The 68,036-nt window shown below is 39.6% G+C and overlaps 10 protein-coding genes, 3 non-coding genes and 2 pseudogenes across 14 annotated transcripts; 9 read left to right on the top strand and 6 right to left on the bottom strand.

Moving 5' to 3' along the window:
• Positions 1-872: 872 nt before the first annotated feature.
• On the top strand, positions 873-965 carry TRNAY-GUA (transfer RNA tyrosine (anticodon GUA)). Its single transcript has 2 exons — positions 873-909; positions 930-965. It is a non-coding gene; the product is annotated as a tRNA-Tyr (tRNA).
• A 1,587-nt stretch (positions 966-2,552) lies between these two features.
• Positions 2,553-4,623, bottom strand: LOC110754466 (scarecrow-like protein 32 pseudogene; annotated as a pseudogene).
• Positions 4,624-8,451: 3,828 nt separating this feature from the next.
• LOC110754465 (uncharacterized) lies at positions 8,452-9,226 on the top strand. Its single transcript, XM_021955532.2, has 2 exons — positions 8,452-8,876; positions 8,984-9,226. The coding sequence occupies exons 1-2, from the start codon at positions 8,608-8,610 to the stop codon at positions 9,042-9,044; spliced, it is 330 nt and encodes a 109-aa protein (XP_021811224.1). The 5' UTR covers positions 8,452-8,607; the 3' UTR covers positions 9,045-9,226.
• Positions 9,227-10,295: 1,069 nt separating this feature from the next.
• LOC148296009 (small nucleolar RNA U3) lies at positions 10,296-10,507 on the top strand. Its single transcript, XR_015834951.1, has one exon. It is a non-coding gene; the product is annotated as a small nucleolar RNA U3 (small nucleolar RNA).
• A 2,801-nt stretch (positions 10,508-13,308) lies between these two features.
• On the top strand, positions 13,309-25,500 carry SDG2 (SET domain protein 2). Of its 2 annotated transcripts, none has more exons than XM_021955514.2 (20): positions 13,309-13,574; positions 13,766-16,191; positions 16,388-16,444; positions 16,721-17,902; positions 18,125-18,498; positions 18,585-19,142; positions 19,312-19,412; positions 19,543-20,599; positions 20,744-20,815; positions 21,070-21,180; positions 21,258-21,358; positions 21,882-21,981; positions 22,075-22,170; positions 22,315-22,482; positions 22,577-22,702; positions 22,826-22,879; positions 23,368-23,615; positions 23,708-23,816; positions 23,911-24,213; positions 25,034-25,500. In XM_021955514.2, the coding sequence occupies exons 2-20, from the start codon at positions 13,893-13,895 to the stop codon at positions 25,208-25,210; spliced, it is 7,293 nt and encodes a 2,430-aa protein (XP_021811206.1). In that variant the 5' UTR covers positions 13,309-13,574; positions 13,766-13,892; the 3' UTR covers positions 25,211-25,500. The 2 variants fall into 2 exon arrangements, with proteins under 2 accessions (XP_021811206.1, XP_088105895.1); XM_088249769.1 differs by having other exon boundaries at positions 13,309-13,581.
• A 1,291-nt stretch (positions 25,501-26,791) lies between these two features.
• LOC110754449 (basic helix-loop-helix (bHLH) DNA-binding superfamily protein) lies at positions 26,792-28,615 on the top strand. Its single transcript, XM_021955515.2, has one exon. It carries the CDS (start codon positions 26,843-26,845, stop codon positions 28,208-28,210), a length of 1,368 nt encoding a protein of 455 aa, XP_021811207.1. The 5' UTR covers positions 26,792-26,842; the 3' UTR covers positions 28,211-28,615.
• Positions 28,616-29,499: 884 nt separating this feature from the next.
• On the top strand, positions 29,500-30,544 carry LOC110754451 (protein VASCULATURE COMPLEXITY AND CONNECTIVITY). The gene is made up of 2 exons (XM_021955517.2): positions 29,500-30,162; positions 30,280-30,544. Exons 1-2 carry the CDS (start codon positions 29,858-29,860, stop codon positions 30,455-30,457), a joined length of 483 nt encoding a protein of 160 aa, XP_021811209.1. The 5' UTR covers positions 29,500-29,857; the 3' UTR covers positions 30,458-30,544.
• A 2,642-nt stretch (positions 30,545-33,186) lies between these two features.
• On the top strand, positions 33,187-34,199 carry LOC110759374 (protein VASCULATURE COMPLEXITY AND CONNECTIVITY-like). Its single transcript, XM_021961433.2, has 3 exons — positions 33,187-33,543; positions 33,632-33,837; positions 33,969-34,199. Exons 1-3 carry the CDS (start codon positions 33,445-33,447, stop codon positions 34,144-34,146), a joined length of 483 nt encoding a protein of 160 aa, XP_021817125.1. The 5' UTR covers positions 33,187-33,444; the 3' UTR covers positions 34,147-34,199.
• A 632-nt stretch (positions 34,200-34,831) lies between these two features.
• On the bottom strand, positions 34,832-38,531 carry LOC110754464 (putative terpene synthase 9). The gene is given in 9 exon segments (XM_021955531.2): positions 34,832-35,283; positions 35,498-35,752; positions 36,343-36,481; positions 37,008-37,205; positions 37,207-37,226; positions 37,333-37,373; positions 37,376-37,720; positions 37,831-38,113; positions 38,238-38,531. Coding segments are annotated over 9 exon segments (1,854 nt in total). The 5' UTR covers positions 38,502-38,531; the 3' UTR covers positions 34,832-34,974.
• Positions 38,532-42,074: 3,543 nt separating this feature from the next.
• LOC110754455 (STOREKEEPER protein-like) lies at positions 42,075-43,679 on the bottom strand. Its single transcript, XM_088249737.1, has one exon. The coding sequence runs from the start codon at positions 43,602-43,604 to the stop codon at positions 42,288-42,290; it is 1,317 nt and encodes a 438-aa protein (XP_088105863.1). The 5' UTR covers positions 43,605-43,679; the 3' UTR covers positions 42,075-42,287.
• A 710-nt stretch (positions 43,680-44,389) lies between these two features.
• Positions 44,390-49,450, bottom strand: FH3 (formin 3). Its single transcript, XM_021955521.2, has 6 exons — positions 48,721-49,450; positions 47,172-48,027; positions 46,637-47,087; positions 46,347-46,549; positions 45,714-45,949; positions 44,390-45,561 (listed from the first exon to the last, which is right to left on the bottom strand). Exons 1-6 carry the CDS (start codon positions 48,877-48,879, stop codon positions 44,710-44,712), a joined length of 2,757 nt encoding a protein of 918 aa, XP_021811213.2. The 5' UTR covers positions 48,880-49,450; the 3' UTR covers positions 44,390-44,709.
• Positions 49,451-50,235: 785 nt separating this feature from the next.
• Positions 50,236-50,308, top strand: TRNAA-AGC (transfer RNA alanine (anticodon AGC)). The gene has a single exon. It is a non-coding gene; the product is annotated as a tRNA-Ala (tRNA).
• Positions 50,309-50,383: 75 nt separating this feature from the next.
• Positions 50,384-53,261, top strand: LOC110754460 (pentatricopeptide repeat-containing protein At3g26782, mitochondrial pseudogene; annotated as a pseudogene).
• Positions 52,699-56,094, bottom strand: BAM5 (beta-amylase 5). The gene is made up of 8 exons (XM_021955529.2): positions 55,855-56,094; positions 55,199-55,267; positions 54,679-55,077; positions 54,421-54,585; positions 54,063-54,326; positions 53,756-53,965; positions 53,124-53,363; positions 52,699-53,044 (listed from the first exon to the last, which is right to left on the bottom strand). The coding sequence occupies exons 1-8, from the start codon at positions 56,077-56,079 to the stop codon at positions 52,847-52,849; spliced, it is 1,770 nt and encodes a 589-aa protein (XP_021811221.2). The 5' UTR covers positions 56,080-56,094; the 3' UTR covers positions 52,699-52,846.
• An 8,658-nt stretch (positions 56,095-64,752) lies between these two features.
• Positions 64,753-65,301, bottom strand: LOC148296008 (uncharacterized). Its single transcript, XM_088250670.1, has 2 exons — positions 64,974-65,301; positions 64,753-64,853 (listed from the first exon to the last, which is right to left on the bottom strand). The coding sequence occupies exons 1-2, from the start codon at positions 65,299-65,301 to the stop codon at positions 64,753-64,755; spliced, it is 429 nt and encodes a 142-aa protein (XP_088106796.1).
• Positions 65,302-68,036: the final 2,735 nt, after the last annotated feature.

Here is a 68,036-nt window from a genome sequence, read left to right as displayed (position 1 = left end):
TAGAGAGATTTTCCTCCCCAGTTTTATGTTGGGTTTTGCTTCTTTCTAGTTTGTGATGGGTTTTGTTTCTTCCCAATCCCTTTTTATTGGCTTTTAAAGATCCTTTATGTTGCGGAGGTAGAGTTGTAAGATCTTGACGGATGTTTCAGACTTGGTGCAGTGAGATCATGTGGGATGCTAGAGGTGTTGTGGTATTCTTTGGGCAAATGGATGTTGAGTGGTAAGGCCCTTTCACTTTTGGTGCTTCTGGTTCTTTGTTCATGCAGAATAAGTTATTCTCATGGTCTCTTTGTCGCACTAGTGCTGTAAGGAGTCTTCTTGATCCTCTATATGTCAACTCTAAGTGAGCTAGGCTTGATTTTGTAATATTTATTACTCACTATCTTGTTGGATTTAATGTTCCCGATTTATTGTACGCAAGAACCTCCATTTGGAGTGTTTTCTTCTTGTACATCTCTTGTATTTACCCATTTGTTATTTAAATTATGATTGCTCTCAAAAAAGAAAAAGTTAAGAGAGATGATTGGGCATTGTTCATCTCATAAAATTGTCTTTCAACATTACAACTTTGTTGTGTGTGTTAATACTCTTTCCACCACATCACAAGTTACAACTTAATTAAATTCATTTTGTAGCTGACCCCAAAAAAAATATATTTACACTCATGTTGTAGGATCAATACAGCCCAAGCTTATTAGCTAGAGCCTTAAGCCCAGACTTATTTTAGGTTTCAATTGAGCCCAAACTATTCACATTGCATGCTACTCAATCTTGGGCTTTTTCTTAAAGTCACTACCAGCTCAATAGGCCCAAGCTTCGGAAATTAAATATTACGTTTCATATAGATATCTGACAATGTAAACACCAACAATCCGACCTTAGCTCAGTTGGTAGAGCGGAGGACTGTAGTGGGTTATGTGCTCTCAGCCATCCTTAGGTCGCTGGTTCGAATCCGGCAGGTCGGATTTATAAATTTTCAATTTCCTTTTTTTCTCAACGGCCAAACTTTTCTGTTCATACTATAAACTCCATTGAAGCCCTGCAATTAATTGAGAAATTAAATGCTTAATTTGAGACAAAACAATAATTACCGCGATCAAGAAAAAGATGACAACTCATGAAATTAAAGGCAATGTGGTCCTTGTTATATATTTAACTTTTTCATACTTCAACTTTGATACACTATTTCCTTGGGATGCGTGCAGGCATGTTTCTGTGTTGCTAGATTTACCCATAAAATTGAAGCTCTAAGGTTTGGACAAAGAATAATATGGTCGCCTTTAACATATAAGTTGATCTTATGGAACAAAAGCCTAGTTACTAATTTGAGTACGAAAATGAACTAGCTATTCATCGAGTTATTGCTTTCAAGCTTTCACTTCTACATCGTGTTACTTAAAATGACGAGTGGTGAAAGAGTATAATGGGAATTTGAACTCACAACTACTTGGGATTACACCAAAGACCTGGGTCAATCCAACTAACATCTCATTGGTAACTACATATTAATTTCAAGTGAAAAAATTGTAACACCCTAATAACCAATTAGAACCTAACAAGTGGCTAATTAAGGGTTTTTTTTTCTCCAAATATGTTTTCTAAGGGGTTTTGTATAAAATGCCATGTTAGAATGGGTCTATTTATGAAAATCCCTAGACTTTCTGATGTGTTTCCATAATTGAATTTTATGGGTAAACCTTAGAATTAAGATAGTATTGATTGTCAAATATACTTGAAGCAAGCCTTCACATTCGCAAACATTGCCCTCGAAATCGAGGTGCTATAATTTGGTATGAAGGTTGCATGGTAAAATATTCGGATGAAAGTTTCCCTACTAAAAGTCATATACAATTAGTGCGGTTTTTCTGACTAGTACCAAATTCGTTAATTCTTCTCATTTTTGCATAATGCAAAAAAAATAATGAATTGTTGACCAACTTATGTAAAATGGCTCCTACAAATCCACGTTCATATGTTTATGGAGAGCTATGAGTTGGTGTACCAAACGGAGATGCAATATACTAGAAACTTCATTGAAGTTGCTGCAATTAATTGAATACAAATTAAAGGATTAAATTGAGACAAAACAATAAGATTACAACTAGTGTAGTGGTTCGGAGCAATTGCTCTCTCAAAAAAGATCGTGAGTTCGAATCCTAACATCCGAAACAAAAAGATGACGACTCATGAAATTAAAGGCAATGTGGGCCTTGTTATATGTTTCTCTTTTCATGCTCGACAATTGATACACTGTTTCGTTGGTATGTGCGCATGCATGCTTCTGTTCCTAGATTTACCCTAAAATTCAAGCTCTAAGGTTGGGCCAAGAATAAAACACAATCCGAAACATAGAAAATATATATATATATATATATCCATGTCTGTAAAGATGCCTTTAACAGATAAGTTGATCTTATGGAACAAAAGCCAAGTTACTAATTTGAGTAAGAAAAAGAAGTAGCTTTCAAGATTCCACTCGTACATATTGTCACTTAAACTGTTGCCAAAACAAGAAATTATTAAGGGAATAGTTACTCTTATGATTAAAGAAAGGGCTAAACAAAAGTTAAATTTCACAGAACTGATCATGGAACAAAAGCCTGCACGTACGTACAGATGGGAAAAACATTAAAGTACTATAGACTTTGTCCCATACAAAAACAGCAGACAACAATATATCCATTCTCACTCTCTCTCCTCTTTCTTGCCTTTCATGTGATGGATCACAGCAGCTATAGCTTCAATACAAAGTGCTCGTGAAAAAATCATTTTTCCACAAAATGGCTGCCGTTTTCCTTTTTGTCTGGTGCTCATTTGCAGCTTTTTGACGAAGAGAAAAAAGCAACCAGATAAGCTTTTGTCATTGCCTCTCGATCACCTGGATCACTCCCCCCAATCCCCATATGGTAGGTCCAAATTCATAACTTCACTTTGCATGAACAACTTTTTTTTTTCTTTTTTCAAGCCAATTAATCCTCCATTAACAACCCATTTGGATTTGGCCCATTTGCAACCCAAGCTGTGGCAAAAACTGAGTTGTGCCCTTTCCAAGTGAGCACCAACATATCTTCTTCACGCTTCATGCCCCAACCACTAGCATGTTCATCTAGCAAGCCCTTCACTTCCTTTACAGTCTCTTCACAAAACGGGGCGCTTAAGAAACCAACGTTCCTTATTCTTTGTGACATTGCAACGCCTGTCTCTAACCTCTCTATTCTTTGGTGCCCTTCAAATCCAATAATGTTTTCAATTTTGTGACCAACATCAGATTCATAATCCATCCTTTGGGCGCTGTCTTTGGGCAAGAAAGTCTCCAAGGAGTCAAAGGGTATCCACATGTAATTAAAGCAAGTGGTTATTCTTGAGCTAAGACTTGGTGCACTAAGATCAGAATCTTCATCCACCACAACTATGATCCTAGGGTTAAGGGATCTAATCATGTTAAGGAAAGTGTTGCGCATAGAGCCATCTTGATGACTCGGGCTACCGCCACGTGGGTCATCGGAGAGATAGCGCAACCAATTTTGACAATTTACAACCAAAACCTCATCATCCCGGAGGTCTAGGGGAGAAGGATTTAATTGAGTACTCAATAGCAATTCCAAAGAAGATGAGTTTTCAATCACGTTGAATTCAAAAGGGACATCTCTAAACCTAGAGAAATTCCCCAAACGAAGACCAACTTCTTCGCTTGACACATTGAGCAAAGGAGGAACTTGTGGCCTCCAATTGGGAACAGTGACTCGAAGCAAAGGAGGCCCCTCAGGCCTTTTGGCTAATGCATCTATTAAAGTAGGCCATTGCATACAATGAGTGATGCTAAAATCTAAGATATGGACTTTTGGGCACCCTTGAATTGCCTTAAAAATAGCACTATTTGATGCACAATATCCAAAACGATGCCATGGGATTAGATCAACATACCCGGCTAGCTCGGTCACCGACATCAACCTAGTTGGGATCGTACTACTACTAGTGCTTCCATTGAAATTCATAGGTGTAGGGCAAACCTTGGAGGCTCTTGAAATCAATGCCCTCAAGATCCATGAGGTCAACCTTTGGTTAGGGTCACCAACAGAAGAAGCAACATTATTGAGCACCCACATCACTTGTTGGGCCAAGGTTACATCGTTGCTCTCTAGGGCACTTGCACAGTGAAGTAAGAGCTTCTCTATACATGCTCCGTCAAGGCTTCCAAGACAACCTTTGAGTGCGCCGGTCAGCGAAGGGCCCTGAGAGGTGTTGAAGATAGTAGTAGGATTTTGTAGAGAAATGGAGGTGGTGCTTCCTCTAACTTCAGTTTTCATGGCTGTGATTATTGGAAATATGTGGGGGAAAAGAAGGAGCTTCAGGGAGGAGGAGGATGAGGAAGAGGAGGAGGAGGAGGAGGGAGAGGAAAGGGACAGTTGGGTGCTGGACACGCGTCCTGTGAAGATTGGTGGATGGGATTGAAGAGCTAGGGTTTTATCTGTTGGTATGTGAGTTTCTAGAGGTTCAAGAGATATATGAGGCCTTGGGTTAATGGAAATCTGTCTACGGCTTTTGTGTGTTAGATGTGTTTCTGTCTATGAAACATGCACGGAGTTGAGAGCTATCTGCTCCTTGAGCCATATATATACTAGAGAGAGCCTATACATAAATATGGTATATATACACAATACGAACTTTCAGATTGATAATAAAATGACAAGAATGCATTGATAATTAGTTGCACGTATGATGAATATTATATACTTCCACATTTCTCTTGAAATATCCGGACCAATTATTTAATAATTAAGTGGCATCCCTACGAAAAGGGGAATTAAAGGTATATGAACTAAGGAAAATGCTAGGTTTACCATATTTTTCATACCACATTCATACCACTTCTCTAATAGAGGTGGGTTCCATTATATTGGTGGGCTCCACCTCTATTAGAGAGATGATATGAATGTGGTAAGCCTAGCATTACCCATGAAGTAATATAGAGTGATGGGGAGGTCTCTAAGTAAGAACTATAGGTATCAACATGGTAATGTCATTAACTATGTTTTCGTCTACTGATATTTTGTTACACTTCATTGAAAGATGTATCAAATTCGAATGTGTTAATTAGTTAATGAAAATTTATGATAGCAAAACATATGAGATGAGGTAAAGCGATACACATCGTAAATCATTGATATCGTTAATTAACACCATTAAAAACCAAGTAAACCCATTTGAATATTCAAAATTGCGTTGTTCTTTTGTTCTTATTTTTTTACTCAATTCCCAGTACTCAGACTAGAAGAATCTAGCACTTCAATTCTCATAGACGGAGCTCAGCTAAGGCTAGCTCCAAGCAAATTTGGCATATTGCTAATTACTTAGCACCTCTCATTATCTAAGAGACTAGCAATTGTGGGAGGTGTTGAAGAGAGTAAAGGGTAGGTTAAAGAAGCTGTCTTCGCCGGCCAGTGTTTTGTCGAATTTGCACTCATGCAATACGATTTAAGACAAAACCACAACACTAATTTAATCAGCATGGATTTCCCTTTGAGTTTTGTGATGGTTACCCATCCTTTGCACTTGGTTTCTTGTGCCACGTGAAGCCACAGGAAAAGACAAATTAGACCTCTTCCCACGAGGACAAATGTGGTCATCTCACAAACATGTCAGTTCCATATGGGGTTAAAGACCATGGAATATTGGCACATAAAAACCTTTGTGAATTAATGTTTGATTATTTTAAAAGGGAAAAGCAGAAAAAAAGAAGAATTCTTCCTCAATCATTGTTTTGAGTAAACGAAGCTGCACCGGGGGAAGGTGCAACAAATTAAACAGGCTTTATATATATATATATATGGAATGAAATAGGTTAATTTGTCTTTTGCAGTGTTTGCATGGAGACGGAAATCCTAGAAAATACTAAAAAAAAATGGATTATATATAACTAGAAACTACCCATCTCCACTCGGGTCGTTTTTCATGTGTTTGTATAAAGTCAATACATGAGATGAGACTTCAATTAACTAAGTGTTGTGTTGAAGTAAAGAGTAATTTCATTTATCTTACTAGAGATATAGTTCCCGGCTTCTTACGTTATCAGACTATAAATTAAGACTGAAACTTAGGCCAAAACTCTTCCGTGAATATATATGAAGTGTTAATTTCCAAATTAAAAAGTTCAATTCCTGAAAAGATTGGCATAATTTGCACATTTATTTGATATCAACATCTCAAAGACTGGAAACAGCCAAAGAAATTCAGTAATTATATACCAATAATTATGATATATATATACAGTATGTATTATTGGCTCTGACCTTTATATTATTGCATTTCGAGGAAAATCAAAAGGCTGTAAGAAAAGTACAAAAAGAGAAAAAGTAGTTATTTCAATTCTGATTTGAAGCATCATATATACGATTCATGAATGTCAGAAACATATACATATTTTTCTCCGGAATAATTTGTTACTGAAAAGTTGTAGCTTTTGCTTTGTTTGCCTAGCCTGCTGCACATAAGAGACATGTCACTCTCACTTTACTTAGACGATCCGAAAAAATATCTTGTGATTTAGATTTTGCATTCACAAGGGAAAAGGAAATTGTCTTCTGTGTAATGTACGGTGCTCAAGCCATGTCGTCTCTCAATGAATACATCCCTGCACAATCTAGTTATTATTCATGCAACCGAGATTCTGTGTTTGAATCTCCTCTTTCTTAATATTGCTTACGTAAAAGATAATTATGCTTTTTAGTTTAAACTAAGTGGGTGTTAGCTGAATTTGTGGATAATCTCTAGCTGGGGAGCTTCATTATTATCTTGATCTCATGGAGGTTAATTATATTTCTTCTCCAATCCCATCCAAACATAAGAGAGCCATGAAGAAAACAAGACCGAGAACTCTCGAACTCTATTTTGTTTCTAGTGGAGCAATTGAAGGTGATGGAAATGTATGTGTGCCCTGAAAGACAATTCAGTAGGGTAAGACAGCATTTTATGCCACGTCAAAACAACAACTAGGAAAATTTGGTCGCTTGATTTGAAATAAAAAATGATCTATAAGCATTGTAGATTTCACCCAACCTTTAGTCCTGACATCAATCAATCAAATTTTTTAAAAATGTTTGCCTGATACCAACAAACTTCAAAAGCCACAGAGTTATGATTTGATATGTTATCGACTTAGTTTATTGGTTAATGCACGTGAGGTGATCAAAGCTTGAGAAATGTCACTGCTTAATATAGTATTAATAAAGTAACACCATGTGACGACTTGACGGACGATCACACCGAACACGAGCATGCATGTTAGTGCTAAGCGATCGATCTCCTATTGAAGCTCCAGCCCATGCAGCCAGCACCATTGTAGGATGAGCCCATTGGGGCAAACCCTATTCTGGGTTGTGTTTGTTTTTGAAAAGCCCAAGTTCTTTTATATACATTTTTCCCCTAAGATAAGATAGGGATTACATAACAAGGTAAGATAAGATGGAATTGGGGCCGCCATGGCCTTTTCGTTTTCATTTTCATTGGGGGTTTGATTGTGGTTTGGAAGAAGATCTTTGATTGATGTGATGATCAGTAAAAACTATAAATTTCCCTGTAAGTGTAACATTTTGTGGTGGAGAAGTGTCGGTATTTCCCTAGTGCGGCCTCTTTTAAATTGTTTTTATTTTCTTTTTATATTTTCTTTTTATGGTGGGATTTATAATCTAGATTCTTCTTCTTCTTCTTCCACCTCTATGTTCGGCCTTAAATTGTGCCAGTACATATGAAGACCCAGGCCAGCTACTCAGTGGACCAACAAGACTTCAATTTGCATATTGGGGCCTAACAACAATTTAATATTTTGTGATTTGAGTTAGGTGGTCGCAAGAACTTTGATTCTTTTGGGAGTTCACTAGATTAGGAAAATATCATTATAAAATTAAGTATTTTGGTTCTCAGATTAGTGGTGTTTGAGTCATTTTATTCTAATAATATTGTAAGTAGTTCAAATCTCAAAGATGAGGAAGAATCTAGGGAAAAAGAAAAAAGGACCATTCATGTCATGTAGGCATGGGAAAAAAAAGGTGAGACTAGAGATTCATGAATGTGTATTAAATCGCAAGGGGTTTGTAGTTATCTGCATTCGAAGTCTCTCATATCGCTTGTATAAAAAGAAAATGAACGTATATTTAATCAAATATAGAAAAAGAGAACAAATAAAAACAATAAATCTTGTGAACATAATATCTAACTTTACTTTGCGGGATATTATTTGGCTAAGATCCGATAATATTTGGATAATGGATTAGGTTACGATAACCTGCCAAATTATGGACCCATAGGAAACTAAACAAAACTACCATTTTAATTACTAAACGTTACTTAGGATTAATTAGATTACAGATTAACATTAATAAGGGATTTAGAAAAGAAGACACTCCACGTCAGCGTCATAAATCCTAATTCATCCCTATAAATAGATGCCTAACCTAAAAGTTAAAACCAACCAAAAGCAACAAACCTTCGTTCTCACGTTAATTCTACTTACGCCAAACCAAACCATGAGCTATAGGCTATAGCTAGCACATAGTTTTTTTGTGTGGAGAAGATATACATACCAGACCAAACCAAAGCAGCAGATCAACCATGAAGTTCCTGTTGGAGTTGGGGTCGTGTTACCGTTCGTCGTCGTCGTCGAAGCAAACTCAAGATCATGAGATGATCAGAAGCCGTGTGAGAAGATCGAAGTCTGCAGAGTCTGCTCAACAATGGAGGCCAGCTCTTGTTGCAATCTCAGAGGATGGGGTTGCTTCTGGTCACGAGGTTAAGGCTCAGTCTGAGAAGATATCATCCAAGAAAGGACGTAAGGCCAAGGCTCGAAGCCTCAGTTCCATTAGTCACGACGAGCTCTCCGGGTAATTATTATAATTTATTTATTGTAATTAATTGGTTTTCAGTTTAATTTCTGGTTGGTTTTTTTATTTATAATATTTTTGTGTGTGGAAATTTTGTGTAATTTCAGGGGAAACAATGTGTCTGTGTTCGTACCTGCAGCGTTTGCAGCAACCCCCTTCATGTTCTGATGAGTTTGCGGCAACCCCCTTCATGAACATATACAGAGTCTGGATCAGTTTTACTTTTACTGTTTTCTTTTGTTGTAATTATTATGTAAGTTAAGAGGATGGTATTTTATTTGGAATTTTCATGTACTGTGCAGAATTTGAGAACTAGCTTATACAGACTGAGATTAACTCCTCTCCCCTTATATTTTTCTCTTTTTCTCTTTTTTCTTTTGGTGTTGGGAATTCTTATATTGAATTATTAAGACTTTACTATGGTGGTGGTGAGGAAGAGAAGGGTCTAAAAGGATCCGAGTCTCTCTGCATTTAACATCAACGCATTTACACGTATTTAAAATAAAAAAAATTAACCATTGGAGATTGGATTAATCTAATGGGTTTTGTTAAGTTCACGTCATTATAATTGTATTAGACTGAAACGTACTCGGGATCCAGATCTGGGTTATGCTTACTGGAATGCAGTTTTTCTAAGTTGCTGTGCATTTGTGGTTTGGGCGCTGTCTGTTTGTTTCTTTGTGTTATGTTGGAATTGCTTTTTGTTTCCATTAGGAATTGTTTTGTGGAGTCTCTACTTATTTATAAATAAGCAATATATTGTAAAGTGAAGCACTCAATTTGTACTGGCCTCTTTAACCAAATGTGTCTTTGAAAATGGTTGGTGCCTTGGTGTGTCTTTACTTTCCTCTGAGAACACCACCTAATCCTTCCGGCAAAATCATGCTCTGATCAGTTTTTTACTATGTTCAGCGAATGAATCGATCCGAATTGTAGGTGTGCATTAGTTCTTGCTTGGGTACAAATTTTACCACAACCATTAGGCATAGAAAGTAGTTAACTTTTAAAAAACAGAAACAGCTTTGAACCCAGTTGAGACGAGGAACGAACGAGCATGGACTTGTTTCGGAGTCTGAAGGTCGCGGCGGCATGAATGCAGCACCAAACTTGAATAAGAAGAAAATGTAAAAAGGGTGAGATGTTGTGATAGTGGGGTTTCGGGTGATGAGTGTGAAGTAGAAACACAATAAGGACTTGTTGATAAAACTATGTGTAATGCCTTTGATTTGAGGGTTCACTACAAAGATTTGTGAAAGCAATGAAAACGAAACGTACTGATGCTACGAAATCAACGGCAGGCATTTGTATGCCACGGAAATCAACACAAAAATAAGACAAAGTCTCAGTGTTGAGAGTCCCACATCGAGAATATAGAGAATACTGTACAAGTTTATATAGCTCAGCATGTGAAGAAAGGGCACGACCTTACTTGGACAGGATCTGTTCTATAGGATCGTACCTCTGTATCCTTGATTTCTAAGGAGACAGGAATCCCAACCTGGTGGATGAATCAAGACCGTACGATCAGAGCGTGATTAACAGCTTCTGGTTCCTTGGAACCAAATAGCCGTAGAGGATCGTTCTCAGCTGGGTAACTGGCTGGGGTGGTCGTATCGGTTGTCTGACAGGCTCTCCCCCCACTCTCTCTTTTTAATGTCTCTTTTTTTTATTGTGTTTTGGGTGGTTCATTCATATGGGCAATCCGTACGTTTTTGTCAAAGGAAATTGGCAGGTAGTTTATTTAAAAGGCTAAAACTTGAAAGTTCCCTAATTATGAAATTGAAGACCATGGTCTCCACTGATGTCCATTGTCAGCATCCATCCAAACTAAAAGGCTTTCAATCAGCTTGATTTGATGTGGTGTGGTACTATAAGCTTTCTGTCTGTGTTTTCCTTCTGGACTTAGACTGGATTGTTGGAGAGACTTTGGGCTTGGGCAAGAATTCAAACTTCATTCTTGATACAGAATATTGTTGGAGATAATTTAGACAATATCGACTTTGGAGCATCTTCAATGTTTAGGTGTAAAGTATGGAATGTAAAGTCACTTTTACATATCCTCAATTGCATTTTCAATGGATATATATATTTTTTATTTATACAAACTACATTCAATATTAATCTAATATAAATTACGGAAGAGGAGGATTCGAACTCAGGTATAAAATGGAGACCCGACTTGGCTAAGCCCTTGTCTGCCATTTCCAATGAATATAAACACATTTTTAGGGCAATTGAAAGATGTACATTGAACCACAAGGTGTGGTGCGGTTGGAAAACTGCTACTTCCAGTTGGCGGACTGACTGGTGCTTAACTGGCAGTGATTTGAAATCAATTGAAAGCACTTTGTGGTTAGGGGTAAGTCAAATCCCGAGCTGGGATTAGTCTCACCCTCCAGATGTGGGGACATCTCGTGGTATTTACCCAAAAAGAAAGATGTACATTTGGTTTTTGATGTGGAAAATATTAATTTAATCTCAACCATTCAATTAAAATAATAATTTGAAATCTTCACAATTACGGCTGTTGATTTGCTCGAATGAATGATCTCCAAGTGTACTATATAGCTAGAAATCATTGAGAGAGACAGAGCGAGTGAGAGAGACAGAGAGAACAATCTCCTCCACGTGTAGTACATAATCATTGCAGAAGTAAAAAATTGTAAGTATGAGATCATTTTCTTCTCTCCTCTTTGTTCTAGAGCTATAATATAATGATTTCTTTTTATCCTATTATAACCAAAGCCTTTGTAACTGTAAAAACAGTGCATCTTGTTTTTAATCCTCTTCACTTGTCATTATTTTACCATCATCCCCAATAGAGAAGCCGTAAAGACGGGTTAGAATAAGAGAGTCCTTAATACCGATCCGATCAACGAGTTCAGACGACTAGATTGAAATCCTCAACACACCCCTCAACATCTCCATCCCCATCTCCAAAGCCCATGCCAGTTGACCCAAATTAAAAATAAAAATAAAATTTTGGGGAGCTAGTTAAATTTGTTGGGCTTCAATTGAGTCCAAATCCAAACTTGGAACACTTTGACCAATTCCAGGAATTTTGGACACACGACCATTTTAATATAAAGTCGTAGGTGGATTTGATTTGAGTATCTCAAAGCCTCAAAACCGCGATGACTTTGGGAGTCCCTCCGCCTGCATATTTTGCATCTGCAAAGCAAAACCCTTCTCTCCCTCCCCTCCTAAATTATTTCGCTCAAGTTGAGTTGAGCGCCAAAACCATGTTTACCAAAATAACCCTCGCTTATTTTCTATAATTTCTATCATCACAAGGACCCCATCATCAACTTAAAATGACAATTACACCCTTCACATGTACTACTATACAAAATACCTTATACAAGGTGGGGCCCAGCACTAATTTAATGTAGTAATCAGCACAAATCAATACAACGATTTTAAAGTAATTTTGCAATATATATGTGAAGGTGATTCTCTTCTCATAAGTTCTTTAACATATTTGAATAAAGTACTAACAAGTTTATTTGTATTCTTTTTATTTATGAATATTGATTTTTTTTCTTCTACTTTAAAAATAAGTCTCAAATCCAAATCCTCTTTTTCTTATTAGTAAATTAAAAAAACTAAGTCAATGTATAGAAAATTAACCACATCTCAAAATTGTGAATGCTAGTTAGTCCATATATTTGATTTGTCTTGGTTGGGGCGGATTTTTATGATTGTGATGCACAAAAGATTTTTGTTTCGAACACGCTATGCATTGTTAGTAATTTTAATGTGTTTGGTTTGAAGAACCATTTAATTTTTAATTAGAATATATTGCTTAAGAAGAATTGTAATTTCAATTAAGTTTCTTTCAATAAAGTTGCCGTATTTTTTTTTATTATAAAAAAAGTCCACTTCTCATTATCTATGTATTTTGAGTCAGTGTGCAAATGACATGTATGAAATTTATTTAACAATGTTTTATATTGTATGAACCTTTATTTATTATTATTATTATTATTATTATTATATTTTTAGTACAAGCGATAGTTTAAGATGTCATGGGATTGAAACCTGAGACCTCAAATCTGCAAGTCAAAATACTTTTCTACTTGATTAGACCCCTTTCGTATTTAGTATTTATTTTTAAATAGGTGGAGTGGAGCCATAATTTTCACCATTGTAATTTGTAAATTGTAAGTCATAATGCAAGTCTCTTCTGCTAGTGAAACTATTGGAGGCGGTTAAATTTTTTATTTTAAATTTATTTTATGAAACTGGAGTCGGTTAAACTGATGGCCGGTCTCTTAAGTTATAGTAACTTGTTAACGAATCGGTTTTTACGTAGACTAAGACCCCAAGGATATTCTGGTAATTTGCTCAACGTACCCCACGACTCACACAATCGTAACACAAGCCCAAGGGGCAAAGATCGGAAATAAAGAAAAAAAAAAGAAAAAGAAAAAAAATATAACAACACGGAGGTTTCGTCTTTCAGACCAACAAGAACAGCAACAACAAGAGAGGAACGAACAGAGAGACACACACAAACTCTGAGAGAGAGAGAGAGAGAGAGAGAGATTTTCTCACAGAGAGATTCATCTTGGAGCTTTCAATTCTCGCTGTTTATCGATCTGTCTTCGTCAAGTCTCTCTTTTTCACACGTTGTTTCGCTTCGCCAGCTAGATTTTTCGCGCCGATCTATTCACTCAGCTCGTCAAAATTTTCTGGGTAACTCGTAATTTTCCTCCTTACGATTTCAATTATCTTTTTTAACTTCATGGGTTAGGGTTTTGATTTTCGAAGCTTATTGAATTCAAGGTTTTTATGCTTCATTTTTCAGGATTTATGCATGCGTGTATTTGACATTGAAACCCTACATTGGGTTTGTATTGATTTGTTTGTTGAATTTGTGGAAATAGGGTTTTCAATTGGAGCGAGGATTCGACAGAGGAAGACAGTTGAAGCGAATTGCAGTATGAGCATCGAGAGCCCCGGAGAAGGGGACAATTAGGGTTTTGGGATTCGGAGAAGAGGGTTGGGATTTCCATGGGCGATGGAGGCGTCGCATGCATGCCTTTGCAGCATAATATCATGGACAGGTTTCCAATTCAGGACAAGACTACGATTTGCGGAGGCAAGACTGCTAACAATGGCTTCAATTCCAAGCCGGTTAAGAAGAAGAAGATAGTGAAGGTAATGAAGCCCAAGAAGAAAGTCGTCAAGAAGCCCGGGTTTTCAAAGAACGTAGAATCTGAAGGAAGCGAATTGGGATTGGATAAAGGTGGTAACAGTGTTTCAAAAGAAGCTGAGAATGGTGAAAATGCTGAGGATAAGAAGGAGGAAGTGGAAGAGGGTGAATTGGGGACTTTGAAGTGGCCCAAAGTGGAAGTGGAGAATGGTGAATTCGTGCCAGAGAAATCGAGAAGAATTGAGATTGAGAAGGGAGAGATTGTCGGTGAGAAATGGAGGAGAAGTGAGGTGGAGAAAGGAGATTCCTTTTCTGGGAAATGGCGAAGAGGGGACATAGAGAAAGGAGAGATAGTTCCAGAGAGGACCAGAAAAGGGGAAACTGAATTCGGGTCGTGGAGACCACCCAAGGATGAAATTGAGAAAGGTGAGTTCATTCCAGATAGATGGCAGAAAGGGGAAGTGGCCAGAGATGACTACGGTCACAGTAAAATGCGTAGGTATGATATGGGTAAGGATAAAGGCTGGAAATTTGAGCGTGAGAGGACGCCACCTTCTGGGAAGTATTCAAACGATGATGCTTTTAGAAGGAAAGAATTTAATAGAAGTGGAAGTCAGCAGAGCAAGAGTACTGCCAGGTGGGAGACTGGTTCAGAGAGGAATATAAGGATCAGTTCAAAAATTGTTGACGAGGACGGGGTGTACAAAAATGAGTACAGCAATGGTAAGTACTACCCAAGGGAGTACCCTCCTGTTAATCGGTTAAAAAGGTATGGTACCGATTCAAGTATCAGTGAGCGCAAGCACTATGGAGACTATGGGGATTATCCAGGTGCAAAAAGTCGCAGGCTTTCTGATGACACCAATCGCTCCGCCCACCCTGAGCATTATTCACGCCGTTCTGTGGAGAGGTCTTATCGGAATCCTTCTTCGTCAAGAGTTGCAGCAGACAAATACCCCTCCAGGCATTATGAATCTACTTTGTCTTCCAGAGTGGTTTATGACAGGCATGGGAGAAGTCCAGGTCATTCTGAGCGGTCCCCACGTGACCGGGTCCGGTATTATGATCACCGGGATAGGAGTCCAATGCGCCGGGAAAGATCTCCATATGTCCATGAGAGGTCCCCATATGGTCGTGAGAAATCACCATATGGTCGTGAGAGATCACCATATGGACGTGAGAGATCACCATATGGTCGTGAGAGATCTCCACTTGGTCAGGAAAGATCTCCATATGATAGGAGTCGTCAGTATGATCATAGAAACCGCAGTCTGTCTCCACAAGATCGACCTCGATTGCATGACCGCAGGGATCACTCTCCAAACTATTTGGAGCGGTCCCCACATGATCGGAGTAGGCCTAATAATCATCGGGAGACAAGTCGGAAAAGTGGAGCAACTGAAAGGCGGAGCTCCCATTATGGTAAGAGAGGGCAAGAAGATAAGCTGGTGCAGAAGGATCCCAGTGGAAAAGACTCATATTCGTCCACTAAAGAATCTCAAGATAGAAGCACTGTGCCTGACATTAATGGATCTGTGGAGACAAATGCGAACTGTGAATCTCACAAAGAAGAGCCGTCTCAAATTCCAAGTGTAAATTGCAAAGAAACTTCTCAAATCAGTGTAGCCCCTCCTGAAGAGCTGCCTTCTATGGAAGAAGATATGGATATATGTGACACGCCACCACATGTCCCAGTGGTTACTGATTCATCCACAGGGAAATGGTTTTACCTCGATTATTATGGTGTGGAACGTGGGCCTTCAAAGTTATGTGAACTTAAAACACTTGTTGAAGAAGGAGCTCTGATGTCTGATCACATGGTCAAGCACTCGGATAGTGATAGGTGGGTAACTGTTGAAAATGCAGTTTCACCACTGGTAACTGTAAATTTCCCATCCATTGTATCAGACTCTATAACTCGACTAGTAAGCCCTCCAGAAGCTTCTGGTAATCTATTGGCGGATACTGGAGATACTGGGCAATATGATACTCAGAGTGGAAAGGAGGCAGCAATCACTTTGCTGCCGCCAGGATTCTGTGCAGATGTTGGTATAACTGCTTCTGAGCCTTTAAAAGATCTCCACATTGAAGAAAGGGTTGGAGCTCTGATGGAGGGTTTAACAGTTATTCCTGGCAGGGAGCTTGAAGCTGTTGGAGGTATGTTTCATCTAATTATTATTGTTATTATTATTTTTAAAACCTTTAATTAATATTTTCTTTTCCGGTTACACCTTTAATTGATATTTGATAAATTGTGTTTTGTTGTCACATGTTATACTCTTTATGTCATTTATATTTTTGTGTGGAGATTTCTTCGTTTTTGTCATGTTTTTAAGTTTTTGTCGTTTTGCAGAGGTTTTGCAAATGTCATTTGAACATGCACAACGAGAGGGATGGGGAAACACAGAAGGTACTTATTGGTTCCTCAAGTGTTTTTTTTCCGAATAATTGTTTGCTTGCTTGTTTATCCTCTTCTTTTTGTTGATTTTTGAATCAGCTCTGACACTCCTTAGAATGTGAGAGTTAAATAGAACATCAAGTTGATGTTCTGACGAAGTAGAATGTGAAATCTAAATAGGACGTGAAACTGATGTAATTGTATTTGGAACATAATATTTACAGCCTTAGAGTTGAAAAGATTATGAGAAATACAAGTGTTAACTTATGCAACTCTTGGAATTTACAGGCTTCACTCAAGGTCATGATGGTGAACAGTATGATCAGAAAACGGAGGAACCAGGATATTCTGACATTAAAATAAAAGAAGCTGCAGAAATCAGGTTGACTGCACCCTCTGACAAGGACACTGGTTTTTCTTGTGGTGATTCTGGTGACTGGTTCTCTGGTCGATGGTCATGCAAGGGTGGTGATTGGAAGAGGAATGATGAAGCTTCACAAGAGAGGTCTTCTAGGAAGAAACTTGTTGTCAATGATGGTTTCCCATTATGCCAGATGCCAAAGTCTGGGTATGAAGATCCTCGATGGCATCGAAAAGATGAATTGTATTATCCTTCACAGAGCAGAAGGCTTGATCTACCTAGTTGGGCTTTTTCATGTCCAGATGAGATGAGTGATTGTAGTGGTGTGGGCAGAACGACTCAAATTAAGACTACTGTCATAAAAGGAGTAAAAGGAACTATGCTTCCAGTAGTCAGGATAAATGCTTGTGTTGTTAAAGACCATGGTTCATTTGTTTCTGAGCCTCGCATGAAAGTTCGGGGAATGGAGAGGTATACGTCAAGGTCTGCTCGGTCATATTCTGCCGGCAGTGATGGGAAGAGATCATCGGGAGAAGGTGATTCTCAGTTGAAACCAGTTAGCGACCGAGGTTCACAAGGCTCTTCGAAATGCATTACCTCCATTAACATCAACAAAGACCGTGTTTGCACAGTTGATGACTTGCAGTTGCATTTGGGTGACTGGTACTACCTTGATGGTGCTGGGCATGAACGAGGACCTTCATCATTTTCTGAGCTACAGGTCTTGGTTGATCAAGGAGTGATCCTAAATCATAGCAGTGTTTTCCGGAAATTTGATAAAGTCTGGGTTCCAGTTAGTTCTGCCGCAGAGACTTCTGAAGCTACTGATATGAATCAGCAGGAGAAGAACATAATATCTAGCGATACTTCAGGGCTAGCTCCTTCACAATCTCAAAGTGCTGTATTTGACGAATTAAACACAAAGTTGAGTTGGTTCCACAACCTGCACCCTCAGTTCATTGGCTATACCTGTGGAAAGCTTCATGAATTGGTGATGAAATCTTACAAAAGCCGGGAGTTCGCTGCCGCCATAAATGATGTTTTAGACCCATGGCTTAATGCAAAGCAGCCCAAAAAAGAGTTGGAGAAGCACATGTATTGGAAAGCAGGTATGATCTGGTCAATTTGAATCTCCATTACCCCTCATTTGTTTTCAGCTCAATTTTGTTTTTTCAGGACATTATGCGATATTTTATTTATTTTACTTTTAAATCATATTTTGGTGCTCTGCTCATCATTTTCCCATGTCATATCTATACATATGATGTGTTTGATTTCCTTTCACCTTGAACTTTGGTGTCCGTCATTAATCTATTTGGGGGTTACTGCAGATGGTGATGCACGTATTGCCAAAAGAGCCAGGTTGCTGGTTGATGAAAGTGAAGAAGAATATGACCTGGGAGAGGACTTGCAAACAGTAGCAAAGGATGAATCTACATTTGAGGATTTATGTGGTGATACTTCTTTCAACAAAGAAGAGAGTGTGAGTTATGGCTCAGAGATGGGAAGCTGGGGTTTATTGGATGGGCAAGTGCTGGCACGAGTCTTCCATTTCTTGAGACTAGACATGAAATCTCTTGCCTTTGCTTCTTTAACCTGTAAGCACTGGAGAGCTGCCATCAGGTTTTACAAGGATATTTCCAGACAGGTTGACATGTCATCCTTGGGCCCTAGCTGCACTGATTCCATGATTGTGAACATTATGGTAGGTTTTACTATTTTTTGGCACCTACAGAAAAGTAGGAAATTTATTTACGTCCTCTTAAGTTTAATCTAATTGTTTGGTTGCAGAGTGGTTATGGAAAAGAAAAGATTAATTCTATGGTTCTAATTGGTTGCACCAACATCACTCCCCACACACTTGAAGAGATTCTTGGTGCACTTCCTTGTTTATCTACCGTAGATATCAGAGGTTGCAACCAGTTTGGTGAGTTGGTTAGTAAATTTCAGAATCTAAACTGGATCAAGACCCGAAGTTCACATGGTACAAAGATATTTGAGGAATCCCATTCGAAACTAAGGAGTCTGAAACACATCACTGAGAAATCTTCATCTGTTTCCAAAAGTAAGGTTCTAGGTAATGATATGGATGATTTTAGTGAACTGAAAGAGTACTTTGATAGTGTGGATAAGAGGGAGACAGCAAATCAATCATTCCGGGGAAGTTTATACAAACGCTCAAAACTGTTTGATGCTAGACGGTCCTCATCCATTCTGTCTAGGGATGCTCGCATGAGGCGATTATCCATTAAGAAATCTGAACATGGTTACAAGAAGATGGAGGAATTTGTTGCTTCAAGTCTGAAGGATATTATGAAAGAGAATACCTTTGATTTTTTTGTCCCCAAGGTACTGGTTGTCATTTGCCTTCTTTATTTTCGTATTTGAGATGCTCTTTTTGGTAGTTTTTTTCTTTCTTTGTTTTCTTTTTCTTTTTGTTTTATTTGTGTTCATCATTTTATTATATATTATAATATAAATGTGTTCTGAAACTTTGTTGTTACTTTTTCTTTACCAGGTTGCAGAAATTCAGGATAGAATGAGAAATGGTCATTACATTCGCCGAGGATTGAGTTCTGTCAAGGAAGATATCAGTCGAATGTGCAGGGATGCAATAAAGTAAGTTCTTTTTCATTTTTGGCTTGTATGGGTAATCCTTGATCATGTATAATAATCAGAACCTTTTTCTAGTACCAATGTGAACCTCTCTCTCTCTCTCTCTCTCTCTTATATTGTTTATTGTGTGCAGAGCAAAGAATCGGGGTGATGCTGGAGACATGAATCACGTTATAACATTATTCATTCAACTTGCCACTCGTTTAGAAGGTGCTTCTAAATCTTCTCATGAAAGAGATGAGTTGATCAAGTCATGGGAAGATGATAGGTTTTCAGGGTTCTCTTCTGCCTCCAAGTATAAAAAGAAGATGAATAAAGTAGCAACTGAAAAGAAGTATTCGAATAGGAGTAATGGTACTTCCTTTTTGAATGGTGGTCTGGATTATGGAGAATATGCATCTGATCGAGAAATCAGAAGGCGTTTATCCAGATTGAATAAAAAATCTATGGATTCAGAAAGTGAAACCTCTGATGATCTTGACAGCTCTTCTGGAGGTAGCAAGAGCAATAGTGAGAGTACTGCCTCAGATACAGAAAGTGACTTGGAATTGAGGTCACAAAGTCAAACTGGGCAGTCAAGAGCAGATGGAAGCTTTACATCTGATGAGGGTTTCGATTCTATGACTGATGATCGTGAGTGGGGTGCTCGCATGACAAAATCAAGCTTGGTTCCTCCTGTTACGAGGAAATATGAAGTCATTGAGGAATATGTTATTGTATCCAATGAGGAGGATGTGAGGCGGAAAATGCAGGTTTCTTTACCAGATGACTATGTTGAGAAGTTTGATTCTCAGAAGAATGGAATTGAGGAGGCTGATATGGAGCTCCCTGAAGTAAAGGATTACAAGCCAAGGAAAATGCTTGGAGATGAAGTTATAGAGCAAGAAGTTTACGGAATTGATCCCTATAGTCACAACCTTTTACTGGATTCCATGCCAGAGGAGTTGGATTGGCCTCTTTCGGAGAAGCATTTGTTTATTGAAGATGTGCTCCTCTGCACATTGAATAAGCAAGTTAGGCAGTACACTGGGAGTGGAAATACGCCTATGATATATCCTCTGCGCCCTGTTGTTGAAGAAATCCTTAATGCTGCTGAGGAGAATGGTGATGCGCGAACTATGAAAATGTGTCAAGGTATATTGAAAGCCATAGACAGTCGACGTGATGACAAATATGTTGCTTATAGAAAGGTAAATCCATATCGTCAATTTATTGTAGTAAGTTAACCTTTTGCTATTTTCCCCTTTCCCCCTTTCTTTTTTCATGTGTTAGTTGCTGCATTTCACCCAAGACATTAGTATGTTGACTATTTGATGTTCTTTAATTGTTGTCAGGGGCTTGGTGTCGTTTGTAACAAAGAAGGTGGTTTTGGAGAAGAAGATTTTGTTGTGGAATTTTTGGGGGAGGTATGGTTGCATATTTGTTTATGGAGTTGTTTTCTCAGTTGTTTAATCATTTTGTGGGGAGGCTTGTCGACAATCACATGTTTATTATCATGCTGCCTTATTTCATACCCTCCTTACTGCAATTTTTTCTTTTAAAGGCGATAACATGGATATACAGATTATAATCCCTCATGAAAAGTAGTGTATATATATGTGTGTATATATATATTGTTACTGCAATTTCGGTAATGAGATTCCTAATTACTACACTTCAGGTTTATCCTGTTTGGAAGTGGTTCGAGAAGCAAGACGGGATTCGATCTTTGCAGAAAAATAATAAAGATCCAGCTCCTGAATTTTACAACATTTATCTTGAGAGGCCCAAGGTGCTGTTCACTTGCACAATTTCATATGTAGTTTTATTTCCTCTGTGGACATCTGATCATTCATAATTATTTTGCAGGGTGACGCCGATGGGTATGATTTAGTTGTTGTGGATGCTATGCATAAAGCAAACTACGCAAGTAGAATTTGTCACTCATGCCGACCTAATTGTGAAGCAAAGTAAGTTATGTTGTTCTCTTGCCAGGTTGAAATTCACCTTGCATATTTTGACATATAAATTATCACATCCCTGTGAACCATTGTGCTTCTTGTAGTTGACATTTTTTTGTTGTAGTTTGCACTTAAGATGTGAAGAGCACTTCATGTTTTTGTGTAAGAACATGGCTTTTTCTGAAAATTTATTTCCTGAGTATTCAATTCTGGATAACACAGGCTTAAATGAATCTGTTAGATCTTTATTGCTGGAATTTGAATGATTGTATCAACACTTAATAAAGAACAGGTTCCTTTTATTTATTTATTGTTTCCGCTTAGCACTGCCGTAAGAAGTGCGAGAGTTAAATATGGCTTGATTCTGTGTTATGAAGGCTTCCTTTTGCTGATAACAAAAAGGCCTCTTTTGGTCTTATATTGGACAGAAGTACTTGTACAAATTAATTTCTTGCTTTAGAATTGCAAGATTTTATTTTAGTTTTAACTTTTCCTTCTAGTTCTATAAACATCTAGTGTTTGTTGAATACAGAGTTACTGCTGTAGATGGTCGTTACCAGATTGGAATCTACACTGTACGAGGAATTCAATATGGGGAGGAGATCACATTCGACTACAATTCTGTTACAGAGGTATGCCTCTTTTGCCTATGGGTCTCATTTACACTAGATTGCAATCTACATGACTACGTGTGTAACAATTGGTGCCAATCTATATTTTGACAGAGTAAGGAAGAATACGAAGCATCAGTTTGTTTGTGTGGCAGCCAAGTTTGCCGGGGAAGCTACTTGAATTTGACAGGCGAAGGAGCTTTTCAAAAGGTAGTAGAAAATAATTGCTGTACTCAAGTCTTAGAGGCTCAGGTTCCTCTTGAGGGGAGCCATTGAAGTGTTGTTGGTATTCTTCTCTTTTATCTTTTAAAGTCATTTTATTTTCTATTAACTGGAGTGTTGTGCATTCACCAGGTGCTGAAGGACTGGCATGGAATTCTTGATCGTCATCAGTTAATGTTGGAAGCTTGCGAGTCCAATTCAGTATCTGAGGAGGATTATCTTGACTTGGGAAGGGCTGGTTTAGGCAGTTGTTTGCTGGGTGGGTTGCCAGATTGGGTGATTGCATATTCGGCTCGCTTGGTATTTGACCTTCCTGCTTCCTCAATTTTTTGTTTTTGGTAATTTTTGAAATCAACTGTCATTTACTCTCCTGTCACTTTCATTTTGGTTGAAGGTGAGGTTTATAAATTTTGAAAGAACAAAGCTTCCTGAGGAGATTTTAAAGCATAATTTGGAAGAAAAAAGGAAGTATTTTTCAGATATTTGTCTTGAGGTTGAGAAGAGTGATGCTGAGGTTCAGGTGAGTGTTGTTGACTAATATCTGTTTCTCTGTGTGTGTGTGTGTGTGTGTGTGTGTGTGTGTGTAGGTGTTATCATGCCTTCCTGGGTATTCCCTTGCTTATTATTTCTTTTTGCGTGACAGGCTGAGGGTGTGTACAACCAAAGGCTTCAGAATTTGGCTGTTACTCTTGATAAGGTGATTGCCTTTTTCCAATTCATAAAGGAGCTTGTCATCCTTTTGTTTCTATATCACTTTGTTAAATACTTGTTAAAGTAATTTAGTGGATACCTTTTGTACTGAGAGTTGTGCTCAAGCACATTGTCATGATATAATGACACACTGGTATAGGCTGTTATGGGTGGGCTTCACTATACTGCTTCCTTGTAGGAAAGTTGCATGATATGAAGATTTTGAACTTGGCCGTTTTGCTCCGCTTGCAATTCCTATCACTAAAAATCACATCTCATGTTTTGAACCCAAACTGATACACACATTTGATTATTATCAATTAAATTCTTTGTTAGGATTTCTTTTTGTTAATTCTTAAATTTCACCTATAATGTTGTGTTGGGAAACTAATTACCTTATGAGGCTTAGTGGGTAGGTCCGTATTCTCTGTCATAACTAAAAGGTCAAAATTCTTAATTCTATTGCATTAAGAAGATCTGTTATGATATCTACAGGTGAGATATGTTATGCGATGCGTTTTTGGCAACCCAAAGAATGCTCCACCTCCACTGGAGAGGTTGAGTCCTGAAGCAGCTGTTTCCTTTCTATGGAAGGGAGAAGGATCACTTGTTCAAGAGCTTCTTCAGAGCATGGCTCCTCATGTGGAGGAGCACTTGCTTAATGATCTCAAAACCAAAATGCTTGCTCATGATCCATTAAGTTCAGATGACATATGGAATGAACTTAAAAAATCTTTACTTTGGTGAGTGGCACATACTTGTGTTATTTTTCTCATGCTTTCTTTTGACTCTGTAAACGATGCCAACTTTATGGAGTTCATTGTTTATTTGGAAGGTTGAGAGATGAGGTGCGGAATCTTCCCTGTACATACAAGTCTCGGCACGATGCTGCTGCTGACTTGATCCATATTTATGCTTACACACGGTGCTTCATTAGAATACGGGTATGTCTTCTTAATGAGATCCTCTAGAAAATTTTTCTAATTGATTTATGATTCTGCTAATTTGAATCTGAAGCGTACTTCATTTTACTTACAGGAATACAAAACAGTAACTTCGCCACCAGTATACATTAGTCCACTTGACCTAGGCCCCAAGTACACTGATAAACTGGGATCGAGTTTTCAAGAGTATTGCAAGACGTATGGGGAGAATTATTGTTTAGGGCAGCTGATTTTTTGGTATAACCAGACAAGTGCAGAGCCAGATTGTAGCCTGGCTAGAGCAAGTAGGGGCTGCTTGTCATTACCTGACTTCGGGTCCTTTTATGCCAAGGTTCAGAAACCTTCACGGCAGCGTGTTTATGGCCCAAGGACTGTGAAATTTATGCTTACGAGTATGGTGAGTTACAGTTTTTCGTTTTTCTTTTTGGTGCCTTGAGGTTCTTTACAGTATCATGCATTGCACTCTTAACATTGTTTGTGAGTCCTTTGTGTCCAGCTTTTTACATGCCATTGTCTCTCAAAATGAATACCATATTTCTAGCCAAATCCTCTTGTCAGAAGAAATGATTCAGATGAATTTGTTTGTATAAATGTTTTCTAGAGGTTGGTTTACATCAGAAATCCAAATTCTAGAGAGAAAAAGAGAGCTCGGCATGATCTTTTGTAGATTTGGAGAAAGCTATGATAATATGGTGAGCCTTTGGAAAGATGAGAGCAACAAATAGAGATAAATTAAGCTGATAAAGGGTACGTGTGATGCAGATGTGATGAACTGTACGAGAGACTTGTGGTTTTCCAGTTAGTAAAGGCTTACATTAGGGATCAAGACCTAGTTCTTTATCTTTTTGCGTGGATAATAGATGAACTGGAAAGACGGATTCAGTTCAAGGTTTCATGGTTTATGTTATTTACAGAAGATATTGCTTCGATTGATAAGGTTTTAAGCCACAAATTGATCAGTTGACTTAATTGTATACCAGATGCCTCAATAAAAATTTGGACATAAAATAAACACATTGTTTGGTGTTGACGTAGTTGCTGCATTGTACAATTCTTTTATTTTGAAATGGAAACTTCCCAGAGACGTTGGATTTGAAGGAGTCAGTTGACTATTGTGATGTTTGAGACAAACACTCTCTTTGCTTGTCGGTTGAGCTTCTTATTTTATTATTTTTGGAGCTCATATAACTCATATATTTCAATGTTTCCTTCTCCAGGAGAAGCAGCCCCAGAAATCTTGGCCCAAGGATCGAATATGGTGTTTCAATAGTTCTCCGAAAGTTTTTGGCAGTCCGATGCTAGATGCCGTTGTGAATAATTCTCAGTTGGACAGGGAAATGGTGCACTGGTTAAAGCACAGACCTGCGATATATCAGGCTATGTGGGATCGGTGAAGCAAGCTTTGGCAAGCGTCAGGAACCAGCAGTGGGATTAGTGGCTAACTCTTGTTAATTGTTTCGGAATGATTTTTCGATTTTATTTTTACAGCTGCCCCTTTTAATGTGGGGGAGTTGGGTAATCATTCCAAAACATGATTCCTTCCGCTGCTTTCTCATTCTTGTGTACAGTTCTTCATCTTTGTAATTTGTAATTCATTATGTAGCCAGTAGAACATTTGTTTTTTTTTTCTCCCTCTTCTAATTTTAGAAAGAAATGAAAGGAAAAAAGAGAGTAGTCCATGGCATCAGCTTGTCTTTAATTTCAGTTCAGCCCAATTTGGACTTTCAGGAATTCTATCCTCTAATATGAGAGGCCTGTAATTATCAACCACATTTTTTATAATGTTGGGGCCTATGCATATAATCCAATGGTTGTGCGGTTTGTGAAGCAAACTTTGCATCTCCATTTCTGATATCAACATAGAAATTCACAAGAAAGCATTCTCATGCTGGCTTTGATTTATTTATAAATAAATATTAAATTCTCAAGGTTTTAACATGAACTGGGGAAAAAAGGCAGTGGGAAAACTAACGTGTGAGCGTTTACACAGTCTGAGCAATGTTTATGTATGCAGAAAAAGGGGATAGTGACAAGTTGAATAATAATGGAGTTCGGATTTTTGTTATTGATAACTTAAGGTCTGAGGTGTGCAAAGCAAATACTTAAAAAGAAACTCTTGCTCTTCACGTCAAAGTTGTTTTATCTTATATCTAATCAGAGTTAAATAAAGCATGGTGAATGAATCACGAGTAATTAAGTTGTTATGCATTTGTTAATTAGCCAAATTAGGATGCAATGCAATTATGCAAAGGGCAGAGGGATCAAAGTGTGAGGTGTTGTGGAATAATATGTGCGATGTGGAAAATGACATATTTTGGAAATTAGAAGGGCATTATGACTATTAGGGGAGAGGGGAATCGAGCATAAGATCTCGGGTGTAGGGGGATAAACACTCTTAACCAATATAGATGATGAAATTATATGGTTTGCTTTGCTTGAGTAATTGAGAGGAGGCAATTTTGTAAATTCGGGGGGGGGGGGGGGTGTCTAATGGAACAGTACAAGCTTATAGGTAGGTAGGCCTGTTGCAAGTGTGAGAAAAGACACGCCTATCATCATCGTCCTTCCTTCTCCCCCGCACTGCAGTCATCAGAAAAATGTCTGGGGAGTCTGAAACTCCCAAATTACCCCTTTCTTTTTGCCTCCAAAAGCAACAAACAATTGCCCTTTTGGGGGCTGGCTCTCTCCCTTCCGTCGCAAGAAATGTGATCCCATGTTGCCCAAAAAAGACAAAAAAAAAAAAAACCGACAAAGAATGCGGAGAGGCAGCGACACCTGTACCCCCGTGCTGCGCCTGTGCTGTGTACGGACACTGACATCACAGCCGCCTTAATGCTACGATCGCCAATCCTCGAGCCCCACGTGTCCCTCCCCTAACGTCCCTGACACTATTTACCTACTCATATACTATGATATATATCCGCATATCCATATCATGTAATTCATATTGTTGCTCTGCTCGCAGATTCATTTTTACACGGAGAGAGAGAGAGAGAGAGAGAGAGAGAAAGAGAGAGAGGAGAAATATGGAAGATAGCGAGTTGGTGATGCTGATGAGGTCATTGTTGGCCAAAGCACAAGAAGAAATCAACACAACCAACACTTGGGAGGCGGAGGCAGAGGAGGAGGAGGAGGAGGAGGAGGTTCCCACCTTCACCGCCATGTTGTCCTCCGCCGGTGTCAGCCTCCACTCCTTCCTATCCACCACCGCCGCTCACGACGACCCTCTCGACCCAAACGCAATGTCGTCCTCCTCCTCCCTAATGCCTCTTCCCTTCTCTGAATTCGCTCAAGACACCCTCATAACTACTACTCCCATCCACTCCCCCACCACCACCTTCAACTTCAGAACCGCCGCAGAAGTTGACTACATCCAGACCCAGATGCAGAGCCCCATCCTGAGGCTGCCCAAGCACGAACCCATTTCCAATTACGAAGACTACTTCCCAATCCCAAGCCCAAGCAACACCAACGTTTCCACTTCTCCTCCATTTCATCATCTCCATCAACAACAATACCAGTTTTATAACCACCCACCTGATCTCAACTTGGAGTTCACCATGCACAGTGCTTCCAGTGCTACCAGCTCCCCCATCCACCACCCTTCTCCCTATGACTCCATGAATGACTGCTCTTCCATCTTCCATCACTTACCGGATCTCCTCCCTCTCGACCCATTTAATTCCCCTTACTCTTCTTCATCTTCTTCCTCATCTTACAAACGCCCTCGCCTCTTGGACCCTCCTCACTTCCAAAATCTCCATCTCTCTACCCCCCTCCCGCTATTTCCACCTAACAACAATACCCACAACGCCCTCTTGCCCACTTCGTCTTCTTCACCATACAAATTTCCTGCTAAGCCTAGAACTAGGAAAAGGGGAACCCCATCTCCATCTCCATCTCCATCTCCATTTCCATCTCCATCTCCCCACACTAACTCTCTGGCTCGCGGCCGGCGCCAGAAGCTCAGCGACAAGACTCGGTGCCTTGAGAAACTGCTTCCTTTAGACAGAAAAATGGACACCGCCACCGTCTTCCAAGAGGCCTACAAGTACGTCAAGTTCCTCCAGGCTCAGGTCACCGCCCTCCAAGCCATGCCCGTCGTCACCCCCAACACCTCTGCTGCTGCAAGCGCTACTGGTTTTGATGATGATCATCTTTCACCGATGAGTAGCCGTACCACTGGTGGGCTCGAGAGGCTGAGCCGCAACCAGCTTCTGCAGGTGTTGCTCAACTCTCCTGTGGCTCAGACCGTCATGTACTCTCAAGGCTGCTGTGTCTTTTCGGTCGAGCAGTTGGCTAAGCTCAACCGCAGCAGGTCCTCCAGAGCCCTCAATCTTCTCCGCCATTACTATCCCCATCTCTTCTTCGATTCTCACTCTCCCACAAACTAATTCATTGATATTACCTCCATCTTCACTACTGCTAGTTACTGCTTAGTTGGGTGATCTGCTCTCCTTAATTTCTGAGTTGTTAATTAGTTTGTCTGATTTGTCTCCTTCTTTTTTGATCAAGTAGTCAGTGTGGTCAGTGGGATCTTTTTGGGACGGAGTGTGGGTTGGAAATATGTCATTACAATATTGTAACCAGAGTTGCAAGCAACTATAGCTAGAAACAGAGAAAAACAGAGAGAAACAGAGAGAAACAGAGAGAAATAGAGAAAAACAGAGAGAAACAGAGAAAAAAAAGAGAGTTTGATTTTGAGTATTAATTAGCTACTGTTTTGTTTACAGTTGTAATTGAAATGAAATGACATTCTGGGAAATTCCAGTTTGAAAGGCCGATACTTTTAATTTCTTGCTTGCTGAGCAATCATCAGTCGTTGTTATATGTTTTATTATGGTTTGGAAGGGTGATCAATTATATATTTGCAGTCTGACATTGTTCATGCATGATACTTTGTTTTCTACTTTTTCCCAAAACAACCAAACAATCCTTACTTTCTCTGTTTTCATACTCTCTCACACAAAAACATCAGACTGCTTGTCTGCTAGCTATGCCATTTCATCAGTTTTGCTTTTAGCATTTCTCAATCTGGAAATGCTATAACGAGGGGGTCGTGGAGGAGTTCAATCCCACTATCCAAAAAGAGAGAAAATATTGAACTTAAACTTTTGAATGGTCGGATGGTTGGATTGAACCCCGCAATCACATGAATTGTAATATGAACTCGCAGGTTTTTTATCTCAGCTCACCATATTACATTGCTGTAGAGAAACCCAAGTATAAAGAGGTCCAATACATCTGGGTCCGACGAATATGAAAGTAGGCCAAGACTCAAGAATGTTCTGCTCATGAGTTTGCATATTCTCATGTCACAAGCCAATACATGAAAAGGCCCACATTAAAGCGTTGCTCTATTCACACACCCGAAAAGCCCAATTACTCTTCTGATTCGAATTCTGTTAAATACCTTCAATTATCTCCATCACGATTCATTATTCCAGATATATGCCGTACTAGAATCTAATCACCAACTCAGAGAATTTATAACTCACTTCACTGTGGAGGATATGGATGTCCGAAAATTAAGGATGTGTGAAAACGTTACCAAAATTTCTAAAGCTTGCGGAAAGAAAATCATTGAGCAGGATACATTAATAATTGGTGCACAATCAAATCAATGGTTTCAAAAATATCTTCGACATGAAAAGTCAAAAAGGTTCTGAACATCAGAGAATTACCCACCGATTCATCTTTGGGCGTATATGGGTGGTGTAAGAAAAGATGCTTAGGCACGCTCCTCTATAAGCTGGTTTATGCCCCTCTTTTCTTGCTCCCCCATCAATGGAATCCAAGACCAAATAAAAAATATAAAGGAGAGAAAAAAGACCCAAAAGCAAAATAAAGCTTGCACTGTGTAGACAAAAGAAGCTTTTTTATCCACTTCTCCCAGCTAATGATCCATTCTACATACTTTCCTACGTACCCTTTCACACATATTCCCCCTTACTCTTTCTTCTCCCCATTCATATTGAATATTTCTCCCTTCCTGCTCATCATCTACAAACAAACTCAGCTCAGAGAGAGAGAGAGAGAGAATGGCAAGACTAGGAGGGTTTTTGGTGTGCCTCTTGATCGTGGCAATGGACATCGTAGGTGGGATTCTGGGCATCGAAGCAGAGCTTGAACAAAACAAGGTCAAGCACTTGAGGCGATGGATTTTCGAGTGCAGAGAACCAAGCCATGCAGCTTTCAAGCTGGGATTAGCTGCAGCAGGACTTTTGGTTGCAGCCCATGTTGTTGCTAACTTGATTGGTGGATGCAATTGCATTTGCTCTCAAGAAGAGCTCCAAAAGGCTCCTCTTAATAAGCAACTCTCTGTGGCTTGCCTCATCTTCACCTGGTATGTATATATATATATGCTCTCTCTCTCTCTCTCACACACACACACTCTATCTCAAATTACATGATGAGATTATTGGTTAATTAAGATTAATTGTTAATTCCGTTTGATGATCAGGGTCATTTTTGGTGTTGGATTGGCCACGCTGGTGATTGGGACTTGGTCAAACCACAAGAAAAGAGCTTCATGTGGCTTCACACACCATCATTCTCTGTTAATTGGAGGGGGCTCGTGTTTTGTTCATGGCCTGTTTTGTGTAGCATATTACATATCTGCCACTGCATCCACTGACTAATACCCAGTTCAGTATCAATCATTCAGTCCCTTAATAATATGTTTCCTTTTGCCAAATTACTTTACTAATCCATCCTTTTCATGCTTACACACCATGCCTCCTGACTGTGAAATGACAATGCTACCCTTTACCACTCACTTAGTGCCATGTGAGACAATTTTAGTGCTAATCTCTCTTTACTCCTCAATTAATTTAATATAAAAGGAATGGATTATATTCAATAATGCTGCTCATCTCAAGATCATATTGTTAGGTGCTTTTTTCCTTTTCTTTTATTTTCCAAAGGCCATGGATTTATATAGAAGATGGAGCAAAAGACCCACTAGTGTAGTGGTTTGGAGCAATTGCTCCTCTGAACAAAGGTCTTTGGTTCGAGTCTTAGCACCCGTGTAGTGTGTATGAGTTTAGTATACTGTCGCCCCTTTAAATAGGAAAAATCTTAAAATAAAGAAAGAAAGATGGGACATGGAACTTTTTGGATGCTTTACCCTTTGAGAGCACGAATTGTTGTAACGGTGAATGCATAAAGTGTTTCTAGCATAAAAGTGTTTTTAGTAAAAGCATTTTTAGCAAAAATGCTTAAGAATAGAAAATTCACATCAAACTGAGTGTTTATAGACTTGCTTTCGGCCTTTCAGATTCGATCAATTTAGAAGGCCTGTAATTAAGAATCTAGTCAATTACAACAAAACCAGTGATCTTGGTCACTTGTGTTCATGATATATAGGAATAGGATATTCAATCGAAGAGATTAAACGATCTTTGGTGACCCCAATTGAAGTTCCAATACCATCGCCATGTTGAAAGATAGGCTGAGTAGTCCACGCCATATTGAGTGACAGTTTTACAACTGATTTTGGAATGCTGCTAGTTTTTTTTGGGCACTCTCCTCATTCATTTTGTTCCATGCATAGCAGATCAAATCGTTTATGTAGCCTTGTGCTTCTTCCTCAGATATGCCTTTTTCTTCCATGTAGCACTCAACCGTTCGACTAGTGCTGCAGGTGCGTACAAAATACTCAAATTTTTATATGATAGGTTGTTTATACCCAATTAGATCGACCAATACAGAGGTCACACGTGGATTGAAAAGCACCATCGGTACGGGAGTGTTTGGCACCCCTTACTGCTGAGCGCAACACAAGACCCCTTACCAGGAATTTACCTGCTGGGACACATGGAACCACCACAGGTAATATCAACAATCCCACATCGAAGTTTTACACAACATGCACATCTCCCAAGATTTATAAAACTGGGCACAAGTCCCAAAAAGGAGGTAATTGAGACTTTCGCCAATTCAACCATTACTCTGTCCAGATTACTATACACTCCGTACTTATTCTCTTCGTACTTATTCTTACTTAAGCATTGGAGAGCCTTCAGACGGTACCAAACCGATGCCCAAGGGTTTACTAGGCATGTTCTATCTTGCAGATCGATCGCTCTATCGAAGTCCAGAAGGTGCCGAAGGCAAAGACATCACTAAGTTGGGCCCAAAAGTACCGAACCATTTTTGAGCATCAACATAGGTTATTTTTTAAAGACATTTAAGTCTATTCAAGTGGGTATTTGGCCTATATTTGAAAGTTTTTATAAAAACTCACATTTATGAAAATATGAAGTAAATTTTGACTTTTTTATTAATAAAAAATTAATTATTATTGGTGAGTAATGTTTCTTTTTTCTTTTTTAGAATTCTTTTTTAGTTACAATGAATTTACGGATACTCCCCTAAATTTAACGGAAACTTCAACGGAGTTAGACATTGTTTGTATTAAATAAAAAGGTTAATGATAATTTAATACCATGTGATTGCACTCATAAGGCATGTTAATCCCAATCCTCTCGATTTTTGCGATTAGATAGCCCGATCTTTTCAATTTGTTACAATGTGGTTTTGGCAGTAGGGTTTCGATTAGATCTCCCTGTTAGTTGCTTACATGGCACTATGGGTCCCACATTTTCGCTTGTTTATTTTAAATTGATTAAAATATGAATAAAACATTATAAATAAAAAATTTGGATTGAACCCCTTAATCTCATGAATTGTAATATGAACTCGCAGGCTTTTTTTATCTCAGCTCACCATATTACATTACAGTAGAGAAACCCAAGTATAAATAGGTCCAATACATCTGGGAAAGGAGGCCAAGACCCGAGCATGTTCTGCTCATGAGTTTGCATATTCTCATGTCACAAGCCAAGACATGAATTAAAGCGTGGCACTACTAGCACACCCGGAAAGCCCAATTACTCTACTGATTCGAATTACGTTAAATACCTTCAATCATCTCTATCATGATTCATCATTCCACATATTGCCTTACTTATTTCTTCATTTGATTAGTTCCCTTAGAATTAACAGCTTCAAGTCATTTGAATCTAATCACCAACTCAGAGAATTTATAACTCACTTCACTGTGGAGGATATGGATGTCCTAAAATTAAGGATGTGTGAAAACGTTACCAAAGTTTCTGAAGCTTGCAGAAAGAAAATGATTTACACATTGGTAGTGAGCAGGATACAAAAATATCTTCCACATGAAAAGTCAAAAAGGTTCTGAAGATCAGAGAATACCCACCGATTCATCTTTGGGCATATATGGGTGGTGTAAGAAAAGATGGTTAGGCACGCTCCTCTATGAGCTGGTTTATGCCCTTCTTTTCTTGCTTCCCCATCGAAGGAATCCAAGACCAAATAAAAAATATAAAGGAGAGATAAAAGACCCAAAAGCAAAATAAAGCTTGCACTGTGTAGACAAAAGAAGCTTTTTTACCCACTTCTCCCAGCTAATGATCCATTCTACGTACTTTCCTACGTACCCTTTCACACATATTCGTCCCCCTTATTCTTTCTTCTCCCCATTCATATTTCATATTTCTCCCTTCCTGCTCATCATCCACAAAGAAACTCAGCTCAGCTCAGCTCAGAGAGAGAGAGAGAGAGAGAGAGAGAGAGAGAGAGAGAGAGAGAGAGAGAGAAAATGGTAAGACTAGGAGGGTTTTTGGTGTGCCTCTTGATCGTGGCAATGGACATCGTAGGTGGGATTCTGGGCATCGAAGCAGAGCTTGAACAAAACAAGGTATATTAATTTCTTTCTGACAATGATTCTCTTTGTTAATGGAATGTTTATGTTCATGGCTTTTGGGAATATAATTCAAACTATTCAGGTCAAGCACTTGAGGCTATGGATTTTCGAGTGCAGAGAACCAAGCCATGCAGCTTTCAAGCTAGGATTAGCCGCAGCAGGACTTTTGGTTGCAGCCCATGTTGTTGCTAACTTGCTTGGTGGATGCAGTTGCATTTGTTCTCAAGAAGAGCTCCAAAAGGCACCTCCTAATAAGCAACTCTCTGTGGCTTGCCTCGTCTTCACCTGGTATGTATATATATATATGCTCTCTCTCTCTCTCTCTCTCTCTCTCTCTCTCTCTCTCTCTCTCTCTCTCAAATTACATGATTAGATTATTGGTTAATTAAGATTAATTGTTAAATTCATTTGATGATCAGGATCATTTTTGGGGTTGGATTGGCCATGCTGGTGATTGGGACTTGGTCAAACCACAAGTCAAGAGCTTCATGTGGCTTCACACACCATCATTTTCTGTCAATTGGAGGGATCTTGTGTTTTGTTCATGGCCTGTTTTGTGTAGCATATTACATATCTGCCACTGCATCCACTGACTAAAACCCAGTTCAGTATCAATCATTCAGTCCATTCTTATATATTTGTTTCCTTTTGCCAAATTACTTTACTAATCCATCCTTCCATGCTTACACCATGCCTCCTGACTGTGAAATGACAATGCTACCCTTTACCACTCACTTAGTGCCATGTAAGACAATTTTAGTGCTAATCTCTCCTTACTCCTCAAGTAATTTAATATAAAAGGAATGGATTATATTCAATAATGCTGCTTATCTCAAGATCATATTGTTAGGTGCCTTTTTCTTTTTCTTTTATTTTCCAAAGGCCATGGATTAATATAGAAGATGGAGCAAAAGACTCAATAGCGTAGTGGTTCGGAGCAATTGCTCCTCCCAGAAAAGGTCATGGGTTGAGTCCTAGCATCCGTGTAGTGTGTGTGAGTTTAATATACTATTGCCCCTCTCAATAGAAAAGATCATAAAAAAAAAAAGAAAAAAAAAAAGAAAGAAAGATGGGACATGGAACTTTATGGGTGCTTTACCCTTTTTTTTTTTTTTTGATGAAAAAATGGTGGCAAGTGTGCAACCACTCCGAGCCGGGGAGGGGTTAAGGTTAAAGCTCTCCCCCTGGGGTTCTTTTAAAGCTCAAATTGTTGTAAAGGTGAATGCATAAAGTGTTTCTAGTTAAAGTACTTCTAGCATAAAAGTGTTTTCAGTAAAAGCAGTTTTAGCAAAAACACTTGAGAACAGAAAATTCACATCAAACTGAGTGTTTACAGAATTGTTTTCAGCCTTTCCGCTTGTTGGATCAATTTAGGAGGCCTGTAATTAAGAATCTAGTCAATTACAATAAAACCAGTGATCTTGGTCACTTGTGTTCATGATATATAGGAATAGGATTTGCAATCAGAGAAATTAAACGATCTTTGGTGACCCCAATTGAAGTTCCAATACCATCGCCATGTTGAAAGATAGAGTGAGCAGTCCGCGCCATATTGAGTGACATTTTTACAATTGATTTTGGTATCCCGCTAGTTTTTGCACTCTCCTCATTCATTTTCTTCCATGAATAGCATATCAAATCGTTTATGTAGTGCTGTGCTTCTTCCTCAGATGTGCCTTTTTCTTCCATGTAACACTCTACGGCTTTAGCCACATCACCTCTCTCACTTTCAGCCTTTATAATTTGTGCAAAAAACAGAATAATTAGAACTCAACTATATCAAGTTTGCTAATAAGTTAATTAAGTTTATATATATACATTACATACAGAAGATACTAAGATACGAGTTGATCTAGCATCAATCACGCATGGACTCGTGATGCAATGTCAACCATTCGCGTGAGTGATGCTAGCATTTTTCTTGTTCGTTAGTTAAGTCATATGTTACCTTGGAAGTGCCCAAATCATCGCTAAGTCGAGTCATGAGGGATGACCAATATACAATTTGAGAGCCATGCTTAAAGGACTCAAGTGAAGTTTTTGTGAGGTGGCATCCTAATCCTTGCAACAAATAAGCATGGAGAAGAGCACCAGGGCCACCCACTGAAGTCCATGCGTTGTCCAAGTACTCTTGTAAAGTTGGTGTGTATCCTCTGTAAAACCACCGTGCCTCTACCAAATATGATTTACAAAGATTTACCCACTGCCAACAGACACCCAAAAAACAAAACATAAAAAAGGAGAATAAAATTAAAGAAAAGAAGACGCGTTTACTGTTAGTACGATACGCAGAATGGACACTGACATGGCAAATTTAACTTTATGTGTTTGTAACTATTCTAGGATTCCTTTATGCATGATATATATATATATATCAGTACCCTTTTATTGAGGAATACCTTTTAGGATTTCCTAAATTTTTTTTTTAAATGATTCAAACCATTTATTTTTTAAAGTCTACATTCATAGATCATCTTTGCAAAAAATTGGACAAATTAGAAAATTATTTCGATATCCAATTGTGTCCTACAAAATCAATGAACACAGTGCTTCAAAAAAGTACTAACATTTCAATAATTCAATTGAGTGGTCAAATAATATCGGATTCAAGTGATTTTTTTTAGGGATGATTTTTGAATGAGTATCTACAAAATAGACAGTTTGGATTAGTGAAATATAATATGAAATGGGCTCTACAAAAGTATCTCTCAAATAAGCTTATATGAGGGATCCTCAACTAAAGCTATATATATATATAAGAAGAGATGTGGATATACATTTCACCGTAATTACCTCTTTCTTAATATAAGGGAGGACGTCCAAACCATTATTTTTAAAAACGTTATCAGCTAATTCGTTGCCAAATTTGAGCATGGCAGCATAAACTGGCTTCATGTACTCGGGAAGCTCCTCCTTCGCTTCCATATTCCATCTGTGTAAAAACAACAACAAAAAGAAAAAAATGAGGAAGGAAAAAGAAAGGTGGAAAACTTGAAATGATTATTTGACTGAAAATTTAATCTAGGTAGGTAAGCTCCAAAAATCGGAAAAATGAATTAGGATTAGACTAAGTCAAGAGTTCAATTATTTTCCATTATAACAAAGAAAAATAAGTAATAGCTTAGGTAGCATGTCTCGATTACCTACTAGTGAAGATGATTACGTCGTAATTAATTATGTAACTTTGTATAGGTTAAAGAAAGGATTATGTGAAGACAATTGATGATCTAGCTTAGCTACAAGAAAACAAAAGAAAGACTGTGTGTGTGTGCCCGCCTCGCAAGCAAAATCCATACAAAAAAACAGGCCATTATTTCTATGATCTATGAATTTGACTGGTATCACATGCATCCCGTGCAGCAATGGCAGGCCATTATTTCTATGATCTATGAATTATTCAGTCATTAAAAAAAAACATATAATCCAAGGGAAAAAAAAACATCTCAATTACATCTTACCGACATACTGCCTGTGTAAAGTGCTCAAGCTCATCCAGAAATCCATAGACATCATACATGTCATCAATTATTGTTAATATGCAAACAAACTTGGTGAGGCCAATCCTGCATTCTGATAATCGGGGCTCATAATTGATCCCCATTGCCCACAAGTAGTTCTCCATCAATCTATCCCTTGAGAAACTTGCCTTGTTTTTGAAATCCAAGTCTCTCCACCACCTGCATCATGCGTTTTGGGGACAATAATCAAATCTGATTAAACACATTCAGTCTAGTTTTTGTCAATGATGCAGTTTGATTAAAATAATAAACATATATGTCTTGCCTTGATAGCTCCTTTATTTCCATTTGATATACTGATTGGATAAGATTATAATCCAACTTGGCCAATTCAAGCAAAGCCAGGTTCTTAGAATTGTCTCTTTCGTAGATATCGATGAAGTTCCGGGCTTCTATTCTTGGCATCCTCCAACGCAGGGGGGTTTCTAGTGATTGCTCTACTAATTGCTTCAATAAATTATCGTCTTCCAAAGTTACCATTAATTGTCTCAAGTTTCTGGTACTAAAACTCTTGGCTTCTTCCAAAACATGATCTTCTTCTTCCCCAGGCATCCCAAGGTGTGAGGCTTCATACAAACTCAAAAGTCCCTCCACGTCCTTGCTTAAGCTGTCTTTGAAGCTTCCGTCTCTACTTCTAAACTTGTTAAACACATCTGTTCATTTGTCACCATCATCCACAAGTAAAGTAAGAATTGAAATATAGGAAAAACAGATGGTTCGGATAATTGAAGTAAAGAGATGCCATAGTATGTGAAATTTATACCTGGGCTAATAGAGATGCCATGTTCTCTTAGTATCCGGAATTGCAAGGCAACTGTGTGAAGATCATCTGTGGTACCGTGAGTGCTCGAAGAAACGAGACTAAGTAGAGCTGCATCGGTCTCTTGCTCAAAATGGTAGGCCACTCCCAACCGCTGCATAGAGTCGATAAGCTTTAAAACGGAACAAGTGCTAGCAGAGCTGCCTTTGTTACTGGTGGATGCAGCCAGCAACGTTTTAGCAACGTTCTGCTTTAGACTCTCCAATCGCGTGGCATGTAATTCATACTGCATTGGATGAATATTAATATAAAAAAAATGATCATGATGTGTATGCATGACACAGGTGAGGCATAACCTAATTCAAAAGTATATGATTAATATAGTTAATGAAATGTATTCGTGTACGTACGGTGTAGTGAGTGGTGAAGGAGTCTATGAGTTTGTGATCCCAAATGGTAGGATGGTATTGAGCTAATCGCCGTTGAGGCGCAGGAGGATTACTTATCTCCATTGATGATGGTGATGATGATGAGTTTCTTGAGATGATGAAGGAGGGATATTGTTTTCCCCTGGTTCTATGCTGTAGAGCTGTTGGAATATGGATTAATCTTTGATAACTTGTGACAAAGGAGGAAGAGACCAAGGGCAAGGAGTGAGAGAGGGAGTAGAACATAATATGTTTCACGGTTGTGTATTTAAGATTGGATACAATATAGCGGTGACTACGAGCTTATATATATATACAATCCCGCTTACCTAAAAACCGACATCTAAGATATTTTAACTGAGCACTACTATTGAAGCACGTTGAGATGAGCATCAATTAACAAACGCATGTGTTTTTTTTTTTTGTTTTGTTTGAAAACCAAGGTATCCCCGCGCGATTTCGGGGACTAACCCTCGAGGTACTGTCGGGCGCAAAGCGGGGACCTCTCCCAACAAAGTCTGCTCTATTCGCAAGCGTCTGGGATCGAACCTAGGACCTCTTGTTTAAAGGATTCAAGCCCCTTCCACTTGGACCAACTCCTGTTGGTACAAACGCATGTGTTTTGCATTGCAGGTATTTTGCACGTTTTATTCCAATTAGAGTACAATAATTAATTGAAACCTTGAAAGTCTACAAGACTACCATGGGCTCTAGCCTAGGTAGTCTTTAAAAAATATTAAAAAAATTATATGTATTTTAATTTGATTTCACTGTATAAAAAATTAGTAGTCCCCTGAATGTAGTCTAATAACTCATTGTCCACTCAACTTATAGGCTTATAATTATCTTATATTTAATTTGTTTGCTCAATTAAGAGTATCTCCAATGGAGATGTCAAATAATATGTATCCAAATTGGATTTGATGACTGATAACTTTAGTTAATGGAACTATGAATTAGCGTGGTTTATATGATTTATTTTTTGTTATTCGCTAGAGAGGGGGAGTATTATAATGGGTTGTCTCAAGATTGTCTCCTACATGAATCGAACCCGGGCGCACTTTGGGGGGGGAGGGGGAGAGTTTGGCCCACTTTTCCACGTAGTGTCACCCCATCTGCATGGTTTATATGATTTAATATATACTTTTATTTCTTAAAAACCTATAGAAATTGTAAGTACAAAAAAATTTGAGCATTAGATTTTAAGCTAATAACTTTAACTAACCCATATGTTAAAAAATTCCTTGTTCCGAGGTCTTTCTTGATGGCAGTCGGTGTTTGTCACGATTCATACAATTTAGATGTTGCTTTGATTTTTTGGGAGGACTATAACTTTATTTATTTTTTATTTCTCCATGCGCAGAAATACAAATTCATTAACATTTATCTGATGATGCACGTTTTGCAGAAGGTCAGTCTAGGAAGGAAGCACGTACCAAAAGACGATAAAACAACTATGCACTGGTTCATTGGTATCTATGAATTTAGGAATCTCTACAATTTCTTCATTAGGGTATCAAACAAACAAGGGAACTCTTGTTGGCTCAATACGCAATGTCTCCCGCATGTTTTTTCTGTACGAAGGAGGAGTATTATTGAAGTTTCAATAACAGCTCTTTCAAACAATACTGAAAGTACGGACATATAATTGTGGGTTGCCGACTTTTCAAGAATATAGACTCCCTCCCAAGAACCAGAAAGGCAAGCTAAATTCTGCCTGGGGGAGAGCTTGGCCGGCTCCATAAGTAAACTGTGGCAGAATTGCCAGTTATTATTACTGCCGCGTAGATAGGGCAGGACAGGCGGAAGGAAAACAATCATGAGGCTAAACAGCTTCTTTATAGAAGTGAGGCAAAACTGGCACAAAAGAAAACTGCCTAATTCTAAATTCAAACATCCTGCATATACATCAGCGGCACAACACAACTATTTCGAAAGTGCATCACTATGAACCCGTTGGCCCAGATACGACAGAGGAGGACGCTGTGGAAAGTTTCATATCAATGCAGATGCAGAAGGGACTAGTAGCCAGCACATTTGAAATCATGGACTTTATGCAAATTCTTACCTAGATGTTCAAGCTCTAATTAACCTATATGTTATGCACAATGTTTTGAAAGGTAGATGCAAGGCGTCTTTGGTCTCGTAAGGTGAGGCGTAAGCCTTTTGAGACATGAATTATTTTTATAAGAATATTGATTAATAATACAATATAATTAAACTGAACCATTAATTTCCATTGAAGCTTAATAATCAATCAAATATAATTAAATATAAGTAATAATTATAATTAGTCAATCTTAAAACTCAATTGGTCATACAATTGAGAGGGAGGCTGGTTCCTAAATTGATACGAAGGTTAGAGCTGAATAGATATGCGGCTGAGAAGAATGAATTTGGGGTTTAGGTCTGTTTGATTGTATTGGGTAGGAGTGAGAAATTGATTTGTCATGCCAAATAATAATTTTTGGAAAAAAAAACGAAAGAAGAAAAAAAAACAACACCCAAAACACACAGCTTCATTAAAACCCAAAGGTAACCCAAATTCCTCGCGCAGCTCACGTCTCACATGGCAGAGCGCATGCCTTCCTACGCCTCGTCGTCGATGCACGCGCTAAGTGTGCAAACAGCTAAACAAGGGAATGCTTGAGGCGATTTGCTCCCGTCTTGCTCTAACGTGCACTTCGAGGGGCGCCTATGCATGCCTTTGAAAACACTGGTTACGCATACCAAGCACATAATGGTCATTCAACTTAAACATCATGGCCAGCTTCCCTATTTGACACACGAGATAAGTGGGAGGATTTTTCCCTATCCTATCCAAGTTAAAAAGACCCCTTACTATATGCTGGTTCTATCATGTTAACCATTAACTCTACTCGCTCTTAAGAACGTGTATAATAATTAAAGACCACATTTGAAAGGAATCACAATTCCTTAAAGAAAGCTTAGTTAGTTAAATTACCAGTCCCTACTCTGATTCTTCAGACAAGAGAAAGGAATCTATTTCAAGACCCTCAAGAATATCAATCAGGTATAAGATTTAGAAAAGCATCACAATTCCATAAAAAAAACTCGTATCATGTGCCTCTTGTAATCAAACATCGAATTAGTAGTGAGTACATGAACTATTGGAACTGCAAGCCAGTTTTACAGAGACAAGTTCTCCCCATGGTTTCCTGTCATTTGGTACCATAGCATCCACATGCAGGGCATGGGCTACAATTCCATTGTAGAGCAACCTTAGGGAGGGGACTTTTATCTGTAGAAAGAAGGATGCCCCCATGGGTTCTTAACAGATGACCTCGTACCAACTCTCAGTTGTCTCTGGTTTAGTCGGTAGGATTAGGCCAAGGCGACCATATAGGGAAGCTGAGCCGAGTATGTAGTATAGGGTTTAGACTTTTATCTGTGGAAAGAAGGATGCCTCTTATAATTCCACATCTAAGAATGGGGTTAGAGTGCCAAGTGAAATATTTGGCTCCCTCCTTTTTAGTGGGACAAATTCTTCACCTGAGTTCATATGAACTTGATAAATTCTAGTGGGTCAAATTATCTCTCATTTCCTACCCTGAATCTTCAGACTACAGATACTTAGAAGTTAAAACCCTATAAAGATCTCTACCACCAATAAAACAAATTGTTACCCCTGATTCTTCAGATAGATAGAACCTTATAAAGATCTCCACCACACCACCAATAAAACAAAATGTTACCACGCAACAAAGGAAATCTTGTAACATCATATTTTCCAATCAACAAGACTATTTATCAAACCCTATCTAGTCTCAAAATAAATTGCAAAAGACAGAGCTAAAATACCATAAAGAAATTACTTGAATTATACGGAAATAATCTCCATGTAACATATGGTATACCTTAGGCTAATAGCAAAACAATATTCTTTATCAAAATTTGAGAACCCAATGGATAAAACAAAACAACTTCCATCTGAAGAAAATACCACTAAGTTTTCAACTCAAATATTAACAAAAAGTCCAGAAAAACCATGAATTACCTTCAAAGTAACCTCTAATCCTCCGAAGACTTCATTGAATCCAATACAAATTTAGCCTGTTCCTGCATCAAAGCAAGCTTCTTGACAGACAACTCCATTTCAATAAGCTGCAAGGCCCTCCACTTCCCCTCCAACTCTTTAGCCTTTGATTTCCCAATCAAAGGCATTTTCTGAATCATAAGGGTAGTTAAATCTGACCTCGGTGTGGAATTGTCCAACCCCAAAGAACCACTCAGGCATGGGTATTTAGACCAAAAGTCAACTGGGTCAGCCTTGATTCCACCATTAGCTACATTCAGCTCCTCTTTCTTCTCAGCTACATCTGAAACGGGTGCTACATCTGAAACAGGTAAGGCCAAGACTGTAGCTTTGTCAACCTTATTGCTCTTCCTTGGCTTCCTCTTGCTGTCCTTTGCATTATCATCGACCCCATTAGCCTCAACATCCCAAACCTTCTTCGATAGATCAAAGGACTTGACTTCATGGGGCTTGGAAAACACCGGATCCTCGCCATTCTCGCCCTTCTTCTGGTACTTCATCTTCAACCTCCTGATCTTATCGCTCAACTGCAGCTTGCTTACATCGACCTGCAATTTTTTCTTGATAAACTCATGGAATGCGCCCATAGTCGAATTTGTTACGGGGCCATTTTTGACTTGGTACTCTATCATGCCCTTCAAGATCGCAATTTCATCATCTTCGCTCCAAAGCCGTCCCTTTTTTCCATCATCGTCATCGCCACTGTTCACGACCTTCTTCTTCTTAGAGTCCTTCGGGTTGGGCTCGGTCTCCGCCCGGCGCTTTGACACGGAATTGGACGACGATGGAGCATTCTTCTTGTTGGGCTCGGTCTCCAGGCGCTTTGACCCGGAATTGGATGCCGGCGCGGGCTTCGCCGGAGCATTCTTCTTGTTGGGCTTGACGGGGTCGTTCATGGGCTTCGAAACAATAGGCTTGATGGTGAAGTCGGAAGCTGATGGTGATTGGCTGTTTTTTTCGGACTCCGTTTCCGACCCGGATCCGGAATCGTCTTCGGAGGCAGATGGCCATTGGGGATTTGAATTTGAAACCGCAGATGAAGAAGTTAATAGGGGCTTCTTAGAAGAGGGCTTCTCTTTCTTTTCCTCATTGTCCTCTTCGTCTTCGTCTTCCTCGTCGGCGTCTTCTTCTCCTTCTTCTTCATCACCGTCATGGTTATCATCTCCCGATTTTGCTTTGCCGTCTTCAGCTTCAACGGCGTCGTCTTCTTCCTCTAGTTCTTCTTCGTCGACAGTTTCGTCATCGGAGTCTTCCACCACAGGTGGGTCATCTAGAAGCTTCTTCGGAGCCATCGGAGAGAGAGAAGGTCTTGAATTGAAGCTTTTAATTTGTAAGCTATCGAGGAGTTCAGTGTGTAACTACAACGACAGTAGAGGGTTTATATAGAGTTCGTAGTAGGGTTTTGACCAGGGACTTTGTGACGTGTTGCGTTATTATTGGGCCAAGAACTGTGACCAGATCCCTTGGGCAACTTTCCCGTTTCTTTCCCACGTTGATTAACGGTAATGTCCTCGCGTTTATTTATTTATTTATTTATACGTAATGTCGTTTAATATATATATATATTTTTATATTCCTGTTTTTCAGGAATTGATTGATTGATTTTTAAAAGATGGGAGCATAATTTTGTTAAAATAAAATAAAAAGAATAAATGGAGAAGGATAAAACAATGTTTTTTGGTATATAGGACAAGAACAAGTCCCTAAAGACCAAAAAAGGAAACATATAGCAAACAATTAAAAAAAAATCATTTTGATCTAATTTTAATTGTTGTCCGATATCCGTTTAATCTCAAAATATTTAGGTGTGTGACCATTACATTGTCATGAATACATGTGTTATAAATATGGGTGAAAAGAAACAGCAATGGTTTTACTGTTGTTTTGGATTTCACAAGTCTTTGTGTATATTTTGAAAATCCCATTTGCCTTTGGATCGATGGAGCCAGTGCTAGACACACAAAAAATTTCGAAAGAGAATTCTGTTGCTGGATAGAACTGACATTTTTGGTCATCATGCCACCTGAAAAATGTGCAGACGACAATGAAAATAGTGAGGGAAAGGTACATTGGTGGAAAACCAAACAAATAGCATTATGCCAGACATTGCCATTGAGCTTCGAGTTTGAACATGATAAAAGATTTACTATAGCTACTTCCACAAACATTGTCTTATAAATCCCAATAAGATTTGAAGGCCAATTTCATTCTGCACACATGTTTTCAGCACTATCGCCTTACTAGACTCAAAAGTAACCTTTGATTTCCTTGAAAACACAACCAAAGAATAAGTAATAGGTGATTGAAATTCTTCCGTTCGTTTCGGATTACCAAACCGGAGAGGAAAACAATACGCTTCCAAGCCAGAACTCCCATATACCTATTCTAAATGAAAAGCTAGGCCCCATCATCTGAACTGAAACCATCCTCCACTCGCCGTTCTGCAATTGCTGGAAACAGTCGCTGACGCATATCTGTAGCCGGCTGGCGGTTTTCTGAAGCTGCCTCTATGGGGGTCTCTTTCTTGGCAGTCTTTGCTGACCTTGTTGCTGAATTTCGAACCTCTGTACATACTTTGTTTAGAATTACCAAGAAATCTCGTACAATCACAAACAAACGAATGCCTTCCTCCTTCCCTGCATTCCCGTGGAAGTAATCCGCTGTGCTCTTCACAAGAGCAGTTATCCTCCTTTCTTCTTCCAACAGCCATGTTATGTCAGATTCTGCACGCTCCACAAAACTGGCTAGTGTACGTTGGAACTCACTGTCTTCGTCCAGATTCTTCATCTCAACATTTATAAAATCTCGCGTTTTTATTAGCGATTGGCCAAGAACTCCTACTGTTGACGTTAGGCCATCAGCATCTACAAGAGCTGCCTTCCTCACATCTTGAAGTTCATCGCTTAAACCGGAGACAACTTGAAGACCAAGGCTACAATAATGCTCTTCTGATTCCTCATTGACATCCTCAACTAAATCCTCTGCACTCACGTTGGACATGCTCCGGCTTGCTCTGGCTGTGCGGACAGCTCTTCGGCCCTCAGAACGGATGATCTCTTGAACAACAAAGTGCAAGAGAGTGGTTTTGCCATCAGTGCCTTTTACATCAGCCAGTTTTAAGAGTGTATCAAGCCTAAATGCCTGCGCACGACCACGGTAGGTACCATCATTCATGCGGTTTCCAGTTTTCAGAACTGCTTCTAAAAGTTTTAGGAACAGCCTGCTCTTTCTGAGTTTGTTGCAAGCAACCTGACATTTAAGATGAGGAATGGTCAGATAATACAGAAATACTGAAGGTTGCTGTCTTATTAAACATTAAAGGACATGACTGACAAATATCTAAAGAAAGCTTGCAACATATGATTGGATATGAATATGCATTCATGGATCTAGTGTCTCACCTCTAAAGTTACAAAGGACTCTTTGGTGGTAGTGACTTCTTCTTGGAGGGAACACATGAACACCAGTGACTCTATGCGCTTAAAAGCAAATGGTATGTCAACCATGGCTTTGAGGAACCGCTCTGCAGGGCCAAGTTGAGCAATATCGCCGGTGTATAACCTGAGCTTCAGTTCTTCTTCAGCAGTCGGCGCCATCTTCAACAAGGTCTGGAGAAGCTCCAAAGGAAGCTCATTACCTAATCCAATCAATAAAGGTAAGTCAGTGATGCCTTTTAAACCTGACAATCTCAATGGTTAAAAAGTTAAGAACTATATTAGTGATAAGAAATAACACATTGACCAGCCCATCATCCAGGACAAATGATTAAAACAGGGTATTTCTTATTTTGACTTGATTAAAACATCGTATTTCTAGTTTTTATTCTGTGTAACATGATAGTCAAGTTTTGTACATGGTGTTGATTTATTCATCCTCTTTTTCTAAACGTATTTTAGTACTTAAACCAAAATGAAGAAAAACATAACATGGAACTTCATATTGGCAAACAATCATGTAAAGTTTTTCACCACGAGAAATGTCTTTTAGTAGAGAGAGAGAGAGAGAGAGAGAGAGAGAGAGAGAGAGAGATTCACCTTCTCGGAGGGCATCGGAAACTTCTTCCGTGGACACATTCAATGCTCGTAGAAGAATTGATAGATTTTGTGCTTTCTTTCTGTCAATAAGTTGAATATACTGGATTGCAGGTTCTATGGATGATGCTTCCTTCCTGCGATCATTTTTGGCTTTATCCACAGCGTTATAACCAAATAGAGACTCTATCTGCTCCTCATTGAATCTGTACAGAAGTGGGAAGTTAAATTGGAGTATTTAAAGTTAGTTTATTTATTGAAAATTAGATTCATCATGAGAGTTACAGCCTTACTGAAATGATCCTGCACTGATCTCATGCCAGACCATTGATTGATCAGAATTGGCAACAACCTTATCCCAGAAGAATGGCTTTAACTTGGCTTTTTGAGATCCAGACTCACCATCAACATCACCATCAACACTGTTTCCTTTGCGATGTGGTCCTAAAGGTGGACGATGGATCTTACCAGGCAATGGCTTTGGTGGAGGTGCAACTTTTGGAGGCGGTGGGGCACAAGGACGAGGAGGAGGTGGTGGTGGTGGTCCAGGAGGTGGAGGAGCTGGTCTTCCAGGGGGAGGTTTTAGGGGAGGCAATGGCCCTCCTGCTGTGCCTTCTGATGTACTTGCCTCACCCGGAGAAGGTTCATTTTCAGTTTTCGCGGGCATATTGTTTACAAAATCTCCGCTAGTGCTGAACTCTTTGTTATTGGAATTTTCTAAACCAGTAGACTTCTGTGAAGAGCCTGTGGCATTACAAATATAGTGAAACGCCTTAGAATGTGAAGATAGTCATCAGTCAATAAACGAAAAATCTAAGAATTGCATACCAGCAGACAATGTGAGAAGAGGCCTGTCATCATTTTGTCCATTTCTTGGACCAACTTTTCTGCTTCTCCTTTTCTTAAGACAACAAAAACAGAGAAGCGCAAGAATGATAAGTGTAACTACTGCAGTTCCAGCAATAGCAACTAGTTTGATCAGACTGCTATTATCCTTTGCAGGCGGCTTTTCAGTTTTTGATTCCTTTGATGGTGGACTTCTCTTTTTCGGTGAGGGATTCTTCGGTGGTTGATTTTTCTTTTTCGGTGAGGGATCCTTTAATGGTGGATTTTTCTTTTTGGACGAGGGATCCTTTGGTGGTGGATTTGGACTAGCACGAAAAGTAGTATGGATATGTTTAGAAGGAGAAGGTGAAGGTGCTTGTTGTCCAGGCAACTTAGCTGCAGGGGCTGGAGCTAGAAGTGGAGAAGGGCTTGGAGCTAGAACCGGAGCAGTCTCTGGAGCTAGATCAGGAGCAGGCCCTGGAGCTAGATCAGGAGCAGGCCCTGGAGCTAGGTCAGGAGCAGGAGTCAGTTCCATTGGCCTATGTGAATCACCGGCCAAATATCTCCTAGGAGCATGAGGCCAACTTAAAAGCCACTCTAAGTAGTCGATGAACCAGTTCTTGGAGCTAGCCTTTTTGCCAGAAGCACGAAACAGAAGCCCTTTCTTTCTTAAGCAATCAAGAAGTGTTTGTTTCACATGAGGAGGAAGAACTAAAATTGCATTATGTATGTTGCTTTTTGTTAAGAACATTGTTTCAGAGTCACTGGTCGCCTCCTGTGGGATATACAAGTTAAAGTTTTCAACAACATCTTTGCCATCTATCAGTTCTTTCCTGCAATGTACCCATGCCTGCTCTGCCTGCAGTCAGAATATCTTGTCAAATATTGGTGATGATCCTCTTATATAAGAATGATACATGTTTGCATGTAGCTTGAGTATAAATAACACAATCTTGCTTTCAAGTGCCAGAAACTTGTACATTGATCTCCCCGTGTATCAAAAAACCTATATAATTGTGTCACCTAAATAGATTCTTAGCTTTGTTGTAACAGGAACCTGCTAGTGTTACATGTTAGGCAAGATCGCAGACCGACTGACTTTAATTTCTCTTCTCATTAGCAACCAAAGGTTAGTTCTTGCTTGATTTCAAGAGAATACACACTACTACAAATTTCCTAATAGACTACACTGCATAGGCATCGGAAAAATTGAAAAACGATGCCATTATGGTATGAGGCATCCGACGAAAAAAACATAAACAATCATGTACATTGCAGAGACAAAAAAAAGCTTAGATTTAAAATAAAATAAAATTATTGATACAAGTTTTAATCAATTTCTAATTAAAGGTAAAACAGTTTGGCCGATTTTCTGCATTATAGTGACCAAGAAATTTCAAGAAACTAGAATTTCCACAAGGCTATGCCTACCATCCCAATTGCAAAATGGAAAAATGGCAAAATGGTTTCAACCTTGAAGGTCAGAACATAGCTAATAATCATGAAAGAGGAAAAAACCAGCAGAGAAAAATTAGAAGGAAATTCAACATACCATGTCTTCGTCTATCTCCTGCGAAACCCAACCATCTCCATTGCCTATAAATGTTTCCCTTGACCTCCTCACCCCCTCGGAGGCCCTTATCACCAATGCACAAAGCAGAATCATAAAAACAACCGCATAACTGCCTCTTCTCATTTCCATCCCATCCATATATTTTCCTTCTCATTTCATCGAACTTGATACAAAATCCTGCAATTTCCCTCAAACCAAACAGAAACGTTTCGAAAGCACCAGCCTTTCTAGCTTCCAACAACAATGGCCGCGCGCCCTTCTGCTCCTTGGTCTTGGAATGACGTGCACCAGATAATTAAAATCTTCAAATCTGGCAATAACCCAATTCAAATTTCTCAGCTTTAGGAAGAACCCACAAGTTCCCCAATGAATCTCAATCGTAAAGCTGAGATTTTTCAAGATTTGAACGTGGTGATATGACATGCAAGCAGCAAAACAAACAATGTATGCAGCAGAGAGTGGCTATTAAATTAGCCCCCAAGATTATACTTTCGTGTTTTGAACGTGGAGGAGATACATTAACCAATGCAACATTGTCTTCACGATCAGAAATCTAAGAAATTCATGGAAATGGAATCAAAACAGAAAGTCATGCAGAGCTCTAATCCAATCCAACCCAGAAGAAGGATTTAGCTAATTGGATATTTTGATAATATGTTTTTCTGTTTAGATTTTTTTTTCTTCGTCAGGATGTTTCTTTATTTTCGGGGGGTTTAAGAGGAGAGAGAAAGAAAATCCCGCGTAATATAGACGTGCGGAGAACAATGTGGGACAGCCATTGGTTGTCTTGGACTTATTTGGTCTTTTGCCTCTTGACCTCCTCTGTTTTTTTTTCGATATTTGCCTTCAACTAATTTTTGTTTTCTCATTTTCTTGTCGAATATTATTTATATGAGTCCAAAATTTATCATACTATCTATACCATTAAGAGCCTGCGGTGCCATTTGGGCTAGTTCTTTCCCACCTTATTATTATTTTTTTCTGTCAAAAAAAAAATTATAAAAAAAAAAAAAAAAAATATATATATATATACTATTAAGAGCAAGCAAGGACACATGACTTCAAAAGGGGTTGGGTTGACCCTTGAAACTCAAGAAGAGTAGAAGGGAGGAGGGAGGAAGGGGCTGCAATGAGAGAAAGTATTGTATAGTATTGGAGTATGATCACGTGGTATAACACGTCAATGTGTTATAATATAAGTGGACAATATGGTTAAGATTTTTTACTTTTAGAACAGAATCAATAAATATCAACTTATATTATACTATGCGGATGATTTATACCATGTAGCCATATTGCAATACTAAACTATAATTACTCGATGAGGAATAAAAAAAAAAATTTCACACCTACATGGTTAGCCCACACAGAAACAACAAACTAAACAATATGATGTAAATAAATGGTAACATAACATTCATCATAAAATTGATGCGTCTCTTGCAATTGGGGTTATTTATTTATATAAGCAATAGGTGCATTAGAAATTCAAATGGGGATGTAGCTCAGATGGTAGAGCGCTCGCTTAGCATGCGAGAGGTACGGGGATCGATACCCCGCATCTCCACGTTATTTCCTTCTTCTTCTTTTTTGTTTTGTTTTTTTACTCATTTTCTTACTGCAGATTCAAGAGAGAGAAAGCTCAAAACCTCAAAACTTGTTTTAACAAAACTAAAATGCCCGCCACCTTCTACTCTTCTACTTCTACCACACCCACACTGCCGTAGTATTTGATTGCTTCTGAAGATTTTTTATATTCTTTATTTTACGTTTTCCAAATTCATTTCTCATGAATGGCAATATCAGTCTCAAACTCCTCAAGAAATCTCTTTGCACCACCACTGTCCATTTCAAAGAACAACCTCTCAGCCCGCCACTCACTTCCCTACAATGTGGGACCATCTTGCAATCGCTCACCAACACCAAATCTTTCCCAAAAGGCCAGAAACTCCATTCCCTCATGGTTACTTCTGGCAATCTCCTAAACAATACATATCTAAGTACGAAGCTCGCTGCTTTCTACGCAAACTGCGGCAGGATGGCCCAAGCCCAGGTGATTTTTGATGGTATTCTGTTGAAAAATTCGTTCTTGTGGAATTTCTTGATTAGGGGATATGCTTGTAATGAATGCTCATTAAAGGCTCTTGTTTTGTACCGTGAAATGCTTAGTTTTGGACAAAAGGCGGACAATTTTACTTACCCTTTTGTTCTTAAAGCGTGTGGTGATCTGTTGCTTGTGGAAACTGGGAGGAGAGTTCATAGTGAGGTTGTGGTTAGCGGGTTGGAGTCAGATATTTATGTGGCTAATGCTCTTCTTGCAATGTACTCGAAATTTGGGGATATGGGATTGGCGAGGATGCTGTTTGATAGAATGCTTGAGAGAGATTTAATTTCTTGGAACACAATGATTTCGGGTTATGTGAAGAATGGTAATCCGAGAAAGGCTTTAGAAGTTTTTGAGAAAATGGGAAAGGCTGAGTTAAAAGCAGATGGCACAACTTTGCTTGGAATCCTCTCTGCTTGTGCTGAGTTGATGGCCTTGAAGCTGGGGAAAGAAATTCATGCATATGTGGTTCAAAAGAGTGGTGAAATATGTAATGAGTTTTTGACAAATTCTCTTATCGAGATGTATTGTAATTGCAAGTCTCTGGCTTATTCAAGGCGATTATTTGATGGGGTGAAATTGAAAGATACAGTGTCATGGAACTCTATGATTAGAGGCTATGAGCAGAATGGAGATGCTTTTGAAAGCTTACGACTTTTCTGTCGGATGGTTATGGAAGGTGCAGAGGTTGATGAGGTAACTATTATAACTATACTAGGAGCTTGTGACCAGATCAGTGCCTTGCAATTTGGCATGTCTATTCATTCATGCCTCGTCAAGAAAGGCTTTGGTGCAAATATCATTGTGGGAACTGCCCTCATAGACATGTATTCTAAATGTGGAAGTTTGTCTTGTTCACGTCGTGTTTTTGATGAAATTCCCCGAAAAAACTTGGTTTCTTGGAGTGCTATGATTTCAGGATATGGGGCTCATGGTCAGGGAGAAGAGGCTATCTCCTGCTATCATGAACTGGTAGCAAACAATTTTACTCCAGATGAGGGGGTTCTTACTTCGGTTTTGTCAGCATGTAGCCATGCAGGCCTAGTCAATGAGGGGAAACATATTTTCAACAGAATGACCATAGAATACAATGTGAAGCCTCGGCTTGCTCACTATTCATGTCTGGTGGATCTTCTGGGAAGAGCAGGGTATGTACATGAAGCATATGAACTCATTAAGACCATGGAAGTAAAACCCAGCAGTGATATATGGGCTGCACTTCTTTCTGCTTGCAGGCTACACAAAAATGTCAAGTTGGCAGAGGTTTCAGCACAAAAGGTTTTTGAAATGAATCCAAAAGGAGTGGGGAGCTACATTTGCCTTTCCAATATTTATGCTTCTGAGAAGCGATGGGATGATGTGGAAAGAGTGAGAGCCATGGTGAGAAGTAAGGGACTGAAAAAACCACCTGGCTGCAGCTTTGTGGAGGTAGATAAGATGGTTCATAGGTTCTTAGTTGGAGATAAGTCACACCCGCAGACACATGATGTTTATGCCAAGTTAAAAGATTTGAATCTGCGGCTCAAGGAGGCTGGATACAAGCCTGACACCACTTCAGTGTTCTATGATGTTGAAGAAGAAGTAAAGGAGAAGATGCTTTGGGATCATAGTGAGAGATTGGCAATTGCTTTTGTCCTTATTAACACAGGACCAGGGACCACAATCAGGATTACCAAGAATCTTCGTGTGTGTAATGATTGCCACACAGTAACGAAAATGATTTCTGAGCTTATGAATCGAGAGATTATAATGCGAGATATCCATAGGTTCCACCACTTTAGACATGGATTTTGCTCTTGTGGGGATTATTGGTGAATAATCTTTTGTCATAAGACATATGTACATTCATTCCATGGGAAATACAGATTCTTTTATTCACACAACAAACATCTCAACTTGTTTTGACATTGCCACATTATGCCAATTTATTGGTTATCCAGATCGAACCACCACTTTATTTAATTCATTGCCAGCTACTTCTCTTCCCACTTGGCTGTTGTATCACTTAAATAGAGAAAATAATTTCCCTATCAAATTAGAAAGTAGACCACCACTGACTTTCATATCTGTTTCCTTATCCCATGGGAATGGATCCTCTGCTTTGGTTGCTTCCAGAAGATGTTCGATTGAAATCTCTGGTTTTGACCGCTCCAAAGGACCTAGGTGGTGGTTGTACTTCTCTGGGTCTGGACAGTAATCCTGCAGAAAATAGGGACGGAATGACATTTTTCACCATGAAAGAGCATATGCTTAAGGTACATACATGAAGATTGCTTACCTGATCAGCATGCATCTTCTTTACAAATGTCTTGAATAAGTTGAGATTCGTCTTTTGTAGTAGTTCATCAGACAGACGAAGGTATGTCACTCCGTACATCCTCAATTTTGGTTGGCTGTCTCTATTGATGCCATTTGGTCTAGCATTTAAAAGGATTTGGTTATAAGCTGTACTGTCGTACCTCGAAAGTGCATTTTCCCCTGCAACTTCTATGTTTTCTCTCCAACCTCCACTCAAAACCTGCACATGCATGTTGCAAACTATAATTTTCATCGTACACAGTTGTACTTTTTAAAAGCATCATTAGAATAATTTTTTTTATTTGCTATTAAAGTGCTTTTCACTTTCCATATGTTCTTCAATTGAAGAGTATAAATTCGTTAAGAAGCATATTTGATACGTTCTAGCTAGAACCTGGGGTTTTACTGGAATTGGGGAATTGAATTTCATGTTTATGATACTATATAATTGTCAAAGCAAAGAAAGATGTATTTTTGTAGGTTTTCCAGAAAAATCATTTTTGGCATGTTTTGAGGGGATTGTACAAGTAGATAACACTACATCAGCATTTTCTCAATGAGAAATGAAACTGAACTAGGAAAGCTGGTCTTAACAAAATTTTCACTTTTTACCTGCTGAACAAGTTCCTGAGGCGCACTTTTGGCATCAGCACTTTGTTCAGAGTCCCTCATCTCTAAACATGTGAAATTCAAAATAGCATGATGCCTTGACAGCATCCTTGCTATAGGTCGGTACCCATCTCTATCTTTCAAGTTGTAGTATCCTGCAGTAAGCTCCGCGGCATGATTATCAGCTTTATACCACCAGTGGATTCCAGATACCTGTTTTGATAATCAATCATGTACTCTTGGATTAACATCGGGTGAAAGATGGTATGTAATGCTAAATATGAGTTAGTTATGATACTAGAATATTTACTTTGGCTGCTAGCTTTAATTTACACCCCACAAAAGCTTTGTTGGCTTCATCCAGGATCTGATCGCCATGGCTCAGTAATTTGTTAGAGTACCAAGTCAAGAAGAACTTCCCTTTCTCAGTAAGGTATGTCCCGTTTGATTTGAAGAACTCTGTAGATTCAGGAGTGTCATTGTATTCTCCTGCATTATCTGGCAACTCCCATTCAGGATGACCTGCAGCTGTTGCAGCCTCTTTGAAGTCTGCTTGGAGATACTTGTCATAGCACTGCAATATGAAATAGGTAATGTGTTTTGAACTTAATTTTGCTTGAATAGGGCCAATAAGCAATAGGATTGTCAAATTAATAAATCAGTCCCACCTGAAATTCTCCAATGCCGGGGAAAACCCATCCTTGACTTTCTGGATAAGAGGGATACCTGAGCTCTCCTGCAGGGCCAAGCCCCACTTCAATGTCTATAATAAGTCCGGTTTCTAGAAAATCTGCAATGTTCTCTCTGAAGCTCTTCATATAATCACTATAGATCTGAATTATAACGATTAACATATACATCACCATAAAAGAATGAATACTAGCTGACTACGTGAAGATAACACATTGAAATCTTGTGAAGCTTACCTCCACAGCAGTTCGTCCACTAAGGAGACACCGGTTATCCACACCTAGGGTGAGGTATTCCGGGTTCCTGTTACCTTTGAGATTGGTATAAAAGATATCAGGGTCCGATTCTCCGATATCAAGTACCCATTGAGGGAGTGGGATGGTTACAACATCTCCTACATTCCCACCACACTGGTGGAATGACATTATAGCTTGTAATTTCAACCCACATTCCTGAACTGCTTGAAACAAGCTCCTGTAAGCAGTCCAATCATACTGCTTAGGTCCTTTGGACTCTATGATCCCCCACCACACATCTATCATGACCCCATCAACACCTGCTGCTTGCAGCTCCTTCAGCTCCTTCACGAGTTTGTCTTTGTCTTCTAAAACGTTATCAACCGTAATAACTCCCAACTGGTATGAAGAAAAATTGAAAGAAAAATTAGCGCTTTTGCTCGGCGATGATTATTATATTTTATAGTAAAGTGGATACATAACATGTCAGTGAGCAGAAGAAGAATTGTTTATGACTTACAGGGAGCATCACAAAGATTGGCACATAATTTCTGAGCATCTTTTCTTCATAAGTGAGTGTACTTGCAGCCTGCATTGTTGAGTAAGAGAAGAAGTTTTAGGCTTAATTTCTCTGAAAGGATGAGACTGGTGTAAAATACTACTCCAGCATGTTGCCTTTTATAGAAAATAGATTGCTATCTTGATGACCAAAAAAGCAAAAAAAGAAAAAGAAAGCACTTGACCTTATCTTTACATGAAAATGAGTGCACAAATTAATTATTGCTGACCCCTAATGGGGGCCACATATCAGCTAAAATCCACATGGTTACTTTGTTTGCATTCTGTATCTGCCATTTGTACCACTTCTAAGAATCTGATCCAGTTACCAAAAAAAAAAAAAAAGAATCTGATCCATACATGCCCTCAAATATCTTTGCAAAAGTAGGTAATAGATGCATGATACGATGGGTATTAAGGTCATTTCAGGCCTCATGGGCTATAGGACCATACCGACCATAAATTAATTAATCCTAAAGTAAAAAAATAAACTTGGAAGTGGCGAAAAGGCAAATAAAGTTATTTCAAACCCATTATTTTGTTTTTCTCAATATCTCAAACTCATAAGATATTTATGGCAGAAGTTGTGCATGAGAAAATTGTGAGGCAGTTACTTACCATCGGTTCTGTGGTGGAAATTTCAGATGCCACAGCTTGCGGAGGGCTTCTGCTGATTATACTGGAGGAACTGAATGTAGGAGCATTCTTCGTTCCTTGCCTCCATACTTTACTTGCTCCTTCTGCATTCTCAGGTACATTTATGAAAAGAACATTTGTGCAGAAGAAGCACCTGCTGTGAAGCCTTATTTTCTCTCCCAAACTACCTAGAGTTACGCTTGTCATGGCGCCGATTATATATATATGGCTTATTTTTACGTGCAGTATGAGGGTTTTTGTGTCTAATTCCTAATCCTATTTTCTGGCATGAAAACTCTGCTTTCTTGTTTCTTACATTGATAGATATATATATATATATATAGGTTCATGCTTATGGAGTCTTTCTGGAGACTTCTGGTTCGAAACGCAAAGAGAAGAGACGGTGGATGCAAAGTGAGTAGACAAACACGTACCGTCCTACATTCTTTTCTGGCCATGCTTATTTTGATTATCGTCTTCTTTCAGGTCATTGTCTTCTCTATTTTTTGTGGAATTGAGAGCATCTGCTGTAGGATAGGAACAAAAATGAAAACTGTAAATGTAAAAAACAAACTAAAAATGAATTTCCCGATTTGTATTCCTTATAAAAAGAGGGATTTGTTAATTGTGATACGAAGATTACCCCTTCAAAATAATTAGACATTGCAGAAGGTAATAATTTTGGAAATTGGGCTAGACCCTGATCATTAATCCAAGTTTTCTTTTATCTCATGTTAGCTAAACTCAAACTAGTGAACTCTTTTGATCGAGAAATTTTTATATGTTCCGGATACATTACATTCGTCTAATTTATTTTTTGGTCATATGTATATAACTAATTTTGGGGAGGAACTGATTTCCAATACGCTCATGAAAGAAAACAGGTAATTCATTTATTTTATTATATATATATTAATATTATAATTATAAAGAGAATGAAATTTGCTTGGGTTTGATTGCATGACAGAAAGCCCATGATATACAAGACTATGAATTTAGTCCAAAAGCAACCCACAAAGGGAAAAGTGCTTTTGAAAACATTGGGAGCCCATCAGATAAGATTGTAAATAAGAGCAAACCAAGGGTGATTTTGATTATAAGCAAGTCATCCAGCTCAATCCCAAGATTAATGACATGGCACTCTGTCAAACATAGTTGGTGGCTCACATCCCAATATATCCTCTTCAACGGCTTTACTTTAATGTCCCCTTTCTGTACTAACCAGCCTCGTTTAGTACTGATTAAATACTCCTCACCTTTTCACCCACATACCCAAAATGCCCCTCTCCTCTGAATTAACACCATGTGAGTGATTAATTGCAAGACCAAAAGCAAGTTTCCATTCATATAACAAAAAATGCGCCTCTCTACTGAATTAACACTATGGGGGTGATTAATTGCAAAAACAAGAGCGAGATTTATAACTTAAGTGGTTAATAGCAGTTATCTGCATTTGAACTTCCTTAATAATGCTCGTATTAAAAAATAATTGACAAGACTAAGGGTATTTTGGGAAAGTCACTCTGCAACAATGCGGCTAAGCTAATGGTGGCAAATGGCAAGAACACTGCTACCTTTTCTGTTTTTTCTGAATTGAAGTTGGGCTTCACGTGCCACACTTAACTCTCTCCGAAATCCTAAAATCCACAAAAGCCAAAAACAAGACCAAAACCAAAATGCACACTCACACTCACCCTCACTCTCTTCTCTCGTCTTCTTCACCATGAGAAGAAGACGAAAAGGACCCAACAAACCCCACCGCCATTCTCTCTGTCAATCTCTCAGGCTCTGAACCAGAAAACCCAGAAAAGGAAATACAAAAATGTGCTATGTGGGAAAAGCAACAAAGATCTTCATTTTCGTAGTCACAGTGCTTGTGGTTCTTGGGCTCGTTTTGGGATTTGGGGTTTTGCGTCATGGCCTCCAGAAAACCCACAAATGCTCCGCCGATTCAGACTCTTGCCACTCTGTCTCTTCTCCCCCTCTCATCATCCCCAACCCCAATTCCAGTTCGAACCAGCCCAACCCTCCATCCACAGATCCCACCTTGACCCAGCCCAGCCCAGCTACCCCCAATTTCAACCCACCTCCACCCAACCCGGATTCAAACCAGCCTCCGCCGACCTCAATTTCAAGCCCACCTCCTCCACCGACCTCAATTCAAACCCCACCTCCTCCGGTGACCCCAATTCAAACCCCACCTCCGTCAGACCCAACTCTCAATCCGCCATCTTCTCCGCCTCCGCCGGCTTCAACGGCGCAGCCGCCGTTCAATCCACCAAGGCAGGCTCAGGTGACGCCAGGCCCTGCCCATGCGTAGCTCCAATTTCGTTCTGCATATTCATTTCCCCACAATTATTTTGATTTTTCAATCTTTTTGATTCTTATTATTGAATGGGTGGGTAAGTAATGTTGGGTTCAGATTGTACATTATGTGTTTGTTGATTTTGTAAAGGTGGATTTGATTTGGAAAGGAAAGAGAGCATCTTTGTCAGCGGACAGTCTGTGTGTTCATCTTTTCTTACTATGATGACTTTTCTTTTACTTTTAATCTTTTGGTGAATTTCGATGTCCGTCTGTTTAGCGCTTGTCAATCAGGTTGACTACGTTGTCTATACTGTGGTATCATACTATCATATGTTCTGGATAATAGAGAACCACCAAATTCGTTCTAAAAACCACAATATTGTTGCAATATTTATGCTATCTAATATGCCAATAGTTCGATTAAAATGCAAATATTCTTTACAACTTGACTATTAATCAAATGAAAAATTATGAAGTTATTTCATAAAATTAATTACTGTTATTATACAAACTAAATTATTTTTCTATTTAGCATAACCATCATTTTCAAGTACGTTAACAAGAATTAGGAATAGAGGTCCAATATGATGTAGAGAGTTCCAAATTATGCTGAAGGGAGCCACGATATTATGGCGATGACATTGTTTCACGGCGACTGCTTCAACATCACAAAATAAACTAACAATGTTGATAAAAAAAGGAACGAAGAGAAAAAGAAGGAATGAAAAGAGAGGGAAGGAGAACAAGCAACACATATGGTTCCATTACTTGTGTATTTATCAAATAATGAGGTACGAACAACGAATTTGGTATTTATCACATAGATTCCCTTACTTGTGTCACTTGTACCAAAGAATTGTGCATTCGGCACACCTTCATACCAAATTATAGCACCTCGATCGAGAAGATCTTCTCCTGCTTCACGTATGCATGTTTTGCAACGAGTGAGATGGACTTGAGTATCCCAGCATTGGGCTAGCCCAATTACATGATTCAGTCCTTCTTTAGAAGATCTGTACTTAACTTGGTCCCTTCGAAATCCTAAAGATGAAATACTGTTGCTTAATCTTTCCGTCAGTAACAAATTCAAGTTCTTATCATATCGTCCCCAAGGTGATGCCCCACATGAGGAGTTTCGAGGGTCACATGTAGAAGAAGGGAGAAATATACGAGAGTCAAACAGATGAACGATTTATAGCAATACATGTTAAGGGATTTCAATTTTGATTTCTTAATTATATTAACATGTATTGCTATAAATCGTTCATCTGTTTGACTCTCGTATATTTCTCCCTTCTTCTACATGTGACCCTCGAAGGGATTTATCGCATAAGGGATTTATCGCATCTCCCTCAGCTTCCTCAGCCCCAAACCCATCCCAATGAAGCAGGTGGGTTCCTCTGCAACCCCTATATGTGTTTCGAGCTCTGAACATACCATCAATTGATTCAACTCCATGGAATTGTTCTGCCCCAAACCCTAAACCCTAAAGTCTGGCTCCTTGTGTTGTAGCTTGTTGGGCTGTTTACTTACTTTCCCTTTTGTTTAATGAAAGTGTATTTCGACTAAAAAAAAACGATGAAATAGGCTATTTGGACTTGATTTGCTGACGACGCCAACTCCAGTGACAAAAATCAGAAAATTAAAATTTTGGTGACCAAATTTAAATTTCAGTGACCACAAATGTAATTACCCCTTAAAAAAAATAGGCATTTAAAAAAATAAAGAAAAAAGGCATGTTAAAACGTTCGTTTAACTTAAAACCCAGTTTTAAAAAACAACTTGCTATTTGAAACGACATCGTTTCATTGAAGCAAACTTAAAAAAAAAAACTTTCACGCGACTTCATCTCCTTCCTCACACTGCGGCTTGCAGATCACACAGTGGCGTGGTTGTGCGTCAACATGCCTCATCGCACCTTGCCACGCTAAACGTGCAGCAAGCTAACTAGACGAATGCCCAAGGAGATTTCCATTTGCCTCGCACTGAGGCGCGCTTAGGCATGCCTTTGAAAACATTGCTCTACAGCCACCAATTGAAGTCATTGGGGTCTTCTCCACTCCCATGCGGTCATTGATGTAAGTCCATGGTGTTCCTTTATGTCCATGGTGTTCCTTTATGGCCATAGAAGAAGCACAATGAGAGAGAATGAGAGAGAGAGAGAGAGTGTGTGTGTGGAAAATTATAGCTAGGGTCAAAATTTAGCCCCCCAAATTCATAAATGTCAGTTTTTACTTTCAAATATAGCCAAAAACTCACTTAAATTGTTCCAAATACCCTCTAAATTAAAACTCAATTACACCTAAAACCCAAAATAGCAGGAGTACTAAAACAAAATTGGCTTGCCAACTAAATCATGCCAATAAATCCTATCATAAAAACGACAATAATGTAATTACCAAAAAGAAAAAGTAAAAGAAAAGCCAACATTTTCATAAAACCTGGCAATAAAAATGATCTCTGCGGTTATGGCTTGAATCAGTGGGTTTGAGAGTTTTTTACAATAAAAAAGTTTAAGGCAATTTGTCGACATAATCATTTTTAATTGAAAAAAAGAAAGTGGAACTTTATTGCAAAATTCGTATCATAAAGAAAGACCATGTGATGTGACTCAATCTAATGGAAAGAAAGACCAATTTGATATCAAAGAGAGAATTGGAGGACCGTTAGAATGAAAAAATTAGTTGGTTGACCAAAATAAAACTTGAGCACAAGTTCACGGGCTATTCCATTAAAAAATGCATTCAAGAAACGTATCTCTAATTTTATAATCATGCCAAAGAGGTCTCCTAATTTCAGATTACTTAGTATTTATATGGTGTACTAATTTGCGCATCATTCTAATTTGCGCATCATTAGATATTATTGTGAATACGAATATACAGGTGGTTGAACTTCAAACTTTTGTTCATTCAATTAGTAGCCGAGTGTTTTTCAAGCAGAAAAGTGATAACAAACCGATAGTTGGCTCTTAGCCTCTGTTTACAACTATGTCAAACTAATGCTTTTTCTGTGTAACATCTCCTTTTTTAGTCAAAGCCCTCATGCAATATTATTATTATTACTATTATTATTATTTTTCAATTACATAGGATATTTTGGTCATAGTATAAGCAAAAAGCATATTGGTAACTAATTATTTGAACTGCAGTGGCTTAGTTGGTGTTAATCAACATTCACCAACATTCACCAACATGGGAATCATTCATTCTCATCTATATTAAATTTAATAAAACTACTCCCATAAGTATCCTCCTAATGCAATCTCTTTCTGTTCTCCTTCTCCAAAAGTATCAGTATTTTTGGGATGAACAATGACAATGTGGTAGGTGTGGGAGCGATTTTCGTCCCACAAGAATATTCGCCTAAGGATTCCTTCTTCCTCTTCGCTTATCTTTCTCCCTGCAAAACAATATGGAGTGAAAAGACCACACCCGGGGGGTGTTGGCCAAAGGCCCTCCGATGCCTAAGTTAGTTTGATTGATTCGTAGAGAAACAATATCTAAAAAGGGTATGGAGCTCTCGTGGGGAGAACCGGGTGGCTGGAGCCTTGTGTGTGAGAGAGAAAGAGTTATGGCGGCTAGGGTTTGTGAGAGGGAATTTTTGCAGAGTTTCAGATAGAAGTTTAGACGTACCTCAACTCTTCTGCGTAGCCCTGAATTTGTAGGAGCCTCGGAGGCTAGGGTTTCAGAAGAATAATTCCACAGATGGAAAGGAATTATTAGTCCTTGATTTGGCGAGATCGATGTAATTAGGAATTTGATTTAAATCAAATCCCTAATTAAGGCAAGAATCAAATAATTCCCAATTAAATCAAATAACTCCCAATTAGGCCAAATAACTCCTAGATTAATTGGCTTAATTATTTGACCTAGGATCTGAGATATTTTGCTTCCACAAATGCCCAATAGCTTCTGCATGGTGCGTGGTGGCATGGAGGAGGTGTGAATTAACTATTGGGCTGTCAAGTTGTAATTGGGCTTCCTTCTGTGACTTGGGCTCCTGAGTGGAGGAGGTCTTTGACTTGCTAATCTTTTGACAGTATGAGTCAAGGAGATTATGTGTGGCACACGAACGTGCTGGAAGTCATCGGCAGATGGGAAGGGGAGGTCGGCGACGGTCCGCTCGTTCCTCTCACCTATTGTGATGGTAAGTTGTACCCCTTTGATATGCCATATTCTTTTAGAAACTTTACTGTGTATCTAACTGACTTGTCTTCTGCTTGCAGAGAATGACATATGTAAGAAGCTCGATCTTGGCCCGGACATGACCAAGGTTCAGCATGCTCTGAACATCCCTATCAGGTTCCGTGAATGGTGTTGGTTGTTGAACGAACATCGGAATGAGGTTGGTGGTTTGCCCCCTGCCGAAGATGTTGGTAGATGGAAGCTGTATGGCCCGGACCTAGATGGTCCGCTAGTTGAGCAGAAGGTGTCCTCGACCAAACTTCCTCCTTCTGTCACGAGCAAGTCTTCCTCAAGGGTGGTCTCGTGTGTTGAGAAGATCCCTATGGGAGTTGCTCCTTCTTCATTTGTCGGGATCAAGCACCTCGTCAGCGTGAACAACAAAAAGGTCAATGGTATGTAGGAGAATGGGGATATTCTGCTCAAGTCTTTGCTCGAACTGCCCAAAATCCATGATCTGCCTTGTAAGGAGGCCGTTGAGAAGCAAGGTTTGGGTCGTCTGCGCCAATCCGGGGATCAAACTGAGAGGACTACACCTCTACCTAGCAACCATGACTCGTCTGCGAGGCCACAAGTAGTCAAGCACAGGGCTAACTCAATGTTGGAAGTTGCGCCCTAGAGAGCTAAAGAAGGGTTTTTTGGTATGCTGGGTGTGAGCCTGTGTTTGATCTGCTCAAAACAGGCTTTCTATCAAGTCCATCTGCTTGTGCTAAGCTGGTTGACCACGTATATCAAGCTGGGATACTTGGACTGTAGGAACGGTGCTCCTTCTTGTTGCCCTCTCGAACATGAAAATGGTGAGCAGCTCTATCTTGACTTTCCCCCTGCTCAAAGTGAGGAGATCAATGCTGTGGATGTAGAAGCAGTTGAAGAGCAGGTAGTAGATGAAGATGCAATGGAGGAAAACGGCGCCAAATGTGGCGCAGCTGATGAGGTTAGGGCAGATGCAGAGGAGCAGGCAGCCGGGGTTGCTGAGCAGATGGTGCCGGTTGAGCAAAATGAGGTTGTTGTCAGCGAGGTTGATCAGAAGGTAGCTGAGGATGTGATCGGCTAAGGGTCATCTGCCGAAGTCCCCTAGTAGATGTAGAATCTTTTTGCTATTTTTGAACTTTGTAATTTTTTTTAATAAGTAGTCTTTAGCTGACCACCTTATTTCTTGTTGAACTTGGCTGGTTGGCCGCTTTGCTATGGAATTTTTAGTTGTCTTTCAAACTTCAATTCTCGTTGTATCTTCTAAGTGTATATCTGGAGACATAGTGCTTGAAAGAGACTTCGTTGAGTTCGTACTCAGGAAGTAACTTGCCTACAATTGAGGTAAGGCTTGTTGCATGTGTGTGTATGTCGGAGACATATCGCTCGAAAAAGACTCCATGAAGTTTTTACTCTAGAAGTAGCTTGCCTTCAGTAGAGGTAAGGCATGTCGCCTGCGTGCGTATGTCGAGGACATAGCGCTCGAAAAAGGCTCCATTGAGTTTGTACTCGAGAAGAAGCTTGCTTGAAATAGAGGTAACGCTTGTCGCTTGTGGGCGTATGTCAAGGACATAACGCTCGAAAAAGACTCCATAAAGTTTGTACTCGAGAAGTAACTTGCCTTCAGTGGAGATAAGGCTGGTCGCCTGCGAGGGTATGTCGGGGACATAGCGCTCGAAAAAGGCTCCATGGAGTTTGTACTAGTGAAGTATCTTGCCTGCAATAGAGGTAAGGCTTGTCGCCTATGGGCGTATGTTGGGGACATAGCGCTCAAAAAAGACTCCATGAAGTTTGTACTCAAGAAGTAGTTTTCCTTCAATGGAGATAAGGATGGTCGCATGCAGCCGTATGTCAAGGACATAGCGCTTGAAAAAGGCCTCCATTGAGTTTGTACTCATGAAGTAGCTTTCCTACAATGGAGGTAAGGAAGGCTCGTCGCCTGCTTGGAGTCGAGCTGGTAAGCTGCAACTTGAACAATGGCCTTATCTCGTTCTTCTTCGAGTAGATTAAGGTTGACTTTCATCTTCTTGCAATTTTGGTTAAGAATGCCCACCTCAATGCTCATGGAAGGAACTGTGATGTGTGAGAGGATGATTGTTTCTGTCCCATAGGCCAGGGAAAATAGTGTCTCGTCGATCGATTTCCTTTTGGTTGTGCGATAGGCCCATAGGACTTCTGGCAGCTCGTCGATCCATTTTCCTTCTACACCTTCTAGTCTTTTCTTCAGGCAGTCCAACACGATCTTGTTGGATGCCTATGCTTGGCCATTACCTTGCGGGTATCTGGGAGTTGGCAGGTGCTGTTTGTTGCCATACTTTGCAAGGAATGAGGTGATCTGCCTGCCCACGAACTGTGTACCATTGTCGATGACTATCGACTATGGGCAACCGAATTGGCAAATGATATTCTTCCAGATAAATCATTCGACATCTGCTTTCTTGGGAGAGGATAAAGCCTCGGCCTCAATCCATTTGGTGAAGTAATCAGTGGCGACGATCATCATCTCCTTCTTGGCAGGTGCTGTTAGCATATGTCCCACCAGGTCAATGCCCCACTACATGAATAGCCATGGACTGTTCTGCGGATGGTATTCCTCGACAGGCAGGCCAGGGATTGGCTTATAACGTTGGCATCAATCACATCCGTGAGCATACTCCGTGGAGTCTTGGTGCATGGTAGGCCAGAAATAGCCTATACTGAGAGCCTTCTGGGCAAACGATCTGCCCCTATCGTGATTCCCACATTCGTCATCATGTATTTTATAGAGAACCTTGAGCATTTGCGGGTACTTGATGCAAGTAAGATGAGGGCTGGAGTATGATCTACGAACAAGCATGTCGTCTTTCATGTAGTATCTCGTAGCCTTTTGTTTGATTTTCCTGGCCTCGGACTTGTCCTTGGGTAAATTTTCGTTAACTAGGTAGTCAATGATAGGGTTTTGCCAGTTAGGATCCTCGTCGACCTGCATTAAGTCTGGTTGCTATGCCTCTTCTATGCTTAGTTAGTCAAGGTGCTCGATAGAGATGGAGTGTCTAAATTGGGTATCCAGCGCTGATCATAGGCTTGCCAGTGCGTTTGCGTGCGCGTTCTCTGCTCGGGGCACTTATTGGATGGTGAAGGTAGGAAATGCCTACAACAGCTTTTGGACTTTGTCAAGGTACAAGATCATCCTTGGGTGCTTCGCCATGTATTCTCTTGAGGCTTGATTTGTGATCAGCTAGGAATCTGAGTAAATGGCCAGCTTCTTGATTGGTAGCTCCTTTGCCAAGCACAAGCCATCGAGCAATGCCTCGTATTCTGCCTCGTTGTTTGAGGCTGGGAAGCTAAGCGTGATAGCTTGCTCTAACAGGGTTCCATCCGGGGTGATGATGACAACGCTTGCTCCAGGTCCTTTTTGGTTCGACACTTCGTCTATGCGCAACTGGCACATGTCTCTGGGTTGGTCAGGTTCGGCGGAGGTCTTGTCTGCCCTCGAACTTTCCTTCTTTTTGTTGACCAGCTTTTCTTCTTCAGCCGATGAGGTGAATTCTAAGACAAAGTCTACTAAAGCCTGGGCTTTTATTACAATTTTAGGTCGGTAGAGGAGATCGTATTGGCTTAACTTTATAGCCCACTTCATGAGTCCTTGAGAAGCGTCAGGGCTGTGAAGGATTAATCTCAAAGGAAAGTCGGTCATGATGATGACTCAGTGAGCTTGGTAGTAGGGTCGCAACTTTCTCACGGAAACTACAAGTGCCAAAAATGAGCTTCTCCAATTTCGAGTAGCGAATCTTTGCATCGAGGAGAGCTTTTGACATGTAGAATACCGGATGTTGGGACCCCAGTTCTTCTCGGATGAGAGCTGAGCTGACGGCCGAGTTGGACATTGCCAAGTACACGAACAAGTCTTCACCAAGAATTGGCTTTGAGAGTAGGGGAAGTGAAGTGAGGTAAGTCTTTAGATTCTAGAAAGCTACTTCGGACTCCTCGTCTCACTTGTATTTTTGTCCTTTCTTCAAAGTTTTGAAGAATGGTTTGCACTTGTCAGTAGATCTCAAGAGGAATCGGTTGAGGGTCGCTGCTCTGCCCGTCAGACTTTGTATTTCCTTCATTGTTGAAGGTGACTTCATCTCGAGAATGCCTTTGATTTGGCGTGAGTGTGCCTCGATACCTTGTTGTGTGACTAGGTATCCTAGGAATCGGCCGGATGATACACCGATCGTGCATTTACTTGGATTCAGCTTCATGTGATACTGGTAGTGTAGGCTGAATGCCTCAGTGAGGATCTTGATATGGTCTACACGCTTAGGGGCTTTGACCAGCTTGCCATCCATGTAGACTTCCATGGTTTTGCCGATCTGCTCCTTGAAAATTTTATTCACGAGCCTTTGGTAGGTTGCTCCAGCATTTTTCAGCCCAAAGGGCATGACCTTGTAGCAATGAGTCTTTTTCTCGATGATGAAAGAGGTTTTCGCCTTGTCATCCTCATGCATCAAGATTTGATTATAGCCGGAGTAGGTGTCCATGAAGCTGAGCAGCTGATTGCCGGAAGTTAAATCCACGAGTTGGTCGATTCTTGGCAGTGGGAAGTTGTCTTTAGGGCATGCTTTGTTGAGGTCGGTGTAATCGACACAAACTCTCCGTTTGCCCTTTTCTTGTTTCGCCACAAGAACAACGTTGGTTAGCCACTCTGAGTAGGAGACCTCTTCGATGAAGCCGGCAGCTAGGAGCTTGTCGATCTTGGCTTTAATGATCGTGACTTGCTTGGGAGTGAAGTTGCATCTCTTTTGCGCCATTGGCTTATTGGCGGGGTTAACATGGAGCCGGTGGCAAATGATGTACGGGTCGATGCCAGGCATGTCAGATGGCAACCATGCGAACATGTCTTTGTTGTTCTGGAGGAAGGTGGTCAGCTCCACCTTCTTGTCTGGGCTTAGGCGCGAGTCGATCCGCGCTTTTCTGTCTGGTTGGTCAGGATCGAGGGGGTACTAACTCAACATCTTCCTCAGGCTTCCAACCTTCTTCAAGGGAGCCTTCCGCCCGAATTCCCTCATCTCAATCCTTCTCATTTGGGTTTTGGCGCGAGCCGATCTGTGCTTCTTTGTCTGGCGTGCCAGAATCAGAGGGTACTAACTCAACGTCATCCTTAGGCTTCCAACCTTTTTCAGGGGAGTCTTATGAGCGGATTCCCCCACCTTGATCCTGGCTCCTTAATTGCTATTGTGAGGTAGCAATTCCCTTCCGGTTTGGGCTTGCTTGTCTGTTGGGAGCGCGTCCTACAGACACACAACCATGACGACCAATCAAAGCTAACCTCCACACAACTTGTCTCTCCATCCTGATCCCCTCAAGTTCTTGAGTGAATCCTGATACCAATCAACTTGTCTCTCCATCCTGATACCAATCCCAGTACTCCTTAAAAGGGTTAGTCAACTCTCACTTTCAATCCAACAACCTTACCAATCGGAAGTCAAAATTCACTGAGGAACAACAGGAACAATCTGCAAGACGTACCTAAAACGTCTAATGAAGTCATCCACCACGAGAATGTCTCGTTTCGTGACGAAACACATTACACTACCCACAACTCAAGGATGCACACAAGGTGTGGGGTCCACAAGAAATTGAACCTAAAGCTTTGATACAAAGTTGACAGGACCCGCCCCGAATTCCTCGAAACTCAAGACGAATCCTGTGGAAATTCAGACATCACATCGATGCCGG

This window comes from Prunus avium, chromosome 3 (genome assembly GCF_965620075.1).
Source record: "Prunus avium chromosome 3, drPruAviu1.hap1.1, whole genome shotgun sequence".
NCBI classification, from domain to species: domain Eukaryota; kingdom Viridiplantae; phylum Streptophyta; class Magnoliopsida; order Rosales; family Rosaceae; genus Prunus; species Prunus avium.
The sequence above is the reverse complement of the archived record's forward strand: the minus strand, read 5'-3'. Positions and strand labels throughout refer to the sequence as shown.

Bases quoted from the DNA above. Each gene is read 5' to 3' on its own strand.
- LOC110754465 (XM_021955532.2), top strand. From the start codon at position 8,608: ATGAAGTTCCTGTTGGAGTTGGGGTCGTGTTACCGTTCGTCGTCGTCG. The intron at 8,877-8,983 runs GTAATTATTATA...GTGTAATTTCAG, and splicing joins AGTCACGACGAGCTCTCCGG to GGGAAACAATGTGTCTGTGT.
- SDG2 (XM_021955514.2), top strand. From the start codon at position 13,893: ATGGGCGATGGAGGCGTCGCATGCATGCCTTTGCAGCATAATATCATG. The intron at 20,816-21,069 runs GTATGGTTGCAT...ACTACACTTCAG, and splicing joins TTGTGGAATTTTTGGGGGAG to GTTTATCCTGTTTGGAAGTG. The intron at 23,616-23,707 runs GTGAGTGGCACA...TTTATTTGGAAG, and splicing joins CTTAAAAAATCTTTACTTTG to GTTGAGAGATGAGGTGCGGA.
- LOC110754449 (XM_021955515.2), top strand. From the start codon at position 26,843: ATGGAAGATAGCGAGTTGGTGATGCTGATGAGGTCATTGTTGGCCAAA.
- LOC110754451 (XM_021955517.2), top strand. From the start codon at position 29,858: ATGGCAAGACTAGGAGGGTTTTTGGTGTGCCTCTTGATCGTGGCAATG. The intron at 30,163-30,279 runs GTATGTATATAT...TTTGATGATCAG, and splicing joins GCTTGCCTCATCTTCACCTG to GGTCATTTTTGGTGTTGGAT.
- LOC110759374 (XM_021961433.2), top strand. From the start codon at position 33,445: ATGGTAAGACTAGGAGGGTTTTTGGTGTGCCTCTTGATCGTGGCAATG. The intron at 33,544-33,631 runs GTATATTAATTT...CAAACTATTCAG, and splicing joins CAGAGCTTGAACAAAACAAG to GTCAAGCACTTGAGGCTATG. The intron at 33,838-33,968 runs GTATGTATATAT...TTTGATGATCAG, and splicing joins GCTTGCCTCGTCTTCACCTG to GATCATTTTTGGGGTTGGAT.
- LOC110754455 (XM_088249737.1), bottom strand. From the start codon at position 43,604: ATGGCTCCGAAGAAGCTTCTAGATGACCCACCTGTGGTGGAAGACTCC.
- FH3 (XM_021955521.2), bottom strand. From the start codon at position 48,879: ATGGATGGGATGGAAATGAGAAGAGGCAGTTATGCGGTTGTTTTTATG. The intron at 46,550-46,636 runs GTAAGGCTGTAA...ACTTCTGTACAG, and splicing joins ATCAGTGCAGGATCATTTCA to ATTCAATGAGGAGCAGATAG. The intron at 45,562-45,713 runs GTGAGACACTAG...CTTAAATGTCAG, and splicing joins AGTCCTTTGTAACTTTAGAG to GTTGCTTGCAACAAACTCAG.
- BAM5 (XM_021955529.2), bottom strand. From the start codon at position 56,079: ATGACAAGCGTAACTCTAGGTAGTTTGGGAGAGAAAATAAGGCTTCAC. The intron at 55,268-55,854 runs GTAAGTAACTGC...TCAACAATGCAG, and splicing joins TTTCCACCACAGAACCGATG to GCTGCAAGTACACTCACTTA. The intron at 53,045-53,123 runs GTAAGCAATCTT...TATTTTCTGCAG, and splicing joins AGAAGATGCATGCTGATCAG to GATTACTGTCCAGACCCAGA.
- LOC148296008 (XM_088250670.1), bottom strand. From the start codon at position 65,301: ATGCAGGTCGACGAGGATCCTAACTGGCAAAACCCTATCATTGACTAC. The intron at 64,854-64,973 runs GTGATTGATGCC...ATATGCTAACAG, and splicing joins CACGGAGTATGCTCACGGAT to CACCTGCCAAGAAGGAGATG.